General features: G+C 35.2%; 2 protein-coding genes across 2 annotated transcripts; both read left to right on the top strand.

Moving 5' to 3' along the window:
• The first annotated feature begins 46,270 nt into the window (after positions 1–46,270).
• Positions 46,271–56,676, top strand: LOC128212057 (decapping and exoribonuclease protein-like). Its single transcript, XM_052917301.1, has 7 exons — positions 46,271–46,587; positions 46,841–47,070; positions 47,913–48,008; positions 50,700–50,808; positions 53,101–53,236; positions 54,332–54,426; positions 54,664–56,676. Exons 1-7 carry the CDS (start codon positions 46,322–46,324, stop codon positions 54,764–54,766), a joined length of 1,035 nt encoding a protein of 344 aa, XP_052773261.1. The 5' UTR covers positions 46,271–46,321; the 3' UTR covers positions 54,767–56,676.
• Positions 56,677–62,289: 5,613 nt separating this feature from the next.
• On the top strand, positions 62,290–69,213 carry LOC128212056 (decapping and exoribonuclease protein-like). The gene is made up of 7 exons (XM_052917300.1): positions 62,290–62,651; positions 62,899–63,128; positions 63,499–63,594; positions 63,889–64,003; positions 64,670–64,805; positions 66,979–67,073; positions 67,317–69,213. Exons 1-7 carry the CDS (start codon positions 62,386–62,388, stop codon positions 67,414–67,416), a joined length of 1,038 nt encoding a protein of 345 aa, XP_052773260.1. The 5' UTR covers positions 62,290–62,385; the 3' UTR covers positions 67,417–69,213.
• Positions 69,214–72,089: the final 2,876 nt, after the last annotated feature.

Raw genomic sequence — 72,089 nt, 5'->3', positions numbered from 1 at the left:
GAAACATTAATAAGATCCTTTCCAGAATCTATAATTTTTGATTGGGAGGGGAATTGAGGTGCAATTAGTTTAAAGTCCACTCGTTATGCTGAATATTCAGGTTGGACAGATGAAGAATGTTTGTGTGCTCTCTGTCGGTGCCTTTCAGGCAAAGCAGCTGATTATCACGTTTTGAAAACCAATTTTGTACTCCAATTTGTGAGGGACGTTTTGGTATTACTGAACTAGCAGAAATTGAGTTATGACCCTTGGTTCTTCTTGCCTGTAAAGTTTATGCATTCCCAAATTACCAGGAGGGTTTGTCAGAGTATGCTGGATAAAGAAGCTGGGTTTTATTGTTTGCATGGATGAGTCCGGACTCCGGTTACACGTATACAGATAGTGCAAGGTTGCCACGATGGGGAAGCAATGTTACCCGGTCGAAGGTGTTAATATTGCGCAGAGATTCAGGTAGTGGACGACATTGTTCTGTTAAAAGCCCGGTATGTATAGATTGTAACTGACAATTATCAGGACTGTTCGGGAGGTCTTCGGGACCTGTGCACGGCCGTCCATAGGGATGCACGCAGAAATGCAGTCAATTGCCTGTGTAACAGTGAGAACTAGGGTTACCAAGGTTTCATTGCATGTACAGTAAACGATTAGTTGAAGGCAAGTCACTGTGTAAAACGGGTAAATGAAGCCCGTGAAACCCAGTAGACATGGAAGACATGGCGAGGTGATATTCGATTATCCATAGCCATGGGAGAGTTATACTTATAAAAATAGTTCTGAAGCTCAGTAGAAACCAAGCCAGAATAATGTTTTCTGGTAGTGTAAGATTAGCCTTAAGGTAGTACTGTCCAAAACCTTAAAGCAGTTCCAAAACCTGTGTAGCGATGTCAGTTGTCCTACCAGCAGACTGTATTGTCTGGCAATGCAGTCACAACATTGATGCACTGTAAGATGGTTACCCATCTTCTTTCTATGCTGTAGTCCCTACAAGTCTCACAACTTTGTGAGATATTCTGCCTCACACATAGGGAGAGAGAGTGGGTGCTGCCCTTGCTGCCGGTAGCCGTTGCTAGTCACTGTCATCTGACAGGACCTTCTTTGTGTTACCAATATGGTAGTTGTGTGGGCCTCTAAGAATGCCAAGACTGAGGCAATGCACGTATGGTGCTGGCCGTCTCTTGCTGAAGACGGTCTCTCCATTTTTTAGTCGTTGGTCGCGGGAGGTAATCTCGTGGCTACCTTGGAGTCACTGCGCAAAGCGTTAGTGAGGACTTCAGTTGATGGTTTTTTCGTGTTATTTTGAATAAATTGATAAATGCTTTTATCGTAACCGTTATGCTCTTGCTGGCCAGGATCCCGTTTCAATAAATATTGCAAGACTTAATATCATAAATTTCCTGACGTAACCTCGCTTTTGGCGCAAATTGCGTTTTTATTGTAATATCGTATGGGCATTTATCGCATAGACTCTTAGTCCTGAAGCAACGTAAGGTTTACGACAAAGATGTCTTATCGAAACGGGATCAAGGACATGTTTATCAGCTTTTTTTTCTTTTACTTGTAATTCGGTTTTAAAAGCTCACAAGTAGCCACAATCAAGAGTGTATTTTATCCACTCATTCTTGTGTTTCTTTTTGTATCATATATGTGTATCTTGTTAAAGTTGCTCTTCTTGTATAAGCTTGGTTTAAATACAATTAATTCTACCATATATGCTTGCATGATTGCAGTGCTTAATGCATTTGAACCGGTGCTTTTGCTTTTCTTTCATTGCTAGTATGCCATTTGCAAGTACCAGATGTATTATACAAATAGTGTCATTCGTTCGCAGCTAGTCTTTGTTAAGGAACTTTTATTGTATTATTGATTTTATTTCAGAAACCAAGCGAAAAGACTCCTTTAATGTCTTTTAAAGGTTCAATATTTAGAAAACACAAGAAATGTGTTATTTTTAACATGTTTGGTGTTCAGAGAGGTAAGCACCTTTTTCCGAAATAATATTTTATCAGATTGAGGCTCATAAGGCATTTGTATATTAACGAAAAAATGAACAATATTAGGAATGGTTTCGTGTACCCAAATATTTGGCACTATTAAATCAACATTGTAGTTTGCCTTTGTGGTGATGACTTCTATTTTAAGAACTTTATTTGCATTTTGTAAGAATGAAAATAAGCCCTTATGGATCGCTATTTTATTGAATAACTAAAAAACTACTGCTACAAGAATAAGGATTCTATGCACTGCACTTCTCCTCTCCTCCTTCTTCTTTTTTAGAAAAAATATATTACTATGTAGCCACACGATATGTATATTGGATTGTCTGCAACATTTCGACACAAACCATTACCATACTGTCGAAAAACATTTATTTTTTTAAAAATGCAAATGGACTTTTAACAAAGCTCTGATATTTGATATTCCTTCATATTTTCTCTCTCTTCCTTATAACTCCAAAACTTGTTGCAAAGGATATATGTTTTATTCTTGAAAAATAGTTTACCTTAAATCCAAATTCAAATTATTAACCAGAAACCATAACTCTGGGTGAAGTAATTTTTTGCCGTGTTAATTTTCAAACTTATTTTTTGTCTGGAGCATAACTTGAAAATACCTTGCGGTATTGACTTCGAACTTCATATCTTATTTCGGAGAAGCCCAGTGCACAGAAACTATAACTCTTGATGTAGTATTGTATTTAGTAATTGCCCTTTCTGTATTTCCATATTTTTTGTAAGGAGTATTACTCGAGCAATCTTTGAGGTGTTGACTTCAAACTTCATATGCAAACAGATCTCATTAAGGAAAAGTGCAATGCACAGAAAACTTGTCTTTGGCTGCAGTTTGTAGTTATTGCTCTTTGTTAATTTTGTCCGGAGCATAATTTGAAAAGTCTTTGTGGTATTTACTTCAAACTTCATATACAGATATATCTCATTGAGCAAAAGTGCAGTGCTAATGAACCACCACTCTGGCTGCAGTATTTGTTTTGTTATTGCGCTTCGCTACTATACAAACATCCGGAGCATTACAAGAAAAGTCTTTGAAAAATTGACTTCATACACCACATACATATAGATATCACTGAGGAGAAGTGCAGTGCTTAGGAACAATTACTCTTGTGGCAGTATTGTTTTAGTTATTTTCCTGTTAATATTCATACTCATTTTTGTCCGGAGCATAATTTGAAACGTCTTTGAGGTATTGACTACAACTTTATATACATATATCTCTCTATATATTGAGGAGAAGCGCAGTCCACAGAAACCATAGCTCTAACTGCAGATTTCTTTTATTTATTGCCCTTTGTTAATTTTCATGCATATTTTTTTGTCCTGTGCATAACTTGAAAGTTTTTTTAAGGTCATGACTTCAATCTTCATAAACAAATTTATCTCATTGAGGAGACGTGCAGTGCACAGGAACCATAAATTCAGCTGCAAGACTTTTAGAGTAATCGCGCTTTGTTGAATGTTCATTGGTATCCTTTGTTGAAAGGCTAATTTGACAATGTTGTTAATTCGGGGGATATGGCTCTTGTTTGATGATTAATTTCTTACAATAATATCAAGTTTTATCTCGTGTCTTTACATAACTAAGCTTTCAGTCCTTTGATTTCAATAGTGAACATGTGTAGAGTCGTGTTATCTTTAAAATCTAAATAGTTGGAACCGTTTCGGTTCAGTCGGAATGTCTCAGCGTGTGAAGTCACATTATTCCAATAAACTGAGGTTTGGCATTTGGAAAAAAAAAACACAAGCAAATATAGTTCTGTAATTTAAGTGTTAATAACGGTTTGCTATGTTTATTCCCAGCGTTAGTGCAACTATGTTTTTATAATGAAACTCTTATTATCATACAGCTTTAAATCTTTTATTTCTTGGTTGATATTTTAGAGATACGAACCGTCTGCGATGACCCGTCCATTATCATCCAGACAGCGAGGAGGAGAAGGACGCGGTGGGGGGAAAGTAAAACAAAACAGCTCTCACAGTAGGTCGAATGTTGGGCAGAAAACGGAATTGAGATGATAAAAAATGTGCCCAAGATCGGCGTTATTGGGCGGCGTTATTTTGACAGTTCACAATAGTGCCCTCAGCTTCCGCTTCTCTAGTAACATATTTCATCCTGTGTTATATTTTGGAAAAATAAAAAAAATATAGATTGAACAATAATTGTTTTGTATCTTCTCAATGTCCCTCCTTCGATTTTAGGGATATCATTATTCTTAATAACACGTCTAGAATCATTGGCACCAGTTCCTGAAAGTATGTGATTCCTCCCGGAAATGTCTCAGATTGTTCTAAGCGTTGTAAAATTAAAGCGGGACCACTAAAAGTACTTTTAACATCATTTGTAACAATTACTTTACGTCTGCAAGTGTTCCTGAAAGTGTCATAGACAGTCCTAAACGATATGAAATTGAACCGGGATCAAAGACTCAATATCGTTGGTGTAACAGACCGTGTTTAACGACGTAAAATTGAACCCAGGTGCATTACAAATTGCAATTTTATCGGCACGTTTTCTGAAAGTCTGCGAATCATTTCTCAAAAATGTAGACTATCGGTGCGCGCGCTTCATTCTCCAGACAAAATGGCGGAGTTTACGGTCACAATGACTGAATTTCCGTTTTGGGCGCCTTTTTAAGCGGACTGTCTTGGCGGGAAACCAAAACCACAAGAAAGGAGATACAGCTAACAAACACCATACAACGAATGTGATAGCTACCTGGTGCAATATTAATACTCAAATCATTATGCCTTCTTTTGATATTACTTTTGTTGGTCCTTATTCGTGTAGATTCATTATACATTCTATGGACGCCATAGCTCGAAGTTTTTGAACGGACATATTTTTTTTATCTTAAGGAGATATACCATGCTTGATCATGCATCTTCATGGTGATGTGAAGAATTATAACGAGGTGTTCAGGTGCGGAAATGAACAGCGGCTGTAAGACTAAGTGTGGCCTTGACCTTGAAGATCGAGGAAACATGTGCTTTTTATGTTTGACCGATGTTGTGAACATTTGTAACAAATTATTCTGCGATCATTTGATTGGTTATTGAGTTCTGGTGCGCACTCAAAAATGGCCATTGAACCTTTAAGTCATGACGTGTGACATTGACCTTCAAGTTACCGGGCCGATACATGCACTCTTAATGTTCCGTGTGGTGAATATTTGGCCATGATAACTCTTTATTCTTCCAGCGGTTACAAGAGGAATCATTAGTGGACGGACGGACATGTGGGAAAATAGTAACTATCTGCAAAGCTTAGGCTCACTGGTCTATGGGACAAGAATACAAACTTATTTTCAGATCGACGTAGTTCGAGTTTTGTCCCGTTCATTAATAACGCTGGATGTTTGTACATTATCAATCATATATCAGGAAGTAAACCTCGTAACAGGGGACCATAACCAAATAGCTGAGATCGATTCTTTTGTTTATTGATTCAAATTGAAATGACTTGGTGCATTGTAAACGCCAATGAAAACCTATTCTACTGTATTAAATAATTTCGTAAAAAATCGTATAACTGTGGACGTGTTTGACAAAACTATCATTTTTATTTTCATCAACATGTTTGAAATAACCCCTAGTTTAAATTTTCAGTTAAGTTCTGTTCATATGAAAAATTAGGTTGTTTGAAATATTTCCTTCCCGATTGAAAGTGCTACTTAAGTGTTGACAGGTCATGTTATACGTCCTGTTTGTGAGAGCTTCCTTATATTTAAGATGCTAATCATGTGAAACATACGAATACAAGGATGTAACTTCAATTAATTCTTAGATGATATGTTTCCTGATATAATTATAAAGGAGGCATACTTTTCAGGAAGACTTTCAGTTTGTCTATGTTGTAAATATATAGCAGGCATATTGCATCAGGAAGAGTTTCAATTACTACTATAAGAACAGAATCAACAGGAGCACGTTTTGTTTACGTGTTTTGTGTTCCCTTTTTTATGTTCATAACAAAGATGGTTTTGAATACAATTCAGGAAGCAAAATGACTACATTGTAAAACTGCGTTTTACCAATTATTATACATTCGGGATGTTTGTTTTCGTACATTAATATATACACTCTTACTATTCTTCCTTAGAAGAACGTATATATTTCAACTGTATATATATATTTCTACCAACGCATCATCTTCGAAAACCGTCTGATAATAATAATATAACAACTTTTGTGATTGGTCAAATGAAGTTCTATCGCTGTAAAATAATTTTGACGTCTAAAAAACATGATAAATCATCGAAGCCGCCGCTGTTCGAACAGCCGAATAAATGTTTTTTTCAGTTATATTTGAAGTGTTATTTTCAGCGTAATAGTTGAAATATGAAAGAGTAATTTCAAGTAAATAAATAAATAATGTCTGTGCAAAGTGCACTGTCCAAATGTTTTTTATACACCGATGAACTTAATTACTTAAACAGTCAATTCTTAAAGAGAAATCGCAGTGTATGTCCTTACCGCACATAGAACATTAAAGTTACGTTTTGCATGGCTACAAATGTCGGGATATTTGCTTCTAAAGGTATGTTTTGGTGGAACATAACCTGTGAGGGCTGAGAAATTGAATTACGTAATTTTAAAGATCAAACAGCTTTCTGCACTACATAAATTATAGGATAACTAAGTTTCATGTCTATTTATAGCTTTACATACTGGTCTATGCAATTTTTAAAATTGAACGCCAGCCTCCATCATATAACTACCTATAACTGGAGAAAAAAATAGGTTAAAAGTCAAGGGACTTTCTCTAAGGCCCTCATTTAATAAAAAAACTCGATTGCTCTCGTTTTAGTTGTGCGCCCAAATACCAGTGCTATGATTCAATAACGTATGCATTCTTCTTCTAAAATTAAAACACAGCTTAAAATAGACTTCGTGGCGATTTTAGAATGTTTGTCTTTAGTTTGACAACATGGACTATCTCAAAACATTCTTTTCCAAGGAACCATAATTAAACCCTCCGATAAACAGGTCTCTTGTGGATGATGTTTATGCTCCAAGTCATCTGTATTGATGCGTTTTATGTGTATTATGTTTCTGAGAATCATGGGTTAATACAGAAACGGTTGTCTTGAACTATTTCAAAACTCTTTGAGACGACCCCGAACCGAGCGCTGGAGAATTGTCGTCTGTCCGCAAAATTGAATTTCACTTCCTTGTCCATACATGAGCAATACACCCGTTTCAGGTATAAAAAAGTTCAGTGCCAAATTTGAGGATAATTGCACTTGAATCAAGCAGGAAGAAATTTGAAGGGAATGTCGCCCATTTCAACTCAGATAATGTTTCAGTTATAAGACAGCCAAACTCATCAGGTTTGATACCACTAAAGCTAGACTTGTGCTTCTTTCAACCACCGCTCAGGAATAAGTTACCTAATACCTGTTCCATATACTGGCTCAATTTTACTTGACATTTCTTCCGTTTTATTATTATTGTATTACTAGCAGTGCTGCATAGGCTGGGTTCATGATTCGTTTTCAGGCGATGTCTGTATTGGGCAGTTTAGTACTTTAAGGTTATTTCTGTACATGGTGAACCTCTGCTAATTGACAAATTCTAACCGTAGAGACAAGACCAGCAGGAGGTTAAACCTAGTTTAAAAGGAAAAATATAAAAGCTTCAATATAACGTGGTTATAATTAAAATGACACAAAAATGTAATGTTCAAGAAGGCGACACTGCTATAGTTGTTCGACCATCAAAGATATAACAATTTCGAGCACGAAAACTGTTTTTACCCACACTCATGTTTATGGTTTTAGGAAGGTCTCTAATTTATTTATGTAAAAATGGTCTTCTAAACTATGTTGCACATCTTGTGTGGGTTCGTGTCTCCCGATGGTGTCTTTTTGCCCATGATCCTTGTGCATTTATACAAGGTCACATAAACGTGACTAATGCCCCCGAAAGGTGATCTCATCAGACAGCCAGCCATAAGTATTTGGGGCTATATGAACAGATAGCCTTTAATATCTAACATATGTTCACCTCCCCTTGCAGTTGTTGCGGTAATTCAGAAACAGAAGGGCCATTTTGGCCCTAAACTGTTCAACTAAGTAAAAGTATTTAACCTTTATTCCACTAGCCAATGTTAAACGGCACAGTTTCAGACCAGAAACTTTTCAAAGATTTTCTTGTTTAAGTATTTAAGAAACTAGAAGCCCTAGGGCGGGGCCAGTTTTGACCGCTTGGACATAATTTGAATAATCTTGGTAGCGGACCAGTATATGATGATTCATACAAACATCAAGGGTCAGTGGCTAGCGATTTTAGACAAGTGATTTTCAAAGATTTCCCTTTATCAGTCTATAGAAAACTTGTGCCCCGATTTGAAAAATCTTGGTACAGGACCCCTATATGTTGCTATATACCAAACATTAAGAGTCTGAGCCGAGCTGTTTTGAAAAAAAAATCCAAAGGTTTTTGTATATATCGTTATGTAAGACAGGTGACCCCCAGAGACAAACTTTTGATCCCAGGTGTTAAATTTGAATAATCTTGATATAAGACCAATGTACAATATTACACAAACATATCTAAGCTCTTGTCCGCATGGGTTTTGTCAATGTTTTTCTTATTTTCTTTTAAGTTACCATGGCAAACAGGTTTCTGCTTAATTGAACGTTTTGAAAGAGTACCACCCAAGTAACATCCCTGTGAAGTTTCAAAATAATTGTTCACGCATTTAAGGAGATGTTGCGTCATGCAATTGTTGACACCGGACGCTAGACATAGACCAATCACAATAGCTTATTTTGACCATTTCGTGCTCAAGTGAGCGAAGAATGATCTGAAATATTTGCTTTCACTATGAGTGGTGAATGCCCGCGAAGTAGTACTCGAGTGAGATTCAAAGGTCATTTAGCAATGAACTGTGTTGATAAAGAATGGATTCGAGCCAGACGTACGGACGGACGGACCTTAAAGGTAAGGATAGGGGTATTGTACGCGACACGTTATCTTGATATGTCGAACATATGTGGCAATGTATTCTAAAACATGTCCAAGCAAGAGTAAGTTACAGCCTTGGCACGACCACTTATATTCTATGTCCCTATAAGCAGCATCCCATAGTAATAAAACACTACGTGTGACATAGACTGTAGAGGTCGGTACACGGATCGTACACGCAATACCTCATCTTGATATGTCGAACATATTTGGCCATGTTTTTTTTTAAAAATCTGTTCATACAAGAAAGTTATAGCGCTGACACGACCACCTATACCCTATCTCCTTATATGCAGCATTCCATAGAAAACAAACACTAAGTGTGACCTTGACCTTTGAGGTTGGGACAAGAGTCTTGCACGTGACACGCTGTCTTGGAATGTCGAACGCACTAGTCAAGTTATTTTAAAATCAGTCAATTCAATATAACAGAAGCTCAGGGACACTAGAATTGAACCGGACGGACGGATGGTGCTTTTATAATATTTCCACTTTTAGTGGCAGAAAAAGTAATTTTAACGAGGCTGAAGAAACCAAATAACTAGCATTTGGTAATTTTAAGTGAACAAAGAAGGTTAATGGCTTCATCATGTTTTCATTATTGATATCCTAGTTTCCATACACAATGGTGATTTAAACTGCATACCAAGTATGAGGCTACTAGGTCCAAGTGTTTATCAGATAATTGACCTTAATACTTCAGCCTACTGACTATAAAATCAATAAGGTTCATATACTGGTCGTGTCCAACCTGTCTTACCAAGTTTGATGACCCTGCCTCTTCAGTAATTGATCAGAAACAGATTTTCAGCTTTAAGTCACCATAACCTTGACCTTTGACTTACTGACCTCTCAAAATAAATGAGGTTCATCTAATTGTCATGACTAGACATTTATTCTAAGTGAAAGGCCCCTAGATCCCAGCATTATTCTGTTATTGGTCAGAAACAGATATCAAATTGAAAGTTACCATGGCCTTATCTTTGTACACATTGACCTTTATATCAATGGAGTTCATTTTCTATTCATGACAAACCTGCATATTAAGTGTGTGACCCAAGGCCAAGGTGTATGCAAGTCATTGCTCGGAAACCGTGGGGACGGTTCGACTACTATATCCGGCCCTCCAGGGACATAAATTATAACACGACTTTTATTCAAGAATCATTCATACCAATTACACAGAATTCAAAAACATGTCATGCAAATATAACCAACATTATGCATATAATGCATCAGTCAATTGTAACCACTACCCCCCGGTCCGGGGGTATACCGGGGATAGCCGGGAAAATGGGCCGTGTTTTTACCTTTCAGGCGGCCCCGCAGTGCCGGGTGAATGCGGTGATTTTGTCTTCGCTTTGAATATAGCGGGGAATGGGCCTTACCTACGGTCCCTGGGGTGCGGGGGCATTTGGCGGGGATTTTACCATCAGTTCGTCCCCGTAGGGCGGGGATTTTCGCCGGAGTTGGCTGGACCGTTAGTTAAAGTCCCCGCTATTCCCCGGACCTGGGGGGGACGTGGTTACAATTGACTGGTGCATAACAATTATTAAACTACTGATTGCAATGCAAACAATCAAGCCAACTACATACAAGCAATAACCAACATATTGATATAAAGATACTAATTTAATGTGCAAACTTAAATATTTTGATCTTAAAATCAATTAAAATATTATTCAAGATGGTTTCATGTCTTTATGTCTCATAGCACGTACTCTCTCAATGCAATAAACAAACACATTACGTAATGACACACATTGCACAATGAAAACATGGTAGCACTCAACACAGTTCTTCATTTATAACATAAAAGGCTGTCATGTTTTGATTTGTAAAAGCTTTTTTAAAAAACAGGTACTTAACACAAATGCTCTAATTACAGAACAGCATGTAATGGACAAACACATGTATTTTTCATTTTGAAACACATGTATTATCTATACATTTGGGGTAAACCCCCCTAACATTCCTACAAATATATTATGCTGCACAATGAATGCACTGTTTACTCCAGATTGTTAAACAGTGTATCAAATTACTTCCTGAATGACATACGCAGGGAATATATCTCTTTCAATGCATGAAATGGATAGGTTAATGTAACCTTATAATTTACAAAACAGGGATTACTGATTAAGCAATGCATTACAGCATGAATGCACTGTGTAAATAATAAAGCATGCATGTTTATATCAGATATTACTGCAATATTAAGATAGGACGTTACACTTCTGTCAAGTACAAGTATACGGCACTGTTTACTGGTTATCAGTGAGTAATACACTTGAATTGTGACCAATTGTTGGATGAAACGTCCATATCATATGATCGTTGATTACTTTTTTATTAAATCAATGTTTATTGATCAGAAACAGATACACAGTGACTACTAAATCAACATTGACCAACTGCTGGTCATTACTAACCTGCCTACCGCGTGTGTGATCCCTGGGCCTCTGTGTTATGCAGGTTATTGATCGGAAACAGTGGCGACTGTTCGATTACTATATTTGGCCCTTAAGGAACATAAAATAACACGACTAGAGATAGAAGAGAAGAAAACTTTTATTCAAGAATCATTCATATCAATTACATAAAAAAACAAAAGCATTTAATGCAAACATAACCAACATTTTGCATATAACATTAATATAAATACTAATTGCACTACAAATAATCATACTTATAACTCAAAAACATTCATATCGGATAAGACCATTAAGCCTCGTGGGTGTTTACAGTGGCCACGCGTCCAGTACATTTTTCAATAGAGGATGCTTATCCCTGTAGCGGATTCGGATCGTTGATTGGTCGATCTTGTTATTTCGACTCCGCCTACCGTCTTGTGATGGGTATTTTCACAGGCGGTCTATTTTAAGTCAGCTTGTTTTAAGCGTTTATTACTCAAATATCTCGCATTGTCTATATTTAAAGAAGTTAAAATGACACAAATTAATGGCTGGCTTTGTTAAAAAACTAATGGAAAGTTTGCATTTGTTCAAGAGTGACTTGATCTCTTTGTTCATTAATAATTGACTCTGATTGTTTTCTGACCGAAAGAGTTTAGAAGTCTAATTCAAATAATGAATTGAAAAACGCACTGCAAGGTATATGATTAAACCAAACAACATACAATCAGTCTTATATTCCATTTTTACATGTTTATCTGTTGCTGTTTTATCACAAATGGTGTACCTCCAATCTATATGTATCAGGTGCCTTATTAAACGGCAATATTGACTCTGTTTTCTTATTGCATTTTATTTATTTCTGTATTATTCAAGGTTCCTGTGTTAAATAACATTCATATCAACCATCCTTCACGCTAATTTGTGTGAAACCTGGTTGATGTGTTTCATTTTCTTTCCATTTGAGTAATTTCTAAAGAATCTGTTGTTGATACAAAATCATTTAAAACGCGATCTAATGTAAATATATTAAGTTTTGATTGCTTGAGTGTGTGTGTGTCTGTGTGTGCGTTTGTGCGTGTGTGCGTGCGTGTGTGTGTGTGTGTGCGAGCGTGCGTGCGTGCTTGTTCTTGTGTGCGTGCGTACGTGCATGCGTGCGTGTTCTATATTTCCGTTTTATATTTGTGTAATGTGAGGATGACCTGTTATGCTTAAGTCAAAACTCTGTTTTGTTCATAACGGTACCAACAGCCAAACATCTATCTCTAGAACAGAAAATCACACAAACTTTCAAAATTATTGACAGGCTCGTTTTATTTTTAGGTTTTAGATGGTGATACAACTATTTCATAAACAAAACAACTTGCGATTTTAACAAAACCGATCGTATTGTTCCTATGCATTCCTTTTATGTCAATTTCACTTTTCAAAACTTTACATCGGCACCAAAGTACAATTGATGTTAATTGAATCTTATACAGTCTGTGTTTATTACATCTTTATTTTTCATGTACTTTTGTTATAATCTGTTCGTCATAACCTTGTTCTTCTTTTGCCATGGTTGTTTTCAAACTCTATTGTTTTAATAGCTGTATATAATTTAAAATATATTGATTTGCATATTAAATTAACCTGATATTTGTTTTCAGGGAAACGTTCACATGAAAGAAATTATAAAAGACAAACTGCGGATAACTGGAATTACTGTAAACACTCACACTAAGCATTATATAAGGTTGTTAAGATTCATAATTGAATATGTGATACGAGCATTTGGTCTGCTCGTTTTAAAGTATGTTTCGAGTAAAGATGATGAATAGTTCGAGCTTCACAAATACCAGGTTCAGTGTTTAGAAACAAAACTAGAAGTTGAACTTCTGAAAGTGAAAAGTATCAAAGGTCACTGTAATGTTTTTAAAATATCAGTGTTTACAGGATCAATACGTTTTGATAATTGACAAAGCAGTTTTCTGATATCCATCGATTATGAATGAACAGTTCCCAGGTTCACAGACTTTTCATTAGCACAATTCTTGACTTACTCGTACTGCTGTTCTTGTTTATTTAATGCGTCGATTGAAATGTAATTTATTTAAGACAGATCGTATTTCAGATATTCAAGATATGTGCACAACAACCTTATCTCAGTATTAAAATACGTAATAAGATTTACAACTATTATTTCAATTAATCCATCTTCATTTAAATCTATTGTTAATGTTGTCTTAAAACAACTTCATTTTAATGTGATTTGTATTTCTCGTTAAACCAAATAATATATTGGTTTAGTCTTCGATATTTCTATAAATGCTCCTTTTTTGAAAACTAAGTTTATAATCCTGATACTTGTAAGATCATTAAACATTTCAAGGTAATCAGCAGTATCATCACAAACCCTATTATTTTATTTAAATGTCCACCGCAGACCACCGCAAAGAAAAACTTTTGAAAAATTGGAGATCAGGTGAATGGGCATTGAAAAACATAATAGTGTTCATACAAAAAAACTAGAATTTTGATTAAAGCAATATAAATGCGCGAAAAAAAATATTTTTACGATTCTTAGAACGCTCGCTAAAAGGTATGTTACTATGCGTTCTGGATAAGTGTTTAAAACAAAAACTCTTATTTAATTTCAAACTGGTTAAGATAATATACATCGTGTATAAAATAACTGGTTAACATATATCTGGTGAAAGGTTGCATTTGATATTCATTTACATGCTACCATGGAATGTGAATAATTATTTTTTGGTTTCAAATATAGGTCGACAGAAGGTAAAACAAAAGCAAAAAATGTTCCACGTAACCCCCGAACTATTGCTCTTTTAGACGTAAATTTAACAAATTTGACAAAAAAGATAAACAAGATCGCACTGTCTGATCATATCTCTGTTTGAAAAACGTGACGTGTTTGAGCATAAAGTCCACAAATGGAGGACTGTATAGATGTATGCCGTTTATTTATTATATGTGATATATCACCCTGAAATGTTTCATCGACCGCATATGTCACAGTGTTTTAGAAATTGCGCCTGTTGTTTTCACATATAACACACCATGGTGCCTTTCGTTTGGACCTAATCTTTGTAAAAATGTCCACGTCAGTTTATGTCCTTCGTTGTATATCGAATCTTTCAAGACAATTAAAACATTTGATGAAGGTATGACAAAAGCTGCCGATGTTTGTAATATTTGGAGTCAGCTGCGATAAATACGACAGGTTGACATTTATTGGTGCTACATATAGTAGCAAAACTTTATTATCTTTACAGGAATGTACATTTGATTCTATCTTAAAAATGATGACGTCAAGACAGCCGGTACTTGGTTCTGATCGGATGTACATAACAAGTAAAACAAGTAGATAAACCAGCGACAAGCCTACTCATTAATTTTGAACTTTCCTCTTTTGAAAATCATGAATACATGTGTGTGAATAAAAACTAAATCAGTCGAATCCAAATCGTGACGTCACAAAATCATTGTTGAACAAAACTAAATCAACCATTCAGAAACAACATTATTTTATGAACTCCCATTCATAATATATTACAAAAAATGAATAGAAATCGCCGAGACTTTATCGTGAAAATCTAGAGCTATTATTTATACTCTACAATACTTTACAATCCTCAAATCACTTTTAATTCCTTGGGCTAAAACGAGGTACTCGGTGTAATTGTGTCAAGGCAGTTCTCTAATGGAATTTAACATAATAGTATAGTTTAAATACAGCAGCGCGGTTAGCTAAATTTCTTAATGCTGGCTCGAATTCCGCCGGATGGGAGTTTCTGCGATGACCGTGATATATTTTTATAACAATATACCTAGACAAGACAGAAAATGCACACTGTGCCATCTAAACGATATAGAAGACGAGTTCCATTTTGTTTTTGCTAACCCAATGTATAATAAAATCCGACAGACCTATATTCCTAGATATTATGTTAGAAATCCAAGTATGATAAAATTTATATCATAACTAAATTCTGGAAAAAAAAAACTATGTTAATAAAATTAGCGACTTTTTGTATTAAGGCTTTTAAAATAAGAGACATAAATACATGATATCTTTAAAGACATTCTCACATTATATTGCTGTTAAATATGTTAGCTTTGTGTATACCATATGTATTGTTAGTATAGTTACCAAAATATCCATATGCATTACTTATTTCTTTATTACATGCATGCTACTTTTTCATTCTGTGTTTATAATGATGATTTATTAATTTAAATAAACATTCCGTTCTGTTCTGTTATGTTCTATATGTTTATGAAAGTTTTGACTATCCAAGCCATTCAAGTAATTTCAAATCTTAAGTGCGCTTTAAAGAACAGCAAGATATTTGGTATACCATCCCAATTATTTATTTATACTATATTGATATTTATAAATAATAGCATCATAACTGTTGATGAACGTTTAATGAATAGAACTACTATGGCATTTTTCTGGCTATCAGTGTAAAAACCTATAAAAATGAATATATAAATAGTTCATCCTGACTACCAACCCCATATGTTTGTAACCATAAACGATACTTTTTTATTAGGTCATAACAGATTGGCACCAAACATTTTCGTAACGAATCTCAGGACAATTATCTAATAGAAATGTGTTACGCTTTATTGTCAAAATTGTAAAAAAAAAAATACCACAATGTTAAAAAAAGGTATCGGGACCCAGGTTCGAACTCGCGTCGCCAAAATTAAAGTCAGGCGTCTTCCCTACTGAGCTATCAAGGCTCAGCTATGTGACCTAATTAAGCTATAAACCTACCTCGGTAATATCACGTGATAACGCCGAATAGCCAATCAAGCATAAGGAATGAATTCTACCCGGTAGACATACCCACTTACTTTTTTCAATGGAAAAATACGAAATAACTGCTAAACTTAAATTAATTGTAAACTATGTGCTACTTCATTAAGTTAAAATGCATTGTACACACCGATGCCAAGTTTATGTCATTTTTCGACATTTTTTTTTCGCTATTTTTTCATCTGTGAGACAGTCCCTTTAAACACATCATGCCTATTAGTCGAAAGAAACCTAAACATTTTTTTTTTTCAAATAATAACTGGGATAACATAACATATTAGATAAAATGACGTACGCAATAGCATCTTATTATTAAACGCGCCATGACTATTAGTCGAAAGAAGATATGACCTTCTGGTGAAAATTTTCAATGTCTCCCAATGGTCGCAACGATGTTTCCCAAAGGTCGGATTATTCCAATGCTTTGGAAACTATTTATAAGCATTTATTAGTATTTCCATACTGTTGCTCTACATCTGTTTATGAAAATTTATTGTGGGGGTATTTCGTTTAGCATACATGCATTATGTTTATTTCTACCTGCAATGGCCATTATATCTTAGAGCATAACAAAAAATGATCTCCTAAACTAAACACTTAAGTTTCTATATTGACTTTGACTTCGACTTAATATTATATTATCAAAATTATCAAATATCACGATCTAATTAAATTTTTATATTTAAGACATAAAGGCAACACACTTAAGTGTATCCACTGAGCTTGATATAATAATACCATAGAGATGACACGCGAAATATACGTTTAACAACCTAACAGTCAAATAAGCGCGATAACGCTGACAAGTTTCAATTAACTATTTTGATTGATAATATTTCAGTTAAAAAAAGTTATGATTACATGTTTTATCTTATCATTCAGTGTCCCGATTTGCAAGGTCTTTAAAACGCAAAGCCTGTTAATAGGAATGAATGATGATGAAGCCGTAACTGTATAAGGAAGGTTATCTTTAAATACTTTTATTGCATAATCCTTCTCTTACATTTGGTGATAAAAATACAAAAAAAAAGATCGTTATAGTGGATGTATCTCCATTTATTTTAAGGATAGTGTTAAAGATAATATTACGATTATTGAAAGGCATACAAATGGTAAAACTAAACAGGAAATCGAAATATATAGCACTGATTATATACTTGCATTAAATTGAGATTAAAACGGCCGCATGGCGGATGAAATTGGCTTCTTAAGTTTTGACAATAATATAGACAACGAGCAATTTGAACAAATGTTGACAAATGTTCCTAACATAATAGGTGAGATAAATGTTTAGACAACCAGGGAAAAAAATACTAGTAAGGATAGTAAAATAAGCGACTTTACTTTCCATAATACTAACGGAAATAACCCGGTAGATTATTGTATCATTAACTATCGATATTTCTCTCTTTTGAGCAACTTTGAAATACTTCCTTCCACACATTTATATGACCACTCGGCAATAACAATATGTTTATACGGTATTTGTTTACAAACAGGAATTCAATTACTTGATCAATTGGACATCCCCAGTATACACATTGCGTGGGATAACAATAAACGTAATTCATTCTTAAATTTACTAGAGTCGCGTAGTAACGATTGACCGCGTTTAATAATAATAATAATAATAATAATAATAATAATAATAATAATAATAATAATAATAATAATAATAACATAGAATGATGGTGTAGAATTGCTGACATGGCAATAACAAAAACAAAACAGTCTGGAAAAAAATGAAAACTCAATACAAGAAAAGTATACCCATCTCAGAAGGCTTATCTATAGATGAGTTGTATAAGCATTTTATAAACTGTTGGTGCTGCGAATAACGAAAACGAATTCAGTGTACCTTTTAAGGCCTATGAGTCGCTAGATGGGATAATCTCGAAATCAGAATTTAAGAATGTTATATCTTCTATAGCGAAAGAGCTCCGGCAACAATATGTTAATGGCGTTTTTTTTAAGAATTCATTTGAATGAGTTCCGCCAAATTTGCTCAAATTGTAAAACATAATGTTAAATAACGCAGAATACCCGGAGTCATTGAGAGAGTGTAATAATGACACCAATATATAACAGAACAGAACGCGTGGTAACGCGAGTGAATATAAAAGTTATAGAGGCATAGCGTTAAGCAATATATTAAGTAAGGTGTAAAAATTGCGTCCCAAACTTAAGTGCAATCGGAAGTGACAAAATGATAAATATGATAGGTTTTCATGTCGGCAGATCGGCCACTGATGCCAATGAATTACTATTCGATTACAGTCGAAACTCGGTGTCTCGGTATCGCAAGGTTCGATATCCTCGTTGGCTCGAACAAGATTTAAGGTATTTGTTTTTTCAATTTGTTCATATACAATTCGATCGGTTAGCTTGGTTTTTTGAGGTTAAATATTTCTCAACGCTGGATGTCATTTTGCGGTCTCTAGTAAACATTTAACATTTTGTTTTGTGTGTATTACTCGATGACAGTTTTCACATCTTGACTTGTTTGCTTGGCTAAGCCGATCGATTATATTTGCTTGATTGGTATTATAATCATTATCAGATTTAAATGGTTTAACAGTTTGAGCAAACATTCTTTCACTGTAATTTCTGTCTTTAGCTGGTACGAATATATATGTTAAAAGTATGTCAGAGTCAAGTTTAAGTTTTATTAGCATAAACATAAAAATGTCATTGCTATTATACATAATACAATTTAAAGACGGTGAACAAGTAATTTATATACAAACACAAATGTAACTATTAATCATAAGAAAATGATGTTGTTAAATATCTAAACTATGAACAAGTTAAATCTAAGTTATCATTAACTTTTCCATTTACACAATAATAATTTAAGTTTGTAAATAACGTGCCTGATGAAAGGGTTTGAATATTGTTGAATACATGTATAAGAACAAATTTGACATAAATATTTTATTGATAAGAACGTGCACGAGGTTTTCGTGTTTAACAAATCGCCCACTGTGTTAGTTTAATAGAATGAGACTTTTTAGTGTCTAAATGTTGGTTTGAATTCTGGTTTTGACTTATATATTGATGGATTATCTTTTAAAACGGTGAAACTTGTTCATTTGTTGATAACAATAACGTGTACATATTTACAACTTAATTATTACGTTGGTCACATGCAAGATATATACAGTTTGCAAGTTTATGTAGCGTACATACTTGATAACTATTCATTAAATATTTTAATTCATGTAAAATTGTAAAGTTGACCAAGAACAATAATATCTTGGTAAACATGAAGATCTCAGATATCTATAGTATGGACACACTAGTAGATCATGATATTCTGTTTCGACAGTACATATATATTTTACGTTGTACACAGTCTTTCATCTCTATCGATGCCTCTGTAACTAGCTTAATCAAGTTTATGAGTTTATGTTAAGAACACCTGAATCGTGAAAATGCTATTCTATGTTTGATTATATTAATATAATTAAGATTGGGTTCACATACAACAATTATGTTCATAAATACATACGTTTCTAGCTTTTTACTATTATTAACATCTTGAAACCAACAAAGTACGCATTGATCATAAACACGTTGGATTAACATCTCCAATTCAACTTTCGTAACATTTGCATTTTGTGACATGTATGTATGTATGTCCAAACTCATCTAATCTGCGTTTTAATAGTAATGTCAGTACAGGTATAAATCTGATTGTGTTTTGATCAGGCGTCTTCAGATAAAATTATTGCGCAAAGGTTTCTCCAAATGGAAGAATTAATACAACTGTCAAATGGTGAGCAATCTTGAGAGGACTCGGTCCAACCTAAGCTATTCGCACGTATTCCTACTAACTTAGTATCAAGATTAGTTGTTTATGTTTTCTATGGATGGGTTTATATATTTTTTTTGCGTAAATGAATTTCAAATTATTTCATATAATTAAATGTTATATTGTGAACTGCACGATATGCACACGGTAATACTTACTCTTTAGGATATAACGTAGCAAACAACAAACGAGGTTAACAAGTCTTTCTTTAACGTATAAATATACACATACAATACGCAATACCGCTTGGCTCAATATTCGCGAGGCTCGAATTATTAATGCCAGTCCCTGATATATCGAGCCAACGGGTTTCGATTGTATAGACAATTGAACACGTCATATTTGGTACGCGTCAAAGAAATTTTATTTGAAGTACCATGTAATTCATATTTGTTTGTTACAATAAACGATGGCTTATTTTAAAGTTCAAAGTAAAGAAATAATAAGGTGTGATGTCTAGGAAATTAAAAAAGTAAAAATCAATTCACCGTCCGAATAAAAACGCGTGTAGCCTCTTCATCAGAACGTTGGTTCAAAAACAATATAAAACTCAAATATATTTTTCAAATAACAACCGGGAAAATAAAACATGTTACATAAAAACGTTAGCAATTATATTAGCGAGAAGAAGAATTACCTTCTGGTGAAAACTTTCAATGTCTCCCAAAGGTCGCAACGATGTTACCCAAAGGTTGTATTTGTCAAAATACTTTTGACACTATTTACAAGCATTTTTTGAGTATTTCCTTAATGTTGCTCTACATCTGTTAATGAAAATGTCATGCCAACGGGGTTCGACTGTATAGATAATTAAAAACGTCTTATTTGGTACGCGGCTACAAAAATAATTCGAAGTTCCATGTAATCCATTCAATTGGTATATTATGTCGAAACAAAATGTAAAGAACACATAGCTTAGTTCACATAAGGTCTCGTCCCTAGTATGTACCTAAAAGGTCGACAATTAGTTTGTTGAGGTATGTATGTGTTAAACTCATGACTAGTATGGTTCCTGTTATGTGCTTACTAGTATTAGGTCGACAACAAGCAGGCGGTGGTCTTCAAAGGTTCACCTCAAGCTTAATACTCTCATAACATGTGCCTAATGGTGGACTACCAGCTGGAGGAGGTTACTATATTTCCAGCCTTCTGCTCAGGTTATTTGTGTCCCTTATATGTGCCAACAAAGGCCCCGGGTTATGGCCTAAGTACACGCACTTCATGTCTAGTATTTCCCTTATATGTGTACTAGGACAACAACCAATAAGCAGCGGTCACCATTTGTTCAGATTAGGCTTAGTATAAGCTATGTTCCAAGGTCATGCCGGAAGTCACTATACATTCAGTTTAGGACTAGTAAGTCTCTTTTATGCATATGCTTGGACGTCAGGCATAACCAGGATCTACGATCAGTTCCACCTAGTATGTTCCAACTATATTTCTTCTCAATAATCTGTTTAGTTCAAGCCTAGTATATCCCTATAATATGTCTTTTAGCGCGGTAACAAGTAGGCGGATATCATTTTTGTTCAGTTCAGGACTCATATGAACTTATTAAATGCCTACCTGGGCGACAACCAGTAGGAGGCGGTCAATTATTATGTGATCAAATCAGGTCTGGTATGTCTTTATTTGTGCCAAACAGGGAGACAACCAGTAGGCTGATTCACTAGATGTGCACATGAGGGCGACAATCGGTACGTGTAGGCCATTATACGTTTACTCAGGCCCAGTATGTTCCAATAATATAGATGGCATGCGAACGTTTGAGCCTGGTTGATAACCTTATTAATGCCCGCTACTGCACTAGGTCATGCGGAGGTCACTGCATAAAGTACGTCTCTTTTATGTTTCTACTAGTCTGAGGTTACTTTATGCCCAGTTCATGTCTAGTTACTCCCTATAATGAGTAAACTATGGCAATTCTCAGAAGTATGAGGTCATTATATGCTCAGACTCAGGGCATGTTTTAATAGGGCGCCAGGTCATGGTGAAGACCACTGTTTATTAAAGTTTTTTAAGGTAAAGACTCGCACATGTTTTGTTCAAGAGTGAAAATGTCCTTTTTATGATTCCAAAACCTCGACAACCAGTTGGCTGAGGTGTCCCTGTCTTCTATTCAGGCATAGAATGTCGCTATTATGTTCCTACTCGGGCGACAACCAATATGCTATGGTTTAAGATATTTGCCTTTTTGGGCCTCACCCAGTAGACGGAGGTCATTTTTTATGTTCGGCTGAGGCTCATTATGTTCCTATTATGCACCTACTAGGTCGATAACCAAACGGCGAATGTCACCATGTTAAAATCAGGCCCAGTCTTTCCTTATAATGTGCTTACTAAGTCGACAACTTAGGCAGAGGTCACATGATTTTCACCTTAAGCCCATTATGTCCCTAATAGGTGCCTACTTGGGCGACTAACAGAAGGTTTTAGTCACTACGCTCATTATGTAAACACTCGAATGTCTAATTTTGGATATCATGCTTTATTTGACACGAGGATTTTATATCCTTTGAATAGTATTCTGCCTGAAAGACATGGCTATAAACTGGTTTGTTGACTAATTTATAACGATTTTATAACGTTATATTATTCAATACTCTGGCGACATGACCTAAAACAACAAAACATTAATAAAATAAAAATTATAAAACCACTCGAGTGTCCACTTTAGCATAGCATGCTTCGTTATACATTAGATATTTTTATCAGTATTAACGAACATTATAGACAACAAAACATTAACAACATTATATAATCAATCCACTCGAGTGTCCACTTTAGGATAGTATGCCTTGATCGACATAAGATTTTTCTATCAATATATAACACAAAATAAAAAAAAATAATCTTGTATTAGATATGACATATTCGCCAACCCACATTTAAAACATGCCATATGCGACATGTTCTTTCATTGATAAACGTGTCACAGTGACCTGTCTAAAAATGTTTGTTGATAGCGCCCAATATGTTTATACCTATTTGTGCCTACCAGGACGAAAAAGCATCGGAAGTGGTCACTATATATTCAGTTCAAGTCTTGTTTGCCCCTATTATGTGCCTAATAGATCGACCTCCAGTATGTGGATGTCAATTTTTGTTTAGCATAGGTCTTTTAAACCCTATGTAAGTGACTACTAAGTGACCACTATATGCTTTATTTGTCACACTGTTTTAGATGTTGCAGTTGTCTGTCACTTATGTCACATCAATGTTCCCTTTTATTTATCCTAATTGTTGTTGTTTTTTCCACGCCCTTTTATGCCCTTCGATGTGTTTTTAAGAAAGTTGGAACATATGTTGAAGGTATGGCATTAACGGTCGATATTTGTTACATTTGAAGTAAGTTGCGACAAAAATGCTTTATGCGAGAAGCAAAACTTTACTTTCATTACTGGAACGTACAATTTGTTCTATTTGAAAATTGATGTACCAAACATACATCCTGGCCAAGGTTCTGTAGAAATAGACGGACGTCACCGCGTACATACACGGACCTGCGACACGTTTATTCATAAATTTTGAACTTTCCGTTTTTTTTTGAAAATTATATATTGCATGGTTAAGATACTGCCCGAATAAGCTTCAATATAGATCACTACTTTTAACAGTACTCTGACAATTAACAACTGACCTTGATCTTTGAGGTAAATGGTTAAGAATACTATGTGCGACTCGCCATGGTGAACCTTCATGCATATTCAACTTACAGTCTTGACAAGCCGAACGGACACACTTACACAAGCACTAACACACTTACGCACACACGCATCTACAAAGGACCGCCATTTTGACAACTATTTAGAGACCACCGAAGTCGTTTAAGGAATTATTACATTACTGTACGTTTATACAGGATGTAGGTTCGTATGTAGGTACGCTAACGATCATACATACTGCGTAAAATGACAGAATTAAGAGATATTCCCTTTTCACTAAGAAGGCAAACATAGATCAATATCACATGTTTGCGAATAAAAAATAAAACAGTCGAATCCTAATCGTGACGTCACAAAATATATGTTGAACATAACTAAATCAACCATTCAAAAACAACATTATTTTATCAACTTCAATTCCTAATCTATTACAAAAACTGAATAAAATCATGCAAATAAAAATTGCCGAGAATTTATCGTGAAAATCTAGATCCATCATTAATACTCTACACTACTTTACAATCATCGAATCCCTTTTAATCATCGGGCTAAAACAAGGCACATTCACGGTGTAATTATGTCAAAGCAGTTCTCTAATAAAATTCAACATAATAATATAGTTTAAATACAGCAGCGCGGTTAGCTAAATTTCTAAATGCTGGCTCGAATTCCGCCGGATGGGAGGTTCTGCGATGACCGTGATATAGTTTTTATGTAAGTTTTGACTCTTTTAGGCCAAACAAGTAATTCCAAATCTTAAGTGCGCTTCAAAGAAGAGCAAGATATTTGGTATACGATCCCAATTATTCATTTATGCTGTAGTATATTTTATAAATAATATCATAATAACAGTTGATGAACGTTTAATGTACTAAACTACTATGGGGCTTTTTCTGGCTATCAGTGTAAAAACCTATAAAAAGGAATATATAAATAGTTAATCCTGACTTCCAACCCAAGATGTTTGTAACCACAAACGATACTTAAATATCAATTCCTAAGTAAAAAAAGAATGAGGTGTCATGTCTAGGAAGTTAAAAAATCAAAGCGCGTGTAGTCACTTCATCAGAACGTTGGTTCTAAAACAAAACAAAACTCAAACATATTTATCAAATAATAACTGGTAAAACATAATTAGTAGATACGTACGCAATATAATATCTTATTATTAAACACACAATGACTATAGGTCGAAAGAAGATATGACCCTCTGGTGAAAAGTTTCAATGTCTCCCAAAGGTGGCAACGATGTTACCCAAAGGTCTAATTTTTCCAAATGCATTGTACACATCGATGCCAAGTTTATGTCATTTTTCGACAATTTTATTTTTTTCACTATTTTTTCATCTGTGAGAAAATCCCTTTTAAACTCGAATGATATAGATTGCCTACAACACTTAATGTTTAGTGGATGTTAACTATGTCCGTTTCCGTTTTATGAGAATGCTTTGCTGCCAGTTCATGGCGTATATTCATTTATGTTCAGTTCAGTTCAGATTTGTACTAGCATGTCTCGGGTTTGTTTCTTCTAGGGCAATAATCGGTAAGCCGATGCCAATATACACATTTATACACCGTTAATCCTAAGTCGAGATAAGGATTAACGATATGTCGAACAAACAATTTTATAGACAAAACAGCATTCGCGATTTATTGGGACATAAAACATAAAGTCGTGAAGATGTGCATTGTCGGCAACACTGTTATGAATGTTAGTTGAGTGATAGTTCAGTATATAATTATGTCGAATCAGTGTTTAATTAATAACAAATAATGATTATACTTGTTTTATTTGAAATATATGTAAATCAAAATTAAAGCACATGCATGCATTCATAATGTAAATTAACATAACAAGGACATATAAATCCTGAAATGAACATAAAGCGATCTTTGCTTTTTTGTTACCGCCATAGAATGCATTTAAACGAAGACACTGAAGTCATGAACAGGAAAAAGTGCCCTCCGACTACTGGTTGTCGCACAAATAGGCAAATGATAGCGACATAATATTTCTGAACTGAAAATAATAGCCTCCGCTTCCTGATTGTCACCATTGAAAATAAGCATACTTTAGCCGACCGGTCGTCACCCTAGATGTCACTTATTAGAATATGTTGTTATTAATCAACTATTACGTATTGAAAACGTGGTACCATTAACAGACAATTGAAGACAATTCAACTAAAATCGGCCAGTATCAACAAAACTAGGTCAATATGAGTTTCCTCCGTTTTGATTGGCTACAAAACTCGCCTAATATAGGATTTGAGAAATGGGTCATTTTCATTGGCTTTCAAAACTCGTCTATTATGAGAAATATGCTGGAAATCATTTTTAAAACAGCCATTTTGTTTTCCGTTTTCTGACTGTTTTGAAAATTGTGTGCATCGTATTAACTTATTTTGAATACTTGAACCTATTGAATGATTGAACCACTTTGTACGGTTTGATATTACACTTGTATTTTACGAATATTTTGTGCACACCGACAACATGGACGACGAAGGTAAAACATTTGACTCTTGGCTAACGATTTACGAAATTAAGATGAAAAGAAATGCTTCCTTATAATGTACAGAGTTTTTTTCATAAGGATTTGCAATGTCACTTTGAAGATGCATGTCAAAATCAGCAAAGTCAATTTTAGATAAGCAGACACCATGAATGAATAAGGGATAAATATGGCTTCAATGTGAATTGGTAAGTTATAAGAATGTTTTTAACGAAAATGGTAAACGTCAATTAATTAAATACTTATACTTATTAATGGTCCAGTTAGTTGTTCGCGGTCAGATGTATATGCCTTCGCCCTTTCGGGCTCAGGCAAATACAGCTAACCTCAGACAAATAACTAGGCCCCTATGATATCACCTAATTAATAACATTATATCATAAATGGGGATTTTCTATATACTATTCTATAACATTGTAACAAGGCATGCATATATATGACTATTAATCAACTATTACTATAAGACAATTGCGGTACCAAAACCAGATAATTGAAGACAATATATTCCAGAACTCGCTCCATATCGACCAAACTCGATACATGCCAATATCAACAAAACTCGGCTAATATGAGTTTCCTCCGTTTTAATTGGCTACAAAACTCGCCTTATATAGGATTTGAAAAATGGGCCAATTACATTGGCTGTCAAAACTCGCATGACATGACATGACAATCAGTAGAAAGAGGTCACTATATGTTCAGATAATGTACATAAATCATAATCTGTTCACTTCGTGCCTATTATGTCCCTAATATGTGTCTACTAGGGCAAACACAAGAAAGCAGAGGTGACTTGATGCTCCTTTCAAGACCTATTTATCGCTATAATATTTATATCAGGGCGACAACCAGTAGGCGGAGATCAATATAGAGTCAGGTGATATGCCACTTTGTTTCTATTATGTGCTCTCTTGAACCACAAACAGTATTTTGTTGTCACAAGATGTAACGTTATAAGAGGCTCGAGTGTTCACTTAATAAAAACATGAATTGTATAGACAGAGATTGTTCATTATTTTTAATGAACATTCTTACGAAAGAGCATAAATAAAAATTAAATATTTACCGCTCCCCAACTTTGAATTTCGCATAAATAGCCTAAGGTCATACCTCGTATGTTCCTAGTCTGTGCTTATTGGGCGATGACATTTTTATGTACAGCTGAGTACCAGTTTGTCCCCATATTTTGACTACTTTGCCGCGTTGTCATGGCAAAGTACATTAAATGATCTGTTCGGGACATTATTTTCCCTATTAGGTATATATTATGGCATCAACCAGAAACCGGAGTCACTTTATGCCACATTAAAACTTGATTTGACCTCTTATGTGCCAACTTGGACCACAAACTGTAGGATGAGGTCACATTCTTGTCACGTCACATAACATTATAAATAATATCGACTGTACGCTTTTGGCTGGCATGTATTGTTATACACAGGTATTTTTGTCATTATATAGTAAACATTCTAACAAAAAAAATGAATAAATTGCATGTTTGAAATTGAACTTGTTGCCCCTCCCCCGCGTTGAACCTGACACATGCGACATTTATTCCTCATAACATATGAAAAGCAACAGTGCTTTTTCAAGAAAATGATTTTATATAGTTTCTGTTATGTTTAACACAATCCGACCTTTGGGTAACATCGCTGCGGCCTTTGGGAGACATGATATTATTTTACCAGATGACAAAATCTGCTTTTGCCCGAAATTTACTGTGTTTAAAAAGAATACAGTTCTGCATACGGGTTTTTATATTTACTGTAATCGCATTTGTTATTTGTTGTTGTCTTATTTATTTTCGGTTAATTTTTGTTTTTGTTGATCCATTATTCCTCTGAGTTGTAAACACATTTTTTATATTAAAGGACATAGAAGTAAATTGCCTTTTCAATTGCCTACGCTTGACATGAATATTTTACCTTTGCCTAAAAGCAAAGTATTGTTTAGGATCAGAAAATGTATTGTCAGTAACAGTAGAATGTACCATGCTAGAATATGCCGATAAAGTTATGTTCATTAAACCTTTACCATCCGTTATGATGCTATTATGTATAACTAGAAGCGAATACAAATATATCACTCGTAAATAAGGCGCAGTATTGATTTAAGATTACTAAAATTTATCGCTGAAATAAGCAAAACATACTAGTCGGTTGCATAATATATAAGGTCATCGCAGAATCCCATCTCTGAGGGGATCTATCGCAGGATAGAAAAATCAGGACAATACGAACATAATATAACTTTGTAACAACATTAAGAGTTTGAGGTTACCGGGCTGCTGCATTTCATGTATATTAATACCGTAAGATTACAGCTTATAACACAATAACCCTGACAATATTGCTACTTTTTGTCCAAGGATTAAAAAGTGATTTGATAATGATGATCGGTGAATAGCGGATTTCATGAAACAATTTGTTTCTTTATTGTATAATCAGTTTATAAACATAGATTTTGTGACGTAACGACATCTTAGTGATATGCGATTTCTGTCCATTAATGCAGTTTGAACGATCGGGGGCGCGCATGCATACATACATACGGCATAAATGAACAGCAATTTAAAGCATTCTTTAAACAACATTAAAACCGAAATAACGTTTATATCTTTTGTTTCAAGAAACAATCTTAAATATAAATGTGACTAAAGGCACTTAATTTCCACATGCACTAAATATTTGCATTATCCTTAAATAAATATGCCTTGTCCAAAACAGAGTTCGTTAAACTCTTTTTTGTAGATCGCCTACAACAGTTATAATGTTTAGCTCAGGCTAAGTAGAGACGTTTATGAATCTATTTGGGCGCCAAATCATGGCAAAGATCACTATATATTCAGTTCAGTTCTGTTCGGTACAATCATATATCTTTTATATGTCAGCGACCAGTCAGCGAATGTCACTATAAACATTTAAGTCCTTGGGAAACTAATTAAACTTTCGGATTGATTATAATTTGAATTAACATTTTTAGGCAAATATAGTGTTGGCAAATTATTGGTCACGTAAAAATGTTTAGTCGTTAAGATTAAAATGTCAGTAACACGTTACAAACATTTTGGTTGAGTGATCGTTCAGAATAAATGTATGTTGAAAAACCTTTTAAATAAAGGACGACTTACTTGTCTTGATACTCCTTTCTTAAAACAACGTTATACATGTAAATCAAAATGACAACAAAAGCATTCATATATTAAAAATGAAGTTACCTATCCAGATATCCTCACAGGTTGTTGACCAGTCTTTTCTTAGCATTGTTCGGTAGCAGGTCAAGCGAGTGATTTCTTGAGATATACTTTCTAATTGATATTAAGATTGTATAAATATGCCATTATATATGAACTATACTACCTCATTAATTACTCATTATCTCGACGATGAACGTTCAGTTACGAATATGTTTGTCCCTAGGTTTCTACGGCGGAGGAAATTTAAAAGAATTCCTGTCCCTAAAATGTAGAGCGACAACCAGTCAGCGGAGGTCACAATGTCCATTACAGAACTAGTTTGTTGCTAGTGCGACAACTCGTAGTGTCACAACTCTTAGGTTGAGGCCAATATATCCTGTTGAGGTAAAAACACTGATGTCTACTTTAAAGACGGCAGCCAGTAGGCAGATATTACTTTATGGTCAGTTCAGAATTTTTGTATTTGTATACAATTATAAGGCGAAAGTCACTAATCGGTTTGTTTAGGTCTAGAATATCACTATATTCCTCTGAGAGCGACAACCAGTATGCCAAATACCATAAGAAACGCCACAGTGAGACGAAACCTGTTTTTTTAATGATTGACAGAAAAGTTTCAGCCTGTGTTATTTATAGTTAAGTTGATTTGATGTTTGTTGTGTGTATGTTTGGCGCCTGGCAGGCCGTTCGGCCGCCTTCCCGAACAACGACGTTCGTCATTCTGATAACAAGGTTTCACTATGTAAAACCTGGTTTAAAAGGTATCTTCTGGAGCCACAACAAGAAGGAGGAGGCCACTATGTGAGGTTTAGGTCCGATTTGACCCTACTACATATGTGCTTATTTTGACGATAACCAGTCGGCAAATGTCACCTGATGCTCATTACATGACTAATTTATCGTTTAAGTATGTAAATCAGAGCGACCAAATGTAGGATGTGGTCAAAATAGTTTCAGTTCGTGCCTGGTATGTTCATATTGTGTGCTTACTAAGGCGATGACACGTAATGTACAATTGAGTGCCAGTGTAGCCCCCTTATGCCTACTAGCCCGTCATGGCATACCAATAAACACTATATGTTTAATTCAGAACAAGCATATCTATATCATAATTCTTAATACCATAATGCGGATATCACTTGAAGTTCAGGACTAGTGTGTCCCTATTATTGATACTTGGGCCACAAACAGTTGGATGATGTCACTCTGTTGTCACTTAAAATAAAATCGAGTTACCGAGTAAGGCTATTATGTGTTAGTAAACAATGTAAATTATATAACTGAATAATGAACATTCTAACAAGAAAGGAATATATCACATGTACAAAGTCGCCCTTCCCTTCTCCCCCTCCCCACCCCCAAACATGCAAACACTTTGAGCATGACATACGCGACATTTTCGGTCAGTAATATGTGAAGAACAACAATAATCTTTCTAGAAAATGCTTTAAAAAAAGTGTCCGAAATGGTTTGGCAATCCGACCTTTGGATTACATCGTTGCAACATTTGGAAGACTAAAAAGTGTGTTACCAGAGGGTTAAATCGGTTGTTATCCAAACGGTATTATGTTAAATAATAATTTATTTTTCCAAATGTTTGTTTTTGAATTCCATATTATCCAATTTATTATTTTGTTATATTTTTTGTAGATCCAATGTTCTGATGAGTGCAAGAAAATACTTTCCCAGAAGAGAAACATATTACTAAAATGAGGTATTTCAAACCACCTTAAAGCAGCAGGTACATGTAATGCTGTATGCTGTTAAAATCCTATTGCTCATAAAAGAAGTTCTTTAATGCAGACTTTGTATTGATATTTATACACTCATTGCGTTAAATTTAAGATGAAAATAGCCACTGAAAGCTTAATCATTTAAGGTAACGTTTAACCAGCTTATCTAACTTACGCTTTCAGCTTACACCTTATTCCAGGCGGCCGACTTTTCTTTGAATGTGATTCCGTCGGCAAATCCTCCGTATAACACGTCGTCCTGTTCAATCACTAGCCGCACGGCACACAGTCGCTCTTTTTTATCCCAGGTCGTCCTTTGTTTTTCTAGCGACATTTTACATCAGACAGCCGACAGTCACTCAGGCGCTTGCATTGTACAGGTATCTGATTTTGACTACATCGGTAATATGCGTCTAGAAATTATGAGCGAAGTTCAAGAACGATAACGCTTGAAAAAGTAAACAATGGCCACTTACGTTCATGCAAGTATAAATATTGCGAAATCGGACTCAGGCTCAACGTTGAGACTGAGTCAGAGACTGTTTGAAATCATGTAATATTCGACAAGCTCAGCTGAGTCTGGACTTGGACTCAGGTGCTGAGACTGAGTCCAACTTTCAGACTCAGTCTTGAGACTGTTCGTAATCACTGCCCCTGGACCTTAAAGACAAGTATTACCTAGGGTTTAGAACAGTTATGGTCAGTAAGAGTAGTTTGTGCCATGCTAGAATTTGGCATAGATGAATTATTTTCAGTAAAATGTTATTATCAATAATGGTGCCACAACACATACTAATTTTTATAATTTTAAACGTTTCTAAATGTCTCTCTCGTTTTTGAAGCGCGCTGTAGACTTAAGATTAATGTTTCCACTTAATAAGCAAAACATACTAGTCAGTTGCATAATATCACGGTCATCGCCGTATCTCATATTTGGCGGGTTCGTCTGAGGGTTCAATAGTGATTTGATAATAACGATGATCGTAGAATAGCGGATTTGAAGAGATACTGTTGCTTTTGAATGGTCTAATTAACACAGATAGGTTTTATTTACGCAACAATTTTTTAGTGATAATGTATGTACCTTTTTCCGTCGGTTTATGCAGTTTGAACGATTGGGCGCGCGCCTTCATACGAACCTACATACCGTATGAACGCACAGCAATAATTATTTTCCCTTAAAGTGACACTCTCATTCAAATTTTATCCGTTCACATGTATAACAAAGATGAATATTGAGAGATTAATATTTAACAACTCACTTATTAATGCATTTATGGAAAATATTAATAACTGATAACAATAATAATTAAATAATGATATTGAAAAAGATCACTGAGTGGGTTAATGTTTGCAAGTGCTTCCACCCGAACTGTATCTTAACCAATATAAAGGATCACTATAAAGCCCTTAACGCATAAACACAGATTTGTACGTCAAATGTCTAGGACACACTTACAGGTTAAATATCAAAATGAACACTGTTGATAGAACTTATTTAGACCGAAGCTAGTCCGGGATGAACAAAACATTATATGAGTTTCAACAAAACGTGAGTACATCCACCCATCCTGACCGACCATTGTCCTGGCTGTATTTTGATCAATAATTCTTTTCCCTTAAAGTGACACTCTCATTCAAATTGTATCCGTTCACATGTATAACAAAGATGAATATTGAGAGATTAATATTTAACAACTCACAAATTAGTAATTAATGCATTTATGGAAAATATTAATAACTGATAACAATAATAATTAAATAATGATATTGAAAAAGATCACTGAAGTACATAATAAATTAAGAGGTTCGAATTGTTTGCTTTTCAAAGTTGATTGTAACCAACTGATATATTATTATTAACATAAAGGTTTTCGTCTAGGACTGGAATTTTCCTCTGATGTTTCATTAGGACAACAACCAGTAGGCGGATATAGCTATAAATTCAGCTATGGACTAGCAATTCTAGCTTATTCGTTTACCAGGGCGACAAATTATGCAACGTCATAATATGTTCACTTCGTGCCTATTATGTCCCTAATATGTATCTATTAGGGCATCAACCATAAACCGGGGTCACTTTGTGTGCAATTCATGACTTGTTTTGAACTGTTATGTGCCTACTTGGACCACAAACTATAGGGTGACGTCACATTCTTGTAACTTCATATAAAATTACAAAAATGCAAATTGCATGTTTGAACCTGACACATGCGACATTTGTTACCCGTAAAATATGTCGAGCAAGAAAATGATTTAATATAGTGTCCAAAATGTTCAACACAATCCGACCTTTAGGTAGCATCGCACCAACCTTTGGGAGACATGAAATTATTTTACCAGATGACAAAATTCGTCTTTTACCCGAAAGCTACAGTGTTAAAAAAGAATATAGTTTTGCATAAGGGTTTTTACATTTAATGTTATCGCATTTGTTATTTGTTTTTGCTTTTTATTTACTTTTGTTTATTTCTGTTTTTGTGGGTTTATTATTCCTCTGAGGTGTAAACACATTTTAATATAAAAGGACATAGAAGTAAATTGCCTTTTAAATTGCCTACGCATGACATTTATATTTTATCTCTGCCTAACAGTAAAGTATTGTTTAGGGATTAGAAAATATATTATCAGTAAGAGTAGTATGTGCCATGCTAGAATAGGACATAGATAAATTATTTTCAGTAAAATGTTATCATTAGTAATGGTGCTATAACATATATATATATATATGTTTATAATTTTAAACGGTCTCTTTCGTCTTTTAAGCACGCTGTAGATTAATGTTTTCGCTTAATAGACAAAACATACCAGTCAGTTGCATACTATCACGGTCATCGCAGAATTGCGTGTTTGGCGGGATTTGTCCGAGGGTTCAATAGTGATTTGATAATTATGATGATCGTAGAAAAGCGTTTTTTAAGAAATACTGTTGTTTCGGAATGGTCTATTTTGTTCTGTTAATCAAGATAGATTTTATAAGGCCACGATGTCGTAGTGATAATGTATGTACCTTTTTTCTGTCTGTTTATGTAGTTTGAACGATCGGAATCTCGCCTGAGTACGAGCCTACAAGCGGTATGAACGCACAGCAATAGTTCTTTTTCCTTCAAGTGACATTCACTTATTTATGCATTTACCGAAAATATTATTAACTGATAACAGGATTATAACCGAATAGCCTATAGCTAGAAACGCATACATATTGAATGACTGGTGCCTCAGCGTCAGTATCAAGTTAAATAATGATTATACAAAAGAGTTAATCACTGAGTGGGTAAGTGTGTGTTAGTGCTTTCATCCGAACTGTATCTTTACCATGTAGAAAGCATCACCATGAAGCCCTTAGCGCATAAAACACGGATTTGTACGTCAAATGTCAAGGACGCAATAAAAGTTAAATATCAAAATGAGTATTGTTGATGGAACTTATTTTGACTGAACTCAGTCCGGGTTGAAACTTTACCATGTCTACTAGGATTTTCAACAAAACGTAAGTACATCAATCCATCCTGAGCAAACATTGTCCTGGCTGTATTGATCATACATAGTATGATTTTCAAAACGGTTTCACAATTATAAGGCGACGTAGCACACACATCATCCAGGTCTTAAGGTAACACTGAGAGGTCAACAGTTGAAATAGTACTATTGAAACATTAATTAATTGAGTACACAATAAATTAAGATGTTCGAGTTTTTAAATTTTCCAAGTTGATCGTTACAAAATTATATAACATACTAAATACAAATACTTTTCGTCTTACTGTTGAACTCCATGTAAGTCTTTGTTGCAATAACATAGAAAACATTCTGACTGTGTTTGAGGCTCATTTATCGGGCTTTACATGTCGCAACTTGGCGTCTATTATTGCCGTTGTTGAGTTTATAAAGGTCAGCCCGCACCACAGGCTACAATATGGCTTGACTCCCTCACAGCCCCAAGTATGACTTAAAAATATTTTTGAGGCCAAGGGGGTGGGTTAATCCCATTTGTCTGTGGGAAATTCGCCAAATGAGTAACCACGGGCTCTACGATGAATGAAACATCTGGTCCCACAGCTCTGAATTTTGGATATGTTTTTTTTTCATTGGTCTTGACTTGTTGTAATTTAAAAATTGGATAACATGCGTGTCTTAAAAATCTAAAAGCTAGAGTACGGTAACTTTGATATTTTTAAAGGATGAGTAAGACTCGCGGAGAGTTCCTAGGCAAGAGAGTGTTCTGAGAACAGGACGTCTCGTCCAATGTGCATACATATATAATAATGTGAACTGACCTCTTTAATGTTGAGCTCCCAGTTGCCTCACTTCTATCTGAATTCTAAAACTTCTTCAATACCATAGAATACGTTGACATGTTTTATTGATTTTGTTTTTTGTTTTTTCAAATGTTCATCTACATATGTATGTTGTTCTTTTTTTGTTTGTTTTTGTTTTTCAAACGGCCCGCGTTCGATTGTTTTCCAATTAAGTATTCAAGTACGAGATAATTATCACCCATACTGGACTATCTAGACATAAACATGTCGCCCCTGCTCCAGTGTATGCTCTTTTTCACTGGATATAATTTATTTTCTCTATTTGAATATTTTTTATTGAATGAATTAGGCGTGGGTCAAAAACCTACAATGTACTTGGACCCGAAGCTTTATCAAAATAACACCATCACCTTGCATAGCATATACCATGTATCGTTCTGGACTTCTATTAGTACAATGGTTGTGTACAATCTTTAAATGAGAAGAATTGAAAAATGGTTGAGCCTTTATAATTCATACATTTTTTTTCCGATATTTTCTTTCTTTATTGGTTCGTTCGTTTGACGTTATGTTTTTGTGGTGACATGTATTTAATAGTTTATGGTTAGACCGATATGTAAAATCATTCTCTAAAATACCTCATCCTTTCATGTAAAAAGGAAAACAGAAAAGAAAAAGAAAAGTTTTGTCATCACAACGTGGGTAATACATCATCAAAATAATTGTAATAATAAGTTTGTTTACCGGGCTCGGTAGTGTTAAAAGTTAATTATTATATCGTTCTTTATGTCATGCATAAGTCCATGAAGTCCTTTTCGTTTTATTCCATAATTTCATACAGTAAGATATATGTAAAACACTGAATAAAGAAAAAAATGGCATCTAGTACACTATATGAATTTATAATAGACTTAAGGACAATATACCTGCCAGTGAATGAAGCGGTTGTGTCTTACAGAAAGTTATGCGAAATCAAAGATTGAAGTAAATACATAAAAGTTGATGATATGCTTGTCACAAGATTTTCAGGACATCCTAACTTAATGACAAATGCAAATTTGTATGTCCCAAAATATAGGGGCATAAAATCACACTATTGGCGTTTCTCACTAATTTCACATGTTTAAAGCAAGGTCAAAGTCTTATTTGGTATTGAAGTGTGAATTGTTTTAAATTTTCAACCGATAATCTCTGCTCAGTGTAAGTCGTATGGTTAAGAACTTAAAAAGATTATTAATAAAATTCAAACAAATGTTAATATTCCGTAAAATTATGTTAGTGTTATTGTTCCGTTCTTCCCTCTAATTTGTTGCAGGAAAAATGGCCTATGTAAGCTTCATGTAAATAACGATATGATCTTAAGCGATCCTTCCTGAAGAAGTAATAAAAATCAATGTATATTGTATGTCGCTTAAACGTATTTTATATGAGAGCTCTTTTCCATGTAAATTAAATAAGGATTTCCTTTAAACTTTGATAATTATAAAACATAAGTTTTTATTTCCGTCTCAGTTATTTATTCAACGTATTGATTCAGATATATCATTGGTGTATAATTGAGGAAAAAGTCATGTTAAGAAACACGAAGAAACCTTACATAAACACAACTGTTTACACAACATTTACTGCTAGGATGTGTTTGCAAAGTGTTTGTTATGGGTTAATTAGTCTTAAAAACATGCAGTAAATGCCTTTCAATAATATAACAGTGATACACCTCTTCGTCAGTCAAAATAAAACAGAATCTTATGTCAAATAGTCAATAGGTTTGTCAAGCATTGTGTGCTGTGTGTACCGAGGACGTTTCTAAAATTGTGATAAATATTTTTCCGTTACAGGGATTTCAATAAAATACATAGTCGAATCAATTTCAATTTAGGCCTCATTATCCCGTATAAAATTCCGCTCCTGTGACCTCATTCATTTCGTGTTTGTTTTGTACTTCAACGGTTGTCTCGACTTTTATGGTGTAAGCATAACCTGGGTTTAAGTGAAAACGTCAACCCCCAGTTATTTGGTGTCCAAAAGTCGCCAGCGGATTTATGTGGTCCCTTGTTATTCGAATACAAAAAAAAGGTTTTACTGACTAAGATTTTTTTCGGGAACAATATAATCCCACAAATAAGTAAAAAGAGTTGAAACTAAACTAGGTGTCGTGCAACCAATGAACACATTCTTAATATCTGAACAATTAATATTTGCAGTCGGACTCCTCTGGGAGAGACATCGTGAAACGAATGAGTTTGTCTGGAAAACTGAAGTTCGATTTGTAATTGAAATAATTTCTATAAATTGATGGGAAAACTATATAAGAACCATTTTGGAATAAATTAAAATGTTCCTAGATTCATTTTGATACATATTTAAATGAATCTTTGAATCTCAAACGTAATGTTCAAAATATCTTAATATTTGGGAAAGAGGGGCAACCTTTATTAACCACAAAGAGATCGACACAAGGAAAAAGTTGTTCGACCGCATACACGATGAAATCAAGAAAAAACGGTTAGTGGCAATATCAATTTGATATTCAATCTAGGGAAGGATCGTGTGTCGCTTTGTTTAAATGGGGTATAGATACGCGGAAAGATGATGTTCATACAGTCTTGGCCTCGCGCCAGGACCTACCGCCTGGGGCTAGTGTTGTACCTTCTTATCTTATATTGTGCATTTTTCTCGCCTGCTGTTACCGCTTTTATACCGTATCAAATATTCAAGTATAATTGTCAAGTGCACATTTAAATCTTTTTTGGAGAGATTAACTGCACTAAATTCATTATAGCAAATCATTTTTCTTAGTGTAATTTTAATGTATGGTTTCTGGTGGTTGTTTCTCAGGTGAAACAATACGTTACTGATTTGATTTGAAATCATTACTTTCTTGGAAAAAAGCCTCACATTATTAATTCGAATGGTTTAACAATCAAACGGATACGAGTGAAACTTAATCAAAATGAATATGTACATATATTCATAGCATTTAAGCTTTTCAAATTGAAAACATAATCAATTTACAATGTATATAGATTTCACTCTTTTTTCAGTTCTGAAATGATTTTGAAAAACGCACGTGCACAACGTGTGTTAAGGAATGCAATAACGCTAGATATTAGCAAAGGGTGGTTTCTATTTGTTATTTAAAGTAAAGGAACAGTGGGGTTGCAACGACACGTTTGTTTAAGTCTGAGAGGAAAACGTATGAAATCGCAGAAGACATTACACCAAAGACATATATAAAATCCAATCGTCAATTCTTCCTCAAAGTATAGGGCCGTCGATGTCTGCCCCTCCATCAGACAATCTCGTTTTGGCATTTGGCATAACAGGATGAGGACATTATACACAACAATTTCAACTTTTCTTATTAAACTATTACTTAAATGAGTCCTCCATGCTGCATTTTGCATATAGTCATAATAACTTGTAATTTTATAGCCGTTTCATAATTAGTGATGTTCTTCCAGCTCACGAAAATGAAATAGGCTAGCTGCTTACTACGCTTTTGGACACCAGGGCACGTTTTTGGCATACATAATCCCGCCGGAGGATGTATTCCGACAACCATCGCATTGCTAACTGGTATCGCCATATATAGGGAGAAAATACCGAAATACACGGTTAATAGCTTGTCAACGTTTTTCGGGTGGTTCCGTGGTCTTGTGTCACACTTTTCAATCCAGGGACAGCAGTTTCGATTCCCAACCGCAACATTAATATACTAATCATCTTCCGGGATGGACGTTAATCGGGGTCCCGTGTGACAGTGCAAACTTTGCGGCACGTCAGAATTGGATTGGCTCAACCAGGGTTTTATTGTGTCTGTGCACCATTCTCGAAATATTTTAAATAACTAACACTCTTACCAGAGCACTCGTCGAATGGGCAAGACCCGAGTGCGAGTGTAAAGAAGCTTACACACCAACGGGTGGTTGAAGCAATTAAGCAACCCCGTCATAATTGCAAAAAATGCTGCTTTTTTACAAGAGTAATGCAATGATGAAAACGACAATAAAGCATGTCATTGGACAAACAACATGTATGTGGTTTAATAATAATGGCATATATTTTGTTGTTATTGTTTATTAAGGTTCATAAAACTTCGTCTAATTGTGAGAGTAAGATCACAACCTAGCCCGACTTTGAATTAAAATTAGCTTCAAATATTGGCATGAACACAGCAAACAAAATGCAAGAAATAATAATTTGACAATATATTGAAAGGTTTGAAGAGATGGCTATATAAATCATGGTTACCGAACTGGCATGTTAAAGTTGTCAGTAGGACTAAAGTATTAGGTTAACCGATATTTACCGCTTTAATACGAACAGGGTTTGTCGCGAGACATTCAGACCACTCTACCGACTGAGTAAAGTAGTCAAGTTACTTTATATATTATATTGAACCATTTGGCGACATATACAACCTTTAGGGTACTTCTCCCAAAGGTTGTACTTTTTCATGAACATCCGGCGCTTTACCTTTAGGCGACAGTCAAAAATTGTATTTTCTCGATGGCTAGTATTTTTGGAAAAAAAACATCAGTAAAAATGCTTTACTACATTTATTTATGCATATTTTATGAAGGAATATGCATAGGATATATTATTATAGGATATATAGCATGATAATGATAATGTCTTCCAAAGGTTGTTCAAATAGGTAAAATATCCCAAAGGTTGGATTTGTATATATATATATATATATATATATATATATATATATATATATATATATATATAAAGCTACCGGAAGTTTGCCCGAAAATAGCGCGGATGCGTGCAATAGATATTGAGCTTCCGAGGATTTGCCCGATAGAGGCGTGGATGCCCTCCCACTTAAAACTCCTTTAACCCCGCCCATTCCATCCTACCTCGTCTCCATTTTTCATATAGCCTCTTTCATTCCTCTCTTCTACTTCCTCGACTCTCTTCTCCTTTAAAGAGCCCCTGCTTTTCACAGACACGGTTTGAAGATGAAATAACTTAACCGGCTATAGCACTGTCGTAAAATCACATTACCTCTGGTGGAAGATTCCACTCACAACAACATCTACGACCTTCTCGGACAGTTCCTGAAATCAAATGAAAACGATTTAGAGGTAGCATTTCGCAAGAAGGTCGTAGATGTTGTTGTGAGTGCAGTAACCATTACATAACACGGGCTGTGGGTGCAGTAACTATAACATAACTCGGGTTTTGGGTGCAGTAACCATTTTATGACACGGATTGTGGATGCAGTAGCTATTAAATAAAACGGTTTGTAGATGCAGTAATTATTACATTACACGAGTTGTGAGTGCAGTAACTATTACATAACACGGATTGTGGATGCAGTAACTATTACATAACACGGGTTGTAGGGGCAGTAACTATTACATTACACGGGTTGTGAGTGCAGTAACTATTACATTACACGGATTATGAGTGCAGTAACTATTACATACAAGGGTTGTGGGTGCAGTATCTATTACATAACACGGGTTATGGGTTCAGTAGCTTTTACATAACACGGCTTGTGGGTGCAGTAACTATTACATTACACGGATTGTGAGTGCAGTAACTATTACATTACACGGATTGTGAGTGCAGTACCTATAACATTACACGGATTGTGAGTGCAGTAACTTTTACATTACAGGGGTTGTGGGTGCAGTAAATATTTTATTACACGAATTTTGGGTGCAGTAACTATTACACAACACAGGTTGTGAGTGCAGTAACTATTACACAACACAGGTTGTAGGTACAGTGACTATTACATACCACGGGTTGTAGGGGCAGTAACTATTACATAACACGGGTTGAGGGTACAGTAGCTATTACATAACACGGGTTGTGAGTACAAGTAATATTACATAACACGGATTGTGAGTGCAGTAACTATTACATTACACGGATTATGAGTGCAGTAACTATTACATTACACGGGTTGTGGTTGCAGTAACTATTACACTACTCGGGTTGTAGGTGCAGTAACTATTTCACAACACGGGTTGTGGGTGCAGTTAATATTCCATTACACGGATGGTGGGTGCAGTAACTATTACACAACACGGGTTGTGGGTACAGTAACTATTACATAACACGGGTTGCAGGGACAGTACCTATTACATAACACGGGTTTTAGGTTCAGTTACTTTTACATAACACCAGTTCAAAGTGTAGTAACTACAACATAATACGGGTGGTAGGTGCAGTAACAATAAAATAACAAAGGTTGTGGGTGCAGTAACTATTACATAACACGGCTTGTGGGTGCAGTATCCATTAAATAACACGGGTAGTGGATGCAGTATCTATTACATAACACTGATTGTGGGTGCAGTAACTATTACATAACACGGGTTGTGGGTACAGTATCTATTACATAATACAGGTTGCTGGTGCTGTAACTATTACACAACACGGGTTGTGGTTGTAGTAACTATTACATAACACAGGTTGTGGGTGCAGTTTATTTTTCATAACACGGGTTGTAGGTGCATTAACTATTACATAACACGGGTTGTGGAAGCAGTATCTATTACATAATTTGGGTTGTGGGTGCAGTAACTATTACATTACACGGGTTATGGGTGCAGTATCTATCACATAGCCGGGTTTGTGGGTGCAGTATCTATCACATAACACGGGTTTTGGGTGCAGTATCGTTTACATAATAGTGGTTGTAGGTGCAGTATCTATTACATAACAGGGGTTGTGGGTGCATTATATATCACATAATACGGGTTTTGGGTGCTATATCTATCACATAACAGGGGTTGTGGGTGCAGTATCTATTACATAACAGGGGTTGTGGGTGCAGTATCTATCACATAACAGGGGTTGTAGGTGCAGTATATATCACATAATACGGGTTTTGGGTGCAATATCTATCACATAACAGGGGTTGTGGGTGAGTATCTATTACATAACACGTGTTGTGGGTGCAGTATATATCACATAACACGGGTTATGGGTGCAGTATCTATTACATAACACGGGTTGTGTGTGCAGTAACTATTACATAACACGGGTTTCGCGTGCTGTAATCGTTACATAGCACGGGTTGTGAGTTCAGTAACAGTAATATAGCACAGGTTGTTTATGCAGAAACTAATACATAACACTGGTTTTGAGTACAGTACCTATAACTGAACACGGGTTGTAGCTGAAGTAACTATTTCATAGCACAGATTGTATGTGCAATAACAAATACATACCTCGGGTTGTGGGTGCAGTAACTATGACCTAACACGGGTAGCTGCATTAAGAATTACAAAACACGGGTTGTAGCTGCAGTAACAATTACATTACACGGGTTGTAGCTGCAGTAACTAATACACAACACGAATTGTAGGTGCAGTAACAATTACTTAACTCGGGTTTTAGGTGCAGAACTAATACATACCACTGGTTTTGGGTACAGTAACTATGACATAATTCGGGTTTTAAGTGCAGTTACTATTTCATTACACGGGCTGTAGGTGCAGTAACTTTTACATAAAACGGGTAATTGGTGAAGTATCTATTACATAACACGGGTTGTAGGTGTAATAACTAAAAAAACCACAAGTTTTTGAATGAAGTAACTACAACAGAACCCGGGTTGAAGGTGTGCTGTCACATTAAAGGGGTTACGTGTGCAGTAATTATTGCATAACTCGGGTTGTAGGTGCAGTAATTATTACATAATACGGGTTGTGAGTGTCGTATCTATTATATTACACGGTTTTTAAGTGCAGTAACTATTACAAATCACTGGTGGATGGCGCAGCTACTATTTCATAACACGGATGGCAGGTGTAGATCCTATTACATTACTCGGATTGTTGGTGCAGTAATTATTACATACTCGGGTTGTGGGTGCAGTTACTATTAAGTAACACGGGTTTCAAAAATATGTGTATACCACGGATTGTACGTGTAGTTCCTATACATAACACGGGTTGTGGGTGCAGTAACTATTATATATCACATCGTGTAGTAGCAGTAAATATTATATATCACATCGTGTAGTAGCAGTAAATATTATATATCACATCGTGTAGTAGCAGTAACTATTATATATCACATCGTGTAGTAGCAGTAAATATTATATCACTCGGGTTGCGAGTGCAGTTATTTTTACAAAGCACGAGGTGTGTGTTAAGCAACAATTACAAAGCACGAGTTGTGAGTGCAGTTACAATTACATAACTCGAGTAGTGGGTGAAATAACTGTAATACGTAACACGGGATGTGGGTGAAGAAATAATAACATAACATTGGTTGTGGGTATAATAACTATTACATAACTCGGGATGTTGATGCAGTAACAAACATCACTTTGCGATGTAAACTATTAAAGGATGCATTGTCTATACAAATGACTCTGGTTTTGGGTGTAGTAGCTACTACAATGGAATAAAAAACTTCAATATTTTGGTTACTGGTACACTAACATTGTAAGTATTTCCTCAGGTTGCGGTATGTGTAATTATTACCTAGCCAGTATTTTAATAACTCGGGTTGTTGGTGAAGTTAACATATCTAGTATGACTTCAATAACTCGGTTTGAGGGTGAAGTATCTATTTCATAGCGAGTATGATCTCAATAACTCGTGTCAGGTTAAAGTATCTACTACATAGCAATTATGACTTCAATAACTCGGTTTGAGGGTGAAGTATCTATTTCATAGCGAGTATGATCTCAATAACTCGTGTCGGGTTGAAATATCAATTAAATTGAGATTATGATCTCATTAAGTCAATTTGTTGGTGAAGTTCCTGATTGAACCTACGGCCACTTGGGTGAGAGGCGGACACGTTTTCCCTTGATCAACTCTCACAATGTTGGGGCTGACTAGACCATTTTCGACCGGGTGGATGGATGGGTTCGCAGGTGCGACATCTTCAGTGAGAGGCAGAGGTCTATACCACTATATCATTCTAACTGTGGCGGTCTCGAACCTATGGCCGTTTTGGTGAAAGTCGCACTCTTATGCCACTAGAACACTCTCATTCTGGTGGGGATCGAAAATACGACCTTTTCAGTGAGAGGCGGATTCCAGTACTACTAGCAGGTATTGGTATTTATGACGTTCCGTCGTTAAATAAATGACGTTAGTAAAAAATCGCATATCAAATTCTAATACATATCCCAAATCATTTCGCTCATTTTTATTGCGCTCCTGTGGTCGCGCGAAATTATTAAGCTCAAGAACTCGTGCATATTTTGTATATAAATGGTCTAACCGATACATATACGGAGTATCTTAAATAGGTTGTGAACATTTTGTTCAAAGTGTCGATACATGAAAGCTTTTGTTTGGCAATAGCAGCCAAAACTCAATTTATTTTGGGGCGCACTTAAGGTACCATATAAACAAATACGTGTATTACTAGTTTGGCATACTTTGAAAGGACCTTATGGACAGGCATAGCAAATATAACAATTGCAGAGAAAAAAACTTTTTTTGGCTTTAAAATGGTCAACTAACTATTGTCGTTGAAATAAAGAGCATACATAAGAATCACAATAATTTTATTTAAAATGTAGTTTTTGATATTCATTTTACAGATTGGATTTTATGTGTGTATTTTCATTTTAGGATATAGAACCATATTTTGAAAAGTACACGATACATTTCACTTCGAATAACATTCAACAATCGTCTGTATGATTGAATTCATATCTATTTTTCAGCTCAAAATTGAAAACAGCTGAAAGTTCAAATTAATCTATTTTGAGTTCGCAGAAATCAGTGTACAACTACATCACTCTGACTTCTAGTTGCGAGTGTATATTCACATGTGTGCGTCCAATCGGTGATGTTGAGGTAGCCTTTGATAAATTGATCATTCATTACGTCACTCTGTTTAATTTAAAGGTGTCAACAAATATCGTATTTTAAACACTATTTAACAAACAATATTGCCCTAGATTTAGATTTTTCTAATGTTCATTGACGTATTCTTGACTCTTTTTTGCGCTTTAAGGTATTGAGCTCCTAAGGTCTTGCAATCTTATAAGGCTCAATTTTTAGATCAAGCACATATACTTTTTCATATAATTCCGTAACCTTTCATATGATACATGGAGTTTCCATTTGTTACAATATTCCTCTAATGTTTTTACAATCGGTTGCAGTTCTGCTGCTGAATTAGCAAAAATTACAATATCGTCTGCATATAAGAGTAGAAAAAACTTAAACAATCTTGTGTCGACCCCTATGGCCCCTTTGAGGTATGATACTTCCTCTTGATCGTCAATATAGAGTAAAAATAATAATGGCGATAGACATTCACCTTGACGTCCACCTAAATGACTTTCAAACACTGCACCTATACGGAGTATTGTAATTACGGTATGGACATTTGTTGAAGTTATCAATAACGTAATATGTTTCGCAACAACAGCCCAAAATGCATTTCTCCGGACTCGGTCTCAATACTCTTTGAATGGCTTTAATGTGTCCGATACACAAGTACGTGCTTTTTAGACGCCTTCTTACTTGGGCTACCAGGCTTTCTTTAACAGAGTACGATTTACAGTGTGTCAAGCTCTTCGGCATTACTACAAACAATGTATGTTACTGGTTACCACATATGGTATCGCCATTGACAAGGTACGTATCTTGTATAACTGTTTTCCTCAAAGTTCTTTATTTAGTCGAAAATAAACAGCAAATCGAAGACTTGACGCAAGACTGATGTAATGCCTTCTATTTCTATACTGATTTACATTCATCTTACACTGGGCTCGAAGTAAAACAAGGAAGGTATCAATAGAGTAACACGTAAAAGATCGATATAAAGATTATGTTTGAAACGAAATTCTAATATAAGGTGCCAATTACAATATAAAATATAAACCAGACTTGTTCCTGACCATATATAGCTATTTTCAGAAAATTTAAGATATATGGATTTTACAAATCTTATCATTTAGTTTCAAAATGGCAAGGTTTAACACCGACATTGGACGATTTGATTACCCAAACACAGGTTTAAATCGGCCTGAAGAACTTGGGTGGTTCTCATTAGATATTAACAGAGAATTTCACGATGATACAAGCCAGAGGAAATATTTTATTAAACCTTCAAATTATGATAATGTTAGATTTGATCTGACAAAAGGATACGAGGAAATGGTGAAAAGAGATGAATATAAGGACGAACAGCTCGATCACCTTCTGAAATGGATAAATAACCATGAGCTGGGGTGAGTGGTTAAGGTTTTCAGAAACAGAAACTAATAAAGATATAGGTGAGTGGAACATGATCACACTGATCTCAAGTATACACTTGATTATACAATGGTTGAAATCCTTTTTGAACCAAAGTAATGGCAGTTTCAAATATTCCACGTTTTACATTACATATCCAAGTAATTGTAAATTGTAATTGCGTAGTATTATGTTGAATTAGTAGTTTATTGGGCATTCACATGTGCTAAGTATTTATATTCGTTTTAGAAATATGCAAACCGACTTCATATGCCGCAGGGGTTTGTTAAATCGCTTAATGCGTACCCAGTATGCGAAACAAGACGACTGGAAGTTCGCCGTGACTCTCCACAAAGGTACCTACTACCTTTGTGAATGCCCCACTGACCAGAGTCTGGCAACAATAAAACAAATGATGGGAGAAAAAGACGAAGAGATGTGTGGATGGGGCTGCAAGTTTGAGCAATATCTCACCGCAAGTAGGGCATAGTTTTACCAATAGTGTGGTTGTCTTAGGTGGGCAATCAAATTCTATATACAGTTTTTACAAGTTTATATTCGAAAGAGATAAAAAAGACAAAGTTAGGAATTCTGATAGTATAGGTCCAATCTCAGAAATTATTATCCCAGTTGAAACTCGTTATCTCGATATAAATTGCGATCTGTCGAAAGATTTATGCATTCGTCATCGGACAAATCTCGATCCGCCTATTAAGTGGTCTGTGCATATTCGTCCGTCGTAAAAGATCAGTGTTCATTACCAAATAGTTGGAATCGGTAAAAAAGATCAATATAAAGATAATATCGGGTATCAGAGTTTGAGATAACGATTTCCTCTGTTCATGTAAATATACTCGTAAATTTCAGCTCGAATTTTCTGTCCTCTTATCTGAGTGTCCCTAAATAAAATGTATGCTATTTATGCATTAGGCTGGCGTCTTGACATTATAGCCCAAAAAGTAAATACAATATCATTGTCAATTGGAAGAACATTTATCATGATATAATGGCTTGGCTTTCTTAATTGAACATGGGACTGATTTTGATAATAATATTTTTCAATCAAATTAATAAATTAAGATTATTTTAAGGTCATAGATTTGTTGCTTTGCAACATATTTGTGCGTATTGATTTTTTAGCAAGTATTAAAAATAAACACAACAAGTAGAAAACAAAACAATAACCTTGTAACCACTGTGACACTTTTTACATAATTTAATTAATTTAAGGTACGGCTTAGATCCTTTAATGACACTGGCCCCTGACGTTTACGTACGCTGCACATGTATTTATAAACTTAATTTAATATTCGATATGCAGGTTCCGCAGATTCCGTTCCAACACCAGACATGCGATATAACAACTGTGAAACCTTCTATACTGTTGTGAAAGCCACGATCGGCTCCCACACACTAGGTAATTTTGTACATCTAAATCTTTAACTTATTTTATTCTTCAAGTTGAGTGTGCCATTTCTAGAAATATTGATTGTTTTTGGATGGGTTTCAGTAGCTGTTAATAAGTGTATATAATTACTTAGGTACGTTATAACTAAATATTAAGTACCCGTATGTTATCCAGGAAGCACTCTCTATATTGAACATTGACAATACTATTTCAGTCTGATATTTTGTTTCAGTCTGAGTAATATATATACTTTATTTGATATTTTGTAAATTCAGTTCAATACCTCCAATTAAGGATTTAAATTCGACATGTTGCATTTTATTGGGGTATGGTACGGACTCCACCCATTTTGAACAGCCCCATTGCATACCATACCCCAATAAAATGCAACATGTCGAATTTTAATACTTATATTTACATTTATTTAAATCTACATTTCAGCTACAATAAATCGATTATTCAAGAGCATTTTCTCTTTTTTCTTTCTCTCGTTGTTCTCAACGGTGGGTAGATTAGAACAGCTATTGCAACCTAATTTTATACGGCAAAGAATGCACAGATAAAATAGTTCCTTATTTATATGTTTATTTTTTATATTTTCAAGGTCAAGAATATTATAAATACGTATTATTGAATAAATTGTGTGCTTTCGGTCCGTTATCGTGGTTTATTAAAACGCAAAAACCCGGGCGTTATCGGTAGAAAACGTGCATTATTCAGTTAATTTATGTGCCGTTAATGCCCGGCTTTTTGTTTAACATATGCGCTATCAGGGCCCGCATCATAACAATGAAGGCTGAGCGACCTGGTTTCTGACCGAAAGTTGGTCAACGATGCAAACATTTGCACAAAAACATATTTTAGCATATATAATGTAGCTGCATACAAATACCAAAACATGAAATAAACCACATATAACTTACATATTTTCTGCTGAGTTGTCTTTTCCTGGCAAGCTGATGCGTTTACTAAATAGTTTTTTTCTGCAGTTGTTTTGACTATTAAAAGCACTAAATTATGTCTAAAACGACTAACTCCTCCGAATTTTAGTTATTTCTGTCGATTTTATTCAGAACATATGACTTATACGGACATGATTCCATTACGTTGTATGCAATGAACAAAGAAATTTCAAATATTTTTTCTCTGATGCTGAAGATGCTGTACATTTTATCAAGAACATGTTTACAACATTTTCAGGCTTAAATTAGTTATCAAAACAAATAATGGTTAGAGTAGGACTGTATAGGTAATTAATTGATTACCCAATAGGTATTGCGTGTAAATAATCCCATTTAGTCAATTTTCGAAAAAAACTACACTTTCAAAACGAATGAACATTGCAAAAAATGGCGTCGAAACAAAATGCAGCTGCCGAGTTATGTTGCGGCCCGAATCGAGCTTAATGTAAAACTTTTTCAATGACATCACTAATGACGTCATACAAGCACCCGTTATAGAGGTTATTTTGAACTAACTGTTTTTGCATTTTTGTGATTTTTACAGCCTTTTTTAAACACAAACGTTTTTTCAACTGTTCCATCCATTATGAAATTATCTACATTAAAATCAATCAAATTAACGTTGCTTATTTTGTTTTATCTGCTTTACTGATTACAGTTTTGCATGTTGCCAATAATTTTACTACGATTTCATTTAGAAAAAAAAGTTCCGTAGTAAATATGCCCCGCCCATTGGTATTATTGCACCCAATGACAGGACAGAAGTATCGAACAAACGCAAGCGATATCGATGGGAAATGCCTTTGCACTTTATACAGAAATAAAGTGCAATTGATAAACAACAACCATCGTTAAGGAATGAAGTGTAAATGTAAATATTTAGAAGTTAAAACAAACAACAACATGAATTTTACAGATATGAAATAATTTCTGCTGGACTAGAACATTGATTCCGGGTCCGTTCCATTTTTTGTTTTAAAATGAGTTTTCTGCGTTCCCACGAGCATGCAAAATGTCCAACCCTGTTAAAAATCTGACCGGGAGAACTTGAAATGTGTGTAAAACCTAAATACTTTTTTATGTTAGAACTTTTTTTTCAATTTCGATATCATAGAGTAAACTATTGATAAAATAAGTGTTTTCAGTTGCATCAGCTAAACATAGAAGGTGGTAGGTAGAATATTAGTTTTGGAACAACGGATTTTCCCACATTGTAATGTCCTATCAGACGATTTTCATTTTTTAATTGGATGCAGCCTATAAACAAATATTATATCTAATTATATTCTATGCGTTTATCGTACTCATCAAAATATATGTATAATCGTAGAACCGTTGAGTACAGAAATTATTGGTCTGTTAAAGAATTTTTTTTTCGAGCATAAATAGTTTTAATTACTTTCAAAATGCTTTTACGTAATATTTTTTTCTGAAAAAGTGTTTAAACATTCGCTTTTATATTTGTTACTGAAAATATTTTGACTAATCATAAAACTTATATAAACCGCAAAGCAAATGTTTGATAATGAAAAATGATCATGGGCTATCATACTATTAGCGTACTTTACTAATGTATATGCTGTAATGCTTTGTATGGAAATAAACTTTCTGCTCATATATAACGGTATGGGTTTGATACTAATTTACATTATAATGGATTGTTTTCTGTTCGAATATAAGCTTTTAATTCTGAAAATAATGGCATGTTTTTATCAGTGAAATATCTAATTCGTTTCAGTGTATTCGGGTGAGGTCGATGCTGTTAGTACAGATGAACCTTTTGGAGAACATTATGTTGAGTTCAAAACCATCAGACATTCCGCGTTGCAGAGAAACAGTTTCAAAAGGTATTACCTGATTAGCAACTGTTCAAACAGTGATTATAAGTATCTTCCATGGCCAAGAGTGTAAGATTTCGACCCGAGCGTAGGATGTTTTGCGGAAACGAGGTTTACCTACCTTAAACGAGCGGCTATGGTAGATGCTTTTGCTCCCACCTCAGTTAAAAAAAGAGTAAAATTGTATTTTTTGCTGGAACTCTTTTGTGCTTAGTGAAATAATTGCGTATGGATATGCGATAATTCATGGTTGTCTTGGATATGCGCGCAGTGATTCAGATTTGTTTATGTTTATAGTAGAATCGGACTTTAAATAGTTCTATGAAGAGTGAAGAATTATTTCTTGAAAGGTGCGTGAAAACTGTTTTATGGTGACATTTGAAGCGAGAAATAATTAATTAGCGTTTTAAATATTGCCACAAGACAAGGTTTCCATGATGCTACAGACGACCATCTTCAACAAGGGGGTAATTACAATGTGGTGACCATTAAAAAGGAGTTCCATACGGGCATTTTATCTTCGCCCATGGGCAAGAATTTCTAGCATGGTTAAATTATTGGATCTACTTATCTAAGAGAAATCTGTATCTTATTATCTCAACTACTGAGTGTGTAATGAAAGAGGGAACATTCGAGGAAACAAACTACCCTCTTTGTCTGACACTTTCAGTCATGGTTTAATTGCAACGTTTCATTGACAGAATTGTCAATACCCCTAGCAACGGCTTATGCCATTTTCTGATTTCAAGTATTGGCCAGTCCTCAACTCAGCTATTGCAACTTGTCATGATCATTTTGTGCAGCATCTGCGGTTTATCAATTTGATAAGGCAGCCCTGTGTTATAATGTTTACAAAATATAATCCTATTATTGATAATAGTGTTTATTTTTTTGCTTTCAGTACGATAAGGTCGGTAGGTCGGGCGCTTGTCAGTGACTACTTATCGTTAGGAGGACAAAAAATATATGCTAAGTTTCTTAGTATTCAGAGCGAAATACCCATCCAAAGTCTATACACCGCCCAGTGCAAATACGTGAACTTCTAAAAGACTCGCTTGATAAAATCAATTTATGACTAAATTAAAATTTAGCCGTTATTTTCGTAACAAAATGGTAAGTTGGCGATTGAAATCTTTTTTATAGGTGTTCGGTTTTCAGAACTACTTTAAATGATTATTAGACATATGTTTGGCTATCCCATTTGCGGAGTAATGAGCCTGAACACTAAAATGTTGAAAGAGCCCGATGGATCTAAAAATTAACAATATTACAGTGGACGAAGAACGTGGCGAAATTCAATGGCCACCACGCAGCATATTACGCTAGCTGTATTGAAAAAAAATGTTCTGAATAAAGTATTCGAACACATACGTTGTATCAAATAAGCAGTTTCTATTTCATTGTTTGTTAATATTCAATTGATATCAATTGAACTTAAGAATATCTCGTAATCGTTCTTTCTCGATGTTGAAGAGCAGAATACCTGACCGACACAATGTACCTTATTTTCGAGCGTATAGTGTTGGGTGTCTCGTTTACTATGTTCAGCTTTGATCGAGCCTTTTTAAGTAGTCATTTGCAATCGCTGAGCTAGTTTCTTTCGTAATTTATACTGGTACAAGCTCCTGCAGTGGTGGACACAGAGTGTTCTTGTTAGTTAACCTCTGTAGTTTAAATAAAAGCTCTTGAAGTGGTGGATAATCAGTGTGAGTTCGCCTCTTTAGTTTCAGTACAAGCTCCTAAAGTGTTTGACACAGATCATTAGTGTGAGTTCGCCTCTTTAGTTTCAGTTCAAGATTCTGAAGTGTTGGACGCAGAATATTGGTGTGAGTTCGCCTTTGTAATTTCAGTTTGAGCTCCTGAAGTGGTGGACACAGATTATTAGTGTGGGTTCGCCTCTGTAGTTTCAGTTCAAGCTCTTGAAGTGGTGGACACAAATTTTTAGTGTGAGTTCGCCTCTGTAGTTTCAGTTCAAGCTCTTGAAGTGGTGGACACAGATTATCAGTGTGAGTTCGCCTCTGTAGTTTCAATTAAAGCTCCTAAAGTGGCGGACACAGATTATTAGTGTGAGTTCGCCTCTTTAGTTTCAGTTACAGCTCCTGAAGTTGTGGACACAGATAATTGGTGTGAGTTCGCCTCGTTAGTTTCAGTTCAAGCTCCTAAAGTAGTTGACACAGATTATTAGTACGAGTTCGCCTCTGTAGTTTCAATTATTATTTTTGCAGGTACACGGACCTGAAGTGGTGGACAAAGTGTATTCTTGTGAGTCCGTCTCTGTAGTTTTCATTGTGTTATTTTCAGGTACAAACTCCGAAATTGGTGGACACAGAGTGTTCTTGTTGGCGTTCCCGAGATTGTTTGTGGGCTCCGTGATGATGCTGGTATTGTTACCAAACTACAAACATACACCACTCAAGATTTACCAACGATGGCCAGTGTAAGGCATTTTGAATATTTTTTATTAAGTATAATGGTTTATTAAATAAATGTATTTAAATATCTGTTCAACAAATGTTAATTGGAATGCCTCACGAAATGTGAATGATCTTCGTTTGCTTTTATTAAAAACAGTCGTGCTATATAAAGTGAGATTAAGCTTAATGCATTTTAAAGGAACTCGGATGTTAAAAATAGTTTAGTTTAAACTTATTTATTTTACAACAATTGTGAAACAAGCTATTGCAACATATATTAATCAACCTCGATGGCATGATGTTAGAAATGAATTTTTAAACTTTGTTAAATTGGAGTTATTTTACTTATGCAAAAGCAACTTACTCATTTAAAAAAAGTAGTTCTAAATCAAAGTGTTAACCTTATTCTCTTTTCCAACGCGTTAATAACCCTTTATTAGACAGAGAATTGATATTACATTTCTAGATACGTAATAAAAAAGCTCTAATTTTAACGAGTTGTAATTAAAACATGATTTTTGTTTACAATTCACACACAAACGTTTTTGCCGTAAATACCCTGAATCACACTCCTACTTGTCAGACAACTGTGTAAAAGCACGTCAGTTACCGGCATTTTGGTAAATGGTTTATGTTCTTATAATTCTGTATCTGACACAATCGTACAGAGACTAAGTCTGGATGACTTTTATTTTGACCATCCAAGCCATGTTGTATGCCCGTTGACATGGATGTTGTTAGGCTTTTAACCATGTGTCCCTTAAATTTTTGACAACAAAGAGTTTCAATGTAGTTTCATCCATACCATACTGAATGTACGTTGACACAAAGGTTGTTAGGTATGGGACCTTGTCTGAATCAAACTTAAATAAACGAACAGAAAATTTGAAAAATCCTCAACTGTCAATGGCAAACACAAAAATCACCAAATCATTCTGGTTTGCGCTGTCTGTAGATCACCAACTTTGAACTCTAACATATACAACAAGGACAAAGTGATCAACGCGAAGCAATTTATGACATATTGTATGTTTAGTTGCAAACGATAAAGCGTAGGACCTATCAATAGGCGATTTTATTAGCTGGGAATGTAGGTAATAAGCATAACTGTATTTTAGGACATCCCTGATCCATGGAAGCCCAATGTTTGCTACAACTTCCTTGACAAGCTCCTTGACTTCATCAAATCTAATGTGACGATAGATGATCCAAGGTTTGTTAATTGCAATAATTCGTATTAAAGGTATTTGTTTCACATTAAAACTGAACAACTTGATTATAATATGGCAACTTTAATTAAGCAAGGACACGGAGTTTATATCGAAAATTAAACATTCTTTTGAAACAGTCAACAACCAAAGGGATAAAGTTTTAAACTAGATTTCTCAAGATTAAATCAAATCAGATATCCAACACAATGAATACTTGTATTTCTTGTATTGTAAACCAGGCTCGTTCACCTGCTGGAGTTTTCAGGCAGGGATGCGACTTGTACCCGGCTTCCAAGGGACTCCGAATACGCTTTCATGCATAAATGGTATACTCACAATTAGCCTGGAGTATGTAGATGCTTGACTCTAATCCAGATCAAACCGGTTCGATGTAACGTCATTGACATTATTAGGGCAGATAAACGATTGAGACTACTAACACTATGTTATAGACATAAAAAAATGCTTAGACAATTTAAGCACTTTTTAACCAAAACGGTTCCACCGTTCCGATGCAGCACTTGCCTTTGTACACCGTTACAATGTTGCAGGTACCTTTGTTCAGTGTTCGTTTGTTGAACATCTCTAGTTTGAACAAACCTTATTAAAGCTGCACTCTCACAGATTGAACGTTTTGACAACTTTTTTTATTTTTTGTTTTGGAATGAGACATTTTTTTCGCGACAAATCATGTAAGGCAGTTATATAAGACTGCTGACAAAAACATAGAACGCAGATTTACTGATAGTATACAAGTTCAAAATATAATGTTTTATGCCTAATTCTTACACCGTGAGTAACGATTTAAGCCATAAAACATTAATTTTCGAACGGAAATCTGCGATCTTTTTTCAGCAATAGTATATCATTGGATTGCAAATTTTTACGCAAAAAAAAATGCTATTTCCAAGACAAACAATAACAAGTTGTAAAAATTGTAAATCTGTGAGAGTGCAGATTTAACACGTTACATTTATGTTAAAAAAACACTGCAAAAATCAATATTTTTTAATGCAGCTCAAATGCTCAGCGACATTAATTTCTTAATATTTGGTACTTTCCCTCTCTATCCTCCTTTATAAATCATGGTTCAAAGTGTCCCAGTCATTCATTGCCGCCTGCTTCATTGCGTCAATGCTCGTAATGGGTTTGTCTTGTTATTGTTATTCGTTATTAATTCCCAAATTTCTCTATTGACTGATTTGCCACAACATTATTTTCACCCTTTTGTCAGTAAACCAAGATTGTGTATACATGGCAGGTTTAAATTCCTGCTGCTAAACTCTGTCATCACAGTAAAACACATTGGTTGTTGGTATCAGACGTTCATGTATACTATCAGTAAACCGCTTATCAAGTCAGAACAGTGCTAAAGCTCCCCGTACCTTATCCCTTACAACACATGGATATCATTACTGTGTTTAAGACGCTGATAAAGAGCAAGAGCCTTTTCCTTGGTCCAAATAGCCTTAAAGGTAGATATTTGGGTACAGACATAATAGGTTTCCATCAGAAAATATGACATTATTCCAGTCATAGTATCTGCGCTTAATACGTTAACTAGTCTACTATCCTCTGTGTAAGTTCCAATTTCACGATAGGCAATGTATATTGAGCTCCTTTCTCCGTTTCAACTTATATTGCGTATGTACCTTCTGCTTTGAAAGGTTACTAAACTTTGAATCTTGTCCATTCAGCAATTGTCAAGATTTGTTCAGGTGTGTATTACTGCCCACTATTTCCTGCAGGAAATGGTAGTGAAGAAAATGTATTTGCTTGCATGTATTCAATCATTCATTTTTATATCACCAAATAATCTTTTTTTAGTTGCTCTCATTTGGATACCTAGTGCTGAATATTGTCTGCTTCAGTGAAAATCATAGGAATGTTACTCTAATATTGAAGAATTATCACCCCTTGCATCAAATGATTTTCGATTATGCTTAAATACTTTAAAGAAGTGTTAACTGAAGTTAATTTGTTTGTTAAACTATGTATAAGCTTCCTTTTTTACCAGCGTATTTGTAATAATATAAAACAGCCTTAATGAAAACTTCTATTAGGGACACAAAATTTCAACTTAGTATCCGATTACAAATTTATGGTGAACGCTCTTACCGTGATAAATTATACATATCGCGTCTAAATTACAACACTTTTTTTTGTAATTTAAAACAGACCCAATTGTGTTATGTGTGTTTGATTTTTTTAGGTTTCTATATTGTTATAATATATAAATATATAAAAATGTTGTTAAAATCATAACATGTTTGTGTGATTGTTTATCTCTTAGTTTGTATGTAAGTTTTGAAACACAATATCATTAAATATGTACTATACCGCTGTGTCTAATGAATGTTAAGTAATGTGCCGACAACAATGGGTAAAGATAAATTACTAATAGTATTATTCTTATATCGGTTGAATATCATAAATCAGGTTTCATTGCAAACGAAACAAACAACGTCTGAATAGTCTGAATATCAACTGATACAATAGTTTAGACTTCATTCGCAATGCAAGAGGCCACTCAAACACCAAATCAGGCGTGGACGTGGACCATAGGAGAGATGGACTGTTTATGAACGAGCTGGTGTACAATTTAAGAGAGAAGTCGGACAGCCGTCTCTTAAGTCCATTACTCAGCTTTGTCAGAGATCTGTAAACGAACAAGGAATAATATTGATAGATGGTGTAAGGCCGCCCCGTACTTCGGCTAAGAGATTCCCAAGTACTTGTTTTGAACTTATTCATATACAACTATTTTATTATTTTTTATTTTCCCGATTTTTTTTAAACTATGATAACACATTATCATTCCATACGCAGTATGAACATGGTCAATGGAGAAAAGTCAGCCAAATCCAGAATTATCCCCCCACATTCAAAATCCCATTTATATGCAATACCTTAAAACTGATACCAACGTTTGAGCAACAATCGAGCAATATTTTTCCCATGATTTTATTATCAAAACATAGCGCAATACGAAAGGTTTCGAAGGAAAAAACATCATAATTTTCCGTCTGAACACTTTTTTGACGGGAAAATAAAAAGTGCTTTATATATGACATTTCAACTTACATAATAATTGTGGATGTCTTATAGGTAAGTATTTTTTGCAATAACCAAATTGTTCAATATGTTTATTTGCTAGATGTAACGTCCTATTTCATTTTGGTGTTTACCGTCTATAAACAAGGAATATTGAAAAATTACCTAATTTTTTCGTGTTTTTCCTTCAAAATATTTTTGATACTGCTTTTATGAACATCAACAACATTTTTGACCATTACCTTAAAATTATTTATGAGTTTGGCGATTTTTTTTAATTATTTTCACATGACCTTTTTGTGATGATTATAAATATATCAATAAGACAATTATAATTACATACGACTGTTTAATTGGTATGGTAAGATCCGTCATTATTATACTGCAACTTGCATGCGATAGATAGGCAAAACACAAACAATTTTATAAATATCAATCATTCAGATTTTTTTGGGATTCATACCTAAAACATATCAGAAAACTTCCCTTTAAAATGTATCAAACGATTTTTAGATTTGATATTTTTTTATAAAAAAGAGTATTTTTATTATATTGAGGCATTTGAAATTCTAGTAAACAATTTACTATTTTCTACAAACTTGCATCTGCCGCTGTAAATATCTAACTGACATGACATCATCCAGTTTTTTGCCAATAATTGTGTCTTACGCCCCACAAACAGGTGATGTGCCATAATTTATCAAGTACATACATGTAATTCAGTTTAAGGTCGGTGTAGTAAAGTACATAATAATTCTGGATATAAGCATTGTTGCTAAATGAATACTTCAAGAAATAAGAGGTCGGATGCTTACATGAAGAAGTAAAAGATCGGTGTTGTAAAGAACATGTGTCTGGCAACAAACATTGCTTCCAAATGCCAACATCAAGAAGTAAAAGGTGGGTGATGTGAGCTACATATATGTATGGCAATCAGTTGCATTGCTTTATGATTACATCAAAACGTTAAAGGTCGGTATTCTAAAGTGTATGATTATGGGAATCAGCTTGACTACCCAAGGCATGCTTCAATAAGTTGAAGATGGGTGAAGTAAAGTACATATTCTTGCAATTAGCTTTGCTGACCAATGCATACATGAATAAGTCGATGGTCGGTGTTGTAAAGTACACGATTATGACAAGCAGCTAGGCTGCTCAAGGCATACATCACGACATTAAATGTCGGTGTTGTAAAGTACATAGATCGTGCAATTCGAAATAGGAAGAATTTCTGCTTCAGCTATACATCATCCGAAGGTCGGAACACTATATATTTCATAAATAGAAAATCAGGTTATAGTGGGGTCAATCAGCGTATGTTGCCGAAGAAGATTTGGTTACGGAGAAAAAGGGTGAGAGCAAAATCAGTTCTTTGAATGTCGTTTTCGACTTGTCTTGTCAAGGCGTCAAACTCCTTCTAAGTGAGTAGACGAATTGTGTGGAAAAGTCGAACAGGACACGTCTACCACAAAACTACTTTCATCTTGTTCGGGTTCGAGCCTATGCCCTTTATGTAAAAGGTGCCCTACTTTACTATTAGACTTCTTTCATCTTGTTCGGGCTCGAACCTACAATCTTTTTGTAAAAGGCAGACGCCTATACAACATGATTACTTTGATCTTGTTCGGGCTCTTATCTACGACCGTTTTGTGAAAGGCGGACACCTATACAACAAGATAACTTAAATCTTGTTCGGGCTCGAACCTACGACATTTTTGTAAAAGGCGGACGCCTATACAACAATAATACATTGTAATTGCTCGGGCTCGAACTTACGACCTTTTTGTGAAAGGTGGACACCTATACCACTAGACTATTACATCCTGTTTGGGATCGAACCTAAGACCTATTTGTGAAAGACGGGCACATATACCACTAGACAACTTTCATCCTTTTCGGGCTCGAACCTTCGACCTTTTTGTGAAAGGCAGACACCTATACCACTAGGCTACTTTTATCATGTTCGGGATCGAACCTACGACCTTTTTGTGAAAGACGGGCACCTATACCACTAGACTATTTCATCCTGTTCGGGCTCGAACCTACGACCATTTTGCGAAAGACATGATTATATACCACTAGACTACTTTCATTCAGTTCGGACTCGAACCCACGACCTTTTTGTGAAAGACGGAACCTATACCACTAGACTACTTTCACCCTGTTCGGTTTCGAACCTACGATGTTTTTGTGAAAAACTGACGCCTATACCACTAGACTTCTTTTATCCTGTTCGCGTTCGAACCAACAACATTTCTTGAAAAGGCGGATACCTATACCACTAGACTACTTTCACCCAGTTGGGGCTCGAGCCTTCAACATTTCTGTAAAAGGCGGACGCCTATACCACTAGACTTCTTTTATCCTGTTCGGGTTCGAACCAACAACATTTCTTGTAAAAGGCGGACACCGATACCACTAGACTACTTTCATCCTTTTTGGGCTCGAGCCTACAACATTTCTTGAAAAAGGCGGACGCCTATACCACTAGACTTCTTTCATCCTGTTCAGGTTCGAACCAACAACATTTCTTGTAAAAGCCGGACACCTATACCACTAGACTACTTTCATCCTTTATGGGCTCGAACCGACGACCTTTTTGTGAAAGACGGACAACTGTAGCACTAGAATTCTTTCAACTTGTTCGGGCTCGAACCTATGAACTTTTTGTAAAAGCCGGACACCTATACCACTAGATTACTTTTATCCAGTTCTGGCTCGAACCTACAACATGTCTTGTTAAAGGCGGACGCCTATACCACTAGACTTCTTTCATCCTGTTCGGGTTCGAATCTGCAAAAGTTCTTGTAAAAGGCGGAGACCTCTACCACTAGACTACTTTGATCCTGCTCTGGCTCGAACCTACAGCATTTCTTGTTAAAGGCGGACGCCTATACCACTTGACTTCTTTCATCCTGTTCGGGTTCGAATCTGCAACATTTCTTGTAAAAGGCGGACACCTCTATCACTGTGCTATTTGCATCCTGTTCGGGTTCGAACTTACAACATTTCTTGTAAAAGGCCGATACCTCCAACACTAGACTATTTGCATCCTGTTCGGGTTCGAACCAACAACATTTCTTGTTAAAGACGGACACCTATACCACTAGACTCTTTTCATCCTGTTCGGGTTCGAACCTACAACATTTCTTGTAAAAGCGGAGACCTATAGCACTAGACTTCTTTCATCTTGTTCGGGGTCGAACATACGATCTTTTTGTGAAAGGAAGACAAGTATACCACTAGACCTCTTTACCAAGTTGGGGGTCGAATCTACGACCTTTTTGTGAAAGGCGGACACCTCTAACACTAGACTACTTTCACCCTGTACTGGGTCGAATCTACGACTATTTTGTGAAAGGCGGACACCTCTACCACTAGACTACTTTTATCCTGTTCGGGGTCGGATCTACGACCTTCTTGTGAAAGTTGGACACCTATACCACTAGACTACTTTTATCCTGTTCAAGCTCGAGCCTACAATCTATTTGTGAAATGCGGACAGCTATTCTACTAACTTACTTTCATCTTGGTCGGGCTCAAACCTACGACCATTTTGTGAAAGGCGGACACCTTAACCACTAGACTACTTTCATCTTGTTCGGACTCTAACCTACGACCTTTTTGTGAAAGGCGGATACCCCTACCGCTAGACTATTTCAATCCTGTTCGGGCTCGAACCAACGACCTTTTTGTGTAAGGCGGACACCTATATCTCAAGAACAAGCTCACCTCTCATTGCGGTTGTTAAAAATATTTAGGACGTTACGCTGATCTTATTTATGACGCCGGAAACAATACCGATTTTCAAATATTATTATACACTGAAAATTATTTCTTTATATTATTATATTTCTAATATTCATAAACATTTTCACTTTCCTTCATTTTCTCCTTTGGTTGCGCAAAAAAAGTAGGCTCAAAAAGTCGTGCATATTTTTTACTAATGCTGTAACCGATATAACCATATAAAGATGTGAACGATATAAAAAATACGTATAATATTTTGGTATGCGTTGAAAGGGTCTTATTAACAATCATTGCAACTATGAACATAACAGAAGAAATTGTCAATTTCTCTTGTCGTTGAAATAAAGAGCATACATAAGAATTTTAAAACAGTCGAAACCCGTTAGCTCGAATTCGCTTAGCTCGAATTCCTCGTTGGCTCGAACTAGATGTAAAGGACTGATTTCTTTATACTGAAGATAAAAGTGTCCGCTTGGCTGGTAGTTTCCGAGGATCGAGGGATTTTCGCAGGTCCCTGAGAGTTCGAGCGAACTGGGTTTGACTGTTACATTCTTTAGGATGTAGTTTTTGATATTCATTTTACCGATAAGAAATCAGCTTGCGAATGAAACCAAAATGACACGGGGACATCAGGCTTCCTTAAAATGAGCTAATAAATTATTTACACCTGAGTATTGCTAAAAACAAAGTTTTCTTTCGCAGATGGTATCGTCCTTGAGAATTTTAAATCTTATGAAACTGTGTTTTTTTTCTGTAACGAAAATTGAGACCGAAGACTTGACAAATGACTGTTTTAAGGGATTAAATTACTTAATTGAGTTACAACCGCTCTGTACTAAGTCCGCGAAGAATATACTGAAGGTAAAGGAAACATGACAATAGTGTGATATGTATACGAGCGATATCAAGATTAACATTAAGTATTTAACAGTTTTTATTTTTTTGTTCGCTATAAAGACTACGTATATATCAATATGCGTGTACCTTACGAGTATTGTTCCTGTCCATACACGTAATACGATCTACGTTATCGGAATAAATACAAGCGTAAAAATCTTTGGGCAATAAAAAATGTCAATCAATCTTTATATATAGCTATTTTCAGTAAACTCAAGAGACTTAATATATCGTACATTAACTAATCATTCAGTTAGAAAATGGCTGGGTTTAACACCGACATTAGACGATTTGATGGCCCAAACTCAGGTTTTAAACACCATGGAGAGATTGGGTGCTTCTCATTAGATATTAACAGAGAATTTCAAGATGATAACCGCCAGAGGAAATATTTTATTAAACCGTCAAATTATAATAATGTTAGATATGATCTGACAAAGGGATACGAGGGAATGGTGAAAAGAGATGAATATAAGAACGAACAGCTCGACCACCTTCTAAAATGGATACGCAAACATGAGCAGGGGTGAGTGGATAAGGTTTTCAAGAAACAGAAACTCATAAAGATATAGATGAGTGGAACATGATCAATTTGATTTTTGAAGAACATTGCATGGAAATATACTAATAACTTCTCGCAGAGCGTAGGCGCGCTCACTTGAGATAATGAGAATATTTATATTTAGCGGTAAGATTGAAATCGTTGAGTAGATGTATTTTCGCATTGATCGATATTTGTTATATTGTATTCGATTTGAATTAATAAATTACAGAATTACCCAGATCGACCTCATATGTGACAGGAGTTTGTTAAAAAGGTTACTGTCTACGCTGTATACGAGAAAAGAATACTGGAAGTTCGCAGTGACTCTTCATAAGGGCACATACTACCTGTGTGACTACCACACCGACCAGAAACTGGCACTTAAACAACAAATGATGGGAGGGAAGGACGAAGAGATGTGTGCGTGGGGCTTCAAGTTCGAGCAGTATCTCACCGCAAGTAGGGCATAGTTCGACCAATTGTGTAGAAGTCTTAGACAAAGTTCAACGCTCACATTTATCATATCACATCAAGTAATACAACATTATAAGCTATTGGAGGAATATTTTTTTTGCATATAAATGGCTGGTTCTCTGAAAACCTGTTCCACACAAATATTATACAACACAACATTTGTGTGTGATATGATTTTAAACAGTATTCAAAATGAGCACAGAATGTAGGAAGCAAAAAATCCGAGTGTTGCCATTTGTGAAACTTATTCAATTTAATGTTATTGAAGTAACGAAGAAAATCCTTTAACAAAACGGCCCCTGATGTTTACGTACAATACATATGTATTAACATATTTAATTTAAACGTAATGCAGGTTCCAAAGATTCCGTTCCAAATCCAGACCTGCAATATAACAACTGTGAAGCCTTCTATACTGTTGTGAAATCCCAGGTCGGCGCCCACACACTAAGTAATTTTATATATTTTGACCGAACGATAATTTTATTCCGTAAACATATTTTTGTACGTCAAACATGCAATTTCTAGAATTATAAATCGTATTTGGTTTAGTTCAGTTACGATTACTGTGCATTGGAATGTAAAAAGTGTGCAACTTAAAAGTCACGTATCATCATAAACAAGCATATTAAGGGTAAAGGTCTAATATTTACATTATCATGGGTTGTTGTGTAGTCAAATATACGCTTTTTTATTTTGTAATAAATAACGGGTATTTGTCGATGAATCCATTGTATCGTTCCAGTATACTTTGGCGAGGTCGATGCTGTACCTGTAAATCCAGATGGGTCTATGGGGGAACATTATGTTGAGTTCAAAACCACCTCACATTCCTCATTGCAGAGAGGCAGTTTTAAAAGGTGTGACAGAAATGATTGTTTTAGCTGTTAGAATCTTATGTATTATCTTAAATTTGTCTGATGCATTGTATGTCTTTCTGAACATGTATTTATATACAAGTCTAACATCAAACTACCCTATTTTTCCGACAATATTAATCATGGTTTTATTGAAAAGCTTCATTGAATGCATCATCAATACCGCTAGCACCTCCTTAAGCGATATGCGGATGTCAATATTTAATCAGTTTTCAAAGCAGTTAATGCAAGATGTCGTGATCATTTGGTGTAGCTTTTCAGTAAATAGGTTCAAGCTCCTAAAGTGGTGGACACAGAGTCTTCCATTGAGTCCGACTCTGTAGCTTCCATTGTATCATATACAGGTCCAAGCTTCTGATATGTTTGACGCAGTGTGTTCCTGTGAGTCCGCCTCTGCAGTTTCCATTGTATTATTAACAAGTACAAGCTCTTGAAATGGTAGACACAGTGTGCTCTTGTGGATCCGTCTCTATAATTTCCATTGTATTATTTAGAGGTACAAGCTCCTGAAGTTGTGAACACAGTGTGTTCTTGTAAGTCCGTCTCTGTAGTTTCCATTGTATCATTTACATGTCCAAGCTCCGAAATTGGTCAACACGGAGTGTTCTGATGAGTCCGTCATTGTAGCTCCCATTGTATCATATACAGGTTCAAGCTTCTGAAGTGGTGGACACAGAGTGTTCTTGCGGGTGTTCCCGAAATTGTTTGTGGGCTCCGTGACGATGCTGGAACTGTTACCAAACTACAAACATACAAAACTCAACATTTACCAACGATGGCGGGAGTAAGGCCTTTTGTTTATTTAAATAAATAACTAATGCGTTTAAAAATATATTCAACAAATATTGCTGATAATGCCATACGAAATGGGTGCGAGCCTTGTGAGCATAACTAATGTGTTTGTACTATATTAAGTAAGATATAGTTTAATGGTTTTGTTTAAAGGGACTCATTTAAAGTTGATGTTAAAATGACTGATTTTTTAAACATTGTTGAAATTTAGTCATTTTAGTTATTGCAAATCAACTGTCACATTTCAACAGAAGTTGCAAAATGAAACCTAAAATTCTTCCATTTTTAATAACGTTAATAAACGTTTAAAATAGAGCTCTAATTTAACTCATTGAAAAATGCATTATGTTCACATTTCACACTCAATTTTTGTTTTCGATATGTGACCTTTTAATACTCGAACCTTGAAAACCGACTGAAAGTTATAATCTCAATGACCCTTGGTACATGTAATTTTAATGTTGTTTTACTTAATCCTTGGTAGAATTGTAAGTACGATGTTGAATATTCGGAAATTCTGTTTATGAAATAACTGTTCTTGTGGAATGGTGATTTATTATACATATACACAATGTGTATTTGGTAAAGTACGTTTAAGGCTTAGCACTTGACTGTTTTTCGGCCTTCTATTTGCGTACTGAGTTACAACTATTTTGTATTCAGCCCATGAAATGCATCTCAATTACACATATATCACCGCACAAAGGAACCTCTAGACAGTCTTTTGTTTATAATTTAAACATAACTGGCCATGAATGGCATTTTGACTTTGCAGAACAAAACATGAATACATTTCATAAAAAATATACGGGCATATTTTTGAAATTGTATTCGCGATAAGGCTAAAATAAATAAATAGTTTGTTTGACGTTTATCGATCGAATCATAAACATCCATAATATTAGATGTGATCGTCCTTTGAATTACCCGAGCGAGTTCCGACGTGTTAATAAACAAAGCGGATGGGGAATGATGAAATAACATTCGAGGATTCTATTAATTTGAGGAAAAAGCAACGATAAAATATTTTTCACGCCATACCCTTGGTATGAAGTGTTCGATGCTACGTGTTCTGATACCATCAAAAGGCAAAGCGAAGCAATTCGACCGATTGTTTGCACAATAATATTAGTTATTGTATGGGCTGAAATGATATTTGAAAGTCTTTTATACTGACAACAACTATACGCTCAAAATGCTATCCATATAGACAGAAAGTGTGTTCAAGATAGGCCCAATATCCAATGTGGCTTTACACATTTTGTGAGATGAAGTTTTACAACACGATCACAATTGTTTAAAGGTAGTGCTCAACTTATGAAATTAATGGTACGTTTTGAAATGCATAAAATCATTTTATATACTGATAAAAATATGTCATAACAAGGATGCATTCTCTAAAATAAAGCATGCGATTTGAAATTGTCGAAAATCAGCCGAAATTAAAATATGATGTAAGGTTCATTCCACGACAAACTTTTTATTTTTATTCATTGTGTAAAAAACGTCTCCTATCCACATTAAAAAAGATAAATGATGTTCTTATAATAAAACTTGGGTCTGGTAGTCTTTCATTTGCATTATCCTAGCTATGTCGTAGGCCACTTGAGACGGCGGGGTTGTAAGGCCTTGATCCTCGTGCATTTAATGGCAGGCGTACCAATTTATGACATCAAGTTGTATAGATGAAATCCTTAAAGAGACACTCTTATTCAAAATCAATACATACACATGTAAAACAAACATAAATTTAGAGTATTACACCCTCAAATACTTACTAAATAATGCATATGGAAAATATCAATTACTATATTATATTGACAATATTATAACCGTGTATTTAAAAGCTTAAAACGCAAAAAATATCAAATGATTGGTAAATGCTAAACGAATTACTACGATCTACTATGGTCTCATAAGGTAGCAATACCGGGCTATCTGCATATTTGTTTCAAATTAAACTCGGTATCCTCCATAAGATGTATTGTTTTCGAGATTTATTCATACTTTTTGGTCTATTTGGTCTATTAAAACAATTGTGAAAATGTGTTTAATAATGTTTTGAGTAACAGTGCATCCTTAACGATTACGTGTAAGACTTATTAAAGACTGATAGGCGTTTTAATAACTTTAAAAAGTACGTTATAATATGAGTTGTATTTCAGGACATCCCTGATCCATGGAAGCCCAATGTTTGCTTCAACTTCCTTGACCAACTCCTTGCCTACATCAAATCTAATGTGACGATAGATAATCCAAGGTTTGTTTCATAACATAATTGTTGTTAAAGGTATGTGTATATACTACATTGAAACAGACCAGCCAATATAATATACCTTACATTATTTAATCACGTCATATTGATAAGGCGTTTCATTGTAAGAGTAAACTTTTAAAACTACTTATAGAATGAAGGTTTCTAACATAATTTACCCAAATGCAACATGGATCTATAACCCAATGAATGTTATAACCCAATTGTTTATCTTGTATTTTAACTCAGGCTCGTTCACATCCTGGAGTTTTCAGGCGGGGATGTCACTTGTACCCAGTTTCCACTTGACTCCAAATACGCTTTCCTGCATAAATGGTATATTCAGTAGCCTGGATTATGTAGAGGTTGGTCTCTGATCCAGATCAAACCGGTTCGATGCAACGTGATTGATTTTGATCAGGGCAGCTGAAAGATTGAGATTCTTACACCATGTTCTAGACTTCATAAATACAAAATTCTTGCATATTGACAACTTTGACAACTTAAATTTAAACTGTTCTTTGTTACATCGATCATTTGTTGGACATTCCTTGTTTCATCGTTCCCATGGTGCACGTCCCTTGTTTCATCGATCCTATCGTGCATGTCCCTTGTTACATCGTTCGTATGGTGCACGTCCCTTGTTACATCGTTCGTATGGTGCACGTCCCTTGTTTCATCGTTCCCATGGTGCACGTCCCTTGTTACATCGTTCCTTTGGTGCACGTCCCTTGTTGCATCGTTCCTATGGTGCACGATCCTTGTTACGTCGATCCTATGGTACACGTCCCTTGTTACATCGTTCATATGGTGCACGTCTCTTGTTGCATCGTTCCTATGGTGCACGTCCCTTATTACATCGATCCTATGGTGCACGTCTCTTGTTACACTATTCCCGTATTTTCATCTCAGTGTAGCGCGTCCGTATTTTAGCTTGCTCAACTTATTGACAAAATTATGTTTATGTTCAATAATAAAACAACTCATAAACTTAATATTTATCAAAGTTGAAAGTTCAATTATTCACAAATATGTATTTCTTAGTATTTGGTAACTCCTCCTCTGTATGTTCCCTATAAAATATTCTATCAAATCATGGCCCAACTTTTCCTTGTAATTCAACACCTCCTGTTTCCCGTTTTTCTCATGTCAAATCCTTGGTCTAAATATCATGTCATTGGCATACATCCGTAAGAAACTATCACATTGTCCTAGTCAAAGTACCTGTGTTAAATACGCCAGTCCAGTCTCCTCTGTATCTGTAACTTTTGACACGAGTTAAATCGGCAAACACTATGTATTCCTATGGATGCTAAGTATGCACCTTGCAGACCTTTTTATATTGTAACGAGCGTGATATGCTCAATATCTCTTAGTCTGGAGTTCGTGTGCTCTCTGAGATATCTAACAATACTTTGGGTACAGTGTTGACATTTGAAGTATGGATAATCCCTCATTTACGGAAATATCAAAAAGATATACCCTTCAGAAAAAAGACATAGTAAATCAAACACGTCTGACCAAGACACTTAGTTTTTAAATCTTCAACTTGAACTTACAGATGGCAAATTGACCATCAAACTTGGGAAAAAGAGGGTTGATTTTATTTTTTAAATTGTAAATTATCCTTCTTTGGACGGCGATATTCCGAGGCCCCATCCTATTGTGAATTCATTTTGCAATTAGTTAGATTTGCTAGGTTGTGTTCGGAAGTGGTTGAGTTTTGTTCCTGTTGTTAATTAATGACTGGCCATTGCCTTGTGCAGGGCTTATTTTTGAATGTTGGACTCCTGAGCTTGTCCCTGTAAACTGCATTGCATTATTAATTATCTGTCACATATTTCTCATAGGATGAGGGAATGACAGGAGTTTTAGAAGTTGTACTGATCGTGTTATTTGTGCTTTGTACTTTCATAATATAACATCGTTTTTTATTAATGTTGTTAATAAGCTTTTGCATGCAATTAATGTAATGTGTTATATTTTTGCCGGTATATTTTCTTTATATAGCTTTGTATTTTCATATTTCTTGGAACTTATGTTGTTAATTTGTTTGTCAGTACACATTTGAGTGGCATAACAAACCAATATAGATATTTTTGAATTCCATATATAAATACATGTATACTCGTATATAAACGCTTTTAAAGAACATAACGTGTTGTAGTGATTTCCTATATATATTAATTGGATAATGATAGCCAGGATTAATTCATTTACATTAATTGTTATAAAACTTAGCAAATATGTTTTTTTTAAACTGTCGATTGAAAATCATAAATCAGGGTTCATTTCAAACGACACCAACATAAGGAAAATTCGAACAAACCAACTGGTGAATTATTGTCCATAGCAAACACTATTTGGATCAAACAAACAACTTTAAGAAAAAAGATAAGAATATAAGGTTTCGATGGATTTGAAGCATAAGCGCTTGATAAAGTATACCCTTAACTCCTTTCGTTGCTTAAATTGCCCATTTTTTATATTCAGCTAGTCGGTTACAGATGAGGATCAAAGCATATTTAAGCTTTTGGTATGCATCTAAGGAGTTCACGATTTTCTACAAAATTTTCAACTGTCTCTGCAAATATCTAACTGACATGACATCCTCTTGTATTTATGTTTTTAAAGTATTTAGTAACCATTACATTGGTGAGTACCGTCTTTAAATGCTGGGTTTATTTTGACGGCGTTTAACAAGCAAAAACAAGTGTAAGCCTCAATTACCGGGCACTGTTTCCATTCGTCAAGACGTTAAGGGTCGGTGTTGTAAAGTACATACTTCTGGCTATTTTTATTGCTGCCTAAGGCATACATATGGACGTTAATGTTCGTTAATGTAAGGTACATAATTCTAACTAATGCCTTAGAACGATATGGTTCTGGATGTGACGGATATATTGACGGACGAAATGAATGAAGGTTGGAATGACTGACGGGCGGACAACGCGAAAAACAGTATCTCCGCCCGAAACGTTTGGTTTGCCGGAAGGGCGGACATCACGAACAATATTCCTCTTCCGAACCTTCGGTTCGGCTGCGGGGATTAAAACGTATTCAATCTTATCCATTACATAAGTGAATACCGTCTGTAAGTATTAGGATCGGTTCGAGGGTGTATTCCGTTTAAAACAAGCAAACATGAGCCTCTATTCACCTGGGCATGCTTACACTCATCATGATCATAATTATGTCAAACAGTTCGGCTACCCATAGTATGCATAAGTCATAGGTCGGTGTTGTAAAGTTTTTACTCTTGTTATCAGCTTGGCTGCTCAAAGCATGCACAAAGAAGTCAAAGGTAGGTATTGTAAAGAACATACTTCTGGCAAACATTTTTGCTGGTCAAGTCTTGCATAAATAAGGCAAAGGTCGGTGTTGTAAAGCACTTAGTATGGCAAACAGTTTTGCTGGTCAAGGCTTGCATCAAGAAGTCAAAGGTCGGTAAAATACTTTTTTCAAACAATAAGCTTGACTGCCCAAGGCATGATACAAAAAGTCAAAGGTAACGTTGGTGCTGTATATGCATACAAAATGAAAATGGTCGGTGTGGTAAATTACAAATTTTGCAATCGTCTTGCCTGGCCAAAGCATGCATCAAAAAAATTAAAGGTCGGTGTTAAAAAATAACATTATTGTAGCAATCACCTTGGCTTTACAAGAAATGCATAAATAATAAAAGTTGGTGTTGTTAAGTTCATTAATCTGGCAATCAGTTTGGCTGCCCAAGAAAAGTCATGAATTGTTTAGTACATAATTCCATCAATCTAGGCATGCATTAAGACTAGCAATCAACACTGCCGCCCAAGGCAGTCATCAAAATCTGCTTGAGTGAGTGTCGAAACTCCAAATGAAATTCTTTTCTTAGCAATCAGACGAATTTCGATTTTTCAAATAATCTTTGGTCATATTGTGGCATATTGCCCCCCAAGTCCGAACTAATGCCAATACATAGAAAAGACTATGTAAAAGTAATTTTACCCAAGACCAAAGATATATGATCTCATATGTAGAGATTGAAAGATACTAAATTCACAACTCCCCCTCCCATCCCCTCTCCATTCCTTTAATCACTCACCTCTTTTTTTCTGTTTCTCTCCGCATCATCCATCTACACTTCCCCATATGTTTCTGTTTTCTCCTTATTTCCAAACTCTCGCTAAAAAAACTCCTTTATCCCCCCTCTCGCCATCCTACTTCTCTCGTCTCTGCCTTATATCCTTGCTCTCGTTTGTTCTCTCTCCTTTCTCTCTTCTTCTTCCCCACCTGTCTTCCTTTTTCTGTCCTTGCTTTTCTTTCTTTTTTTGCCTATCCAATCCTCCCTCTTTTACCCCCTCCCATCAATAACTCGGGTTTTGCATTCAGTAACTATTAAAAAGATGACTAAAGCGCTGGTGTAAAATCTTAAAAACTCGGATTGATGATGAAGTTACTATTACTTAGACGGCTTAAGCGCTGGTGTAAAATCTTAAGAACTCGGATTGATGTTGAAGTTACTATTAATTAGACGGCTTAAGCGCTGGTGTAAAATTTTAAGAACTCGGATTGATGATGAAGTTACTATTATTTAGACGGCTTAAGCGCTGGTGTAAAGTTTTAAGAACTCGGATTGATGTTGAAGTTACTATTACTTAGACGGCTTAAGCGCTGGTGTAAAATCTTAAGAACTCGGATTGATGTTGAAGTTACTATTACTTAGACGGCTTTAGCGCTGGTGTAAAATCTTAAGAACTCGGATTGATGTTGAAGTTACTATTACTTAGACGGCTTTAGCGCTGGTGTAAAATCTTAAGAACTCAGATTGATGTTGAAGTTACTATTACTTAGACGGCTTTAGCGCTGGTGTAAAATCTTAAGAACTCGGATAGATGTTGAAGTTACTATTACTTAGACGGCTTTAGCGCTGGTGTAAAATCTTAAGAACTCGGATTGATGTTGAAGTTACTATTACTTAGACGGCTTAAGCGCTGGTGTAAAATCTTAAGAACTCGGATTGATGTTGAAGTTACTATTACTTAG

Source organism: Mya arenaria, chromosome 12, assembly GCF_026914265.1.
Source record: "Mya arenaria isolate MELC-2E11 chromosome 12, ASM2691426v1".
NCBI classification, from domain to species: Eukaryota; Metazoa; Mollusca; class Bivalvia; order Myida; family Myidae; genus Mya; species Mya arenaria.
This window is presented reverse-complemented; position numbering and strand designations above follow the sequence as displayed.

What these genes read in the sequence shown, in the direction of transcription:
- LOC128212056 (XM_052917300.1), top strand. Translation starts at nt 62,386, where the DNA reads ATGGCTGGGTTTAACACCGACATTAGACGATTTGATGGCCCAAACTCA. An exon ending in CAGAGAGGCAGTTTTAAAAG is followed by an intron (nt 64,004 to 64,669) that starts GTGTGACAGAAA and finishes TATCATATACAG; the next exon opens with GTTCAAGCTTCTGAAGTGGT. An exon ending in GTGACGATAGATAATCCAAG is followed by an intron (nt 67,074 to 67,316) that starts GTTTGTTTCATA and finishes ATTTTAACTCAG; the next exon opens with GCTCGTTCACATCCTGGAGT.
- LOC128212057 (XM_052917301.1), top strand. Translation starts at nt 46,322, where the DNA reads ATGGCAAGGTTTAACACCGACATTGGACGATTTGATTACCCAAACACA. An exon ending in ATTTACCAACGATGGCCAGT is followed by an intron (nt 53,237 to 54,331) that starts GTAAGGCATTTT and finishes ACTGTATTTTAG; the next exon opens with GACATCCCTGATCCATGGAA. An exon ending in GTGACGATAGATGATCCAAG is followed by an intron (nt 54,427 to 54,663) that starts GTTTGTTAATTG and finishes ATTGTAAACCAG; the next exon opens with GCTCGTTCACCTGCTGGAGT.